This window comes from Hylobates moloch, unplaced genomic scaffold (genome assembly GCF_009828535.3).
Source record: "Hylobates moloch isolate HMO894 unplaced genomic scaffold, HMol_V3 SCAFFOLD_17, whole genome shotgun sequence".
Lineage (NCBI taxonomy): Eukaryota > Metazoa > Chordata > Mammalia > Primates > Hylobatidae > Hylobates > Hylobates moloch.
This window is the reverse complement of record NW_026652292.1, coordinates 34260430-34332518: the sequence shown is the minus strand read 5'-3', so window position 1 is coordinate 34332518 and position 72089 is coordinate 34260430. Positions and strand designations below refer to the sequence as shown.

At 41.0% G+C, this 72089-nt stretch overlaps 2 long non-coding RNA genes across 2 annotated transcripts; both read left to right on the top strand.

Annotated features, from left to right (window-relative positions):
* The first annotated feature begins 16996 nt into the window (after positions 1-16996).
* Positions 16997-25896, top strand: LOC131381606 (uncharacterized). The gene is made up of 2 exons (XR_009210459.1): positions 16997-17418; positions 25592-25896. It is a non-coding gene; the product is annotated as an uncharacterized LOC131381606 (long non-coding RNA).
* Positions 25897-44331: 18435 nt separating this feature from the next.
* On the top strand, positions 44332-70622 carry LOC131381729 (uncharacterized). Its single transcript, XR_009210627.1, has 3 exons — positions 44332-44394; positions 45501-45555; positions 70133-70622. It is a non-coding gene; the product is annotated as an uncharacterized LOC131381729 (long non-coding RNA).
* Positions 70623-72089: the final 1467 nt, after the last annotated feature.

Here is a 72089-nt window from a genome sequence, read left to right as displayed (position 1 = left end):
GTACAGTGGCCTACTGAGGTCTAAGAGATCATCTCTAACCATAGTGCTGATTTCCAAAGATTGGAAACACGTATTCATTAAACAAATATTTATCAAAGGCATTGTAAGTTGGCCTAAACCATTTTGCACGCACAACTATTATGTCCTTTTTGGTAGTTCTCAGTAGCAGGCTGTAGTTAGAAGGGGAAGGTTAGTTTTTCCCCCAACTTCTCTGCCTCCAGACTACTTATTACCTAGCCTTTTAGTGAAGCCTTATTTGGCTAAGCCACTGCATTTGTGCTTCTATTACATACTAAAATACAATCCCCAATACTGCACTGGGTATCAATGATTTCCCCCCAGGAGAACAGACCTCCTGAGAAAAGCATGTCGGAATCAGGTTAGGAGCATTCCTACACCCCATTGTTTTATTCGCAAACACTACAAAAAATAAAATTATACAAAAGCCTCCTGACTAGTAGGACTGTTCCAAAGATGGAGGTGAGAGAGGTCCCTGTTTAAATTTAGTGCAAAGATTTAAAGTAGTTGAGGAAAGTGAATTTGATTATTTCTCAGGCTCCTTTAAGACCCAGGAATTCTACATTCAAATCATTTTAGCTAATTAGTTACCAGCACCTTGGAGATATAAGGTCATGAGACTATTAATTCAGATGGGGGAGAAAGTGGTTAGAATTTAAGGTTCCATCCTACATCAGTGGGATCAAAGTGGGAAGTACTAGGTACTTCACTGGTACTAAAAGGGCTGGGAATGTGACCACATATGCAACAGTGACCTTCGCAAATGTTCCTAGGGCCTATTGTTTTATAGAGCAAAAAGTGGAGGTGAGACAGAACATACCTAGGAAAAAAATAAAAGCAAGAGTGCCCACCTCACCTCAGCACGTACGGCCACACTGACAGGGCTTCACAGACTGACGCAATGCACATTCCTCCCTCAGGCCTCCCCCACAAAAGAAATGGGGAATTTGAGAGGCTGAGGCTGGCAGATCATGAGGTCAGGAGATTGAGACCGTCTTGGCTAACACGGTGAAACCCCGCCTCTACTAAAAATACAAAAAATTAGCCAGGTGTGGTGGCACATGCCTGTAGTCCCAGCTACTCAGGAGGCTGAGGCAGGAGAATCGCTTGAACCTGAGAGGTGGAGGTTGCAGTGAGCTGAGATCACGCACCACTGCACTCCAGCCTGGGTGACAGAGCAAGACTCCGTCTCAAAAAAAAAAAGAAAAAAAAGAAATGGGAAAGTCCATGGAATTCTTCTGTGTTTATAAGTACTGGATTTTTGACAGTAGGTTCAGAAAGGGTCCAGATTGCTGAGATTTGTACACAATCGCTAGTGTGTACAGTTCCACATGCTGTATTCAATTTCCTAAAGTGGCATGTGTAGTGTTTAATAGAATAAACCAATAAATGCCACCTGCTGCAAGTATATATGAAATATGTCAAGTACAAGAGGCAGGGACTCTGAGCAGAGATGTAAAGGATGTCCACTGGGTTTCAGCATTAGTAACTGAGGTTGATGGGGTTGGGTTGGAAGGAGGAAGGATGGACACAGAGGGAAAGGCCTGGAATACAAAACCAGAATGCAAAGGCATTTGCAAAAAAAAAAAAAAACAGCTTTTGGTTTTACAAAATAATTCCACTGTTATTTTTAAATTTCTACATTATTAATTCTTGCTTTTATCTTTATTAATTCCATCACCCCACATTCTTTTAGTTTATTTTTCTCGGATGTATTCCAGTGTCTTGATCTCAGAGATTAGTTCATTTATTTTTTGTCTTCCTCGTTTTTCCTAATAAATATAATTATGATAATAAATATTTCTCCAAGTACTGTCCTGGCCATATCATTGGTTCTAACATGGTGTACTTTCTAAATTGTTTTTTATTTCCTCTTTAACCCAAGTGTTACAAAGAAGTGATTTTTTTTTTATTTCAAAGAATGTAGTTGACTTTTGTTTTGTTTTTGCTGCTTTTCTTATTTCTAATTTTAATTAATCATGAGCAGTGAATGTTGCCTATGTGATTTTTTTTAATTTGTTAACATTTTATAATATATGATCTATTGTTTTCTGAATGTTTAATGTGCTTTTGAAAAAAAACGGATGCTGTCTGTGGACTGCATATGTATGTCAAATTTATCCATTGTGTATTCAAATCCCACACATCTGTATTTATCTTTAGCGTACTTGATTTATTAATTTTTAAAACATGTATGTTTAAGTTCATTGTGATAGTGGAGCTACCCATTTATCCTTATATTTGCTATTTGGTTTTGCTGTCTATATTTAGAAGCTATGTTGTCAGAGTAATGAAGGCTCGTTTGATTGACATAACCTTCTATCACTCTGAAACATTTTTCTTTGGCCTTCTTAATAATACCTGCCTTGAATTTCCTTTTGTCTAATAATAGTATTGCCAAATTTGTTCTATTTTGGTTAGCATTTTCCTTTTTATATGTTTTTCCATTCCTTTCATTTCAACCTCTGTATGGCTTCAGCCTACTTGGAGACAGCAGGACATGCTGTTCAGGGCACTGTGACCCCTAGCCTGTCTACTGTGATTTGGGTGAGGAACAGAATGTGCTATTCCTCAAAGCAGGCATTCAGTCAGTCTCCTGATGTTGGGCTCTTTGGTTCACCTGGTGTCACAGCCACCAAAGACCCCATCTAGCCTCTGCTCACTGACTGTTCCTGCCTAAAATCAGACACATTGGTTGCTGATTGCTGGGCATGAAAGAAATAGAGGAGAGGGAGGGTGCAGATGGTCAGTGAACCTAGATTCTTCTACTGCAGAACACCAACTAATCACCCAGTCAGTTGCTCCAGGGGACTTCTTGCCAGACCTCTGGGAGCCACAAATCTCTGAACTAGAAGCATCCTTAGAGCCCTGCCCACTTTTGTAGATGTTCTCTCCTGTATGAGTACTGGGTTGTGATTTCCTTCTTCAATCTGATCCCAACTATTTTCCAGCTTTCTGAAATTCATCAAATTTTTGGCCAACTGAGACTCCTTTACTGTTTTCAACATGATTTTAAAGACAGTATTTTCCCAATTTCTAGGGATTTGGGGTGAGAGGGAGAGGTTGTAAGGCTACCTATAATACTTGTTTTGTCTTTTCAATTATTTCTTTAGGCCAGATTACCAAAAATGAGATTCTGGGGCAAAACATATAAACATTTTCAGAGATCTTGATACATATTGCCATATTCCTTTCTACAGGATTATAATAATTTACACCACTATCAGCAGTTCCCTCATTAGAAAATTTGCTCATTGTTTAGAACAGAAAGAGAAGTTATATTTCAAGTAGACTAATGGTAAAAGGTTTTTTTGAACAGTTTTATAAAGGTATAATTGACATAAACAAACTGTACCTATGTAAAGTATATGATGTGATAAGTTTTGACATATGTTTACACCTGTGAAATCCTCAGCACAACCAAGAGAGTTAACACATTCAGTAATCCTCCAAGTTTCCTTATATCCTTTTATAGTTCCTCCCTCCCACCCCTGCCTGCCTCACTCTGTCAATTTCTAGGTAACCATTGATTTAATTTGTGTCACTGTTGAATAATTTGTACTTCCTAGAATTTTATATAAATTAAATAATATAATATATACACTATTTTTCTGGTCTTTCACTCAGCATGATTGTTTTGAAATTTATCCATGTTGTTGCATGTATCAGTTGTTATTCCCGCTTACTGATGAGTAGTATTTTATTGTAAGGATATACCACAATCTATCTACTAACTCTTCTTTCTCTGACTTGGGTTCATTTCCTTTTTATTTAAAAATTTTTATTGTGGTAAAAAACACATAAAATTTACTATCTTAAACATTTTTAAGGGTACAGCTCAGTATTGTTAAGTATATTTATATTGTTGTGAAATAGATCTCCAGAACTTCATCTTGCAAATGTGAAATTCTAAACCCATTAAACAACAATCTCCCTTTTGTTCCCGACCCTGGTGACCATCATTTTACCTTCTGTTTTTATAATTTGACTATTTTAGTGCCTCATATAAGTAGAATCATACATTTGTCCTTTTATGACTGGCTTATTTCACTTGGCACAATGTCCTCAAGGTTCATCCATGTTGCAGCATGTGACAGGATTCTGTTTATCCATTCATTTATGAATGAATAGCCATTCATTTATCAATGGCTATTTAGGTTTCTTCATCTCTTGGCTATTGTGAATAATGTTCCTATAAACATGGCTGTGCAAATATCTCTTCAAGACTCTACTGTCAACTCTTTTGAATATATTCCCAGAAGTGGAATTGATGCATCATACGGTAATTACATTTTTAATTTTTTGAGGAACCTCTATACCATTTTCCATAGTAGTTGCACCATTTTACAATCCCACAAACAAGGCACAAGTGTTCCAATTTCTCAATATCCTCACCAACACTTGTTAGTTTCTGTTTTTTTTTGATAGTAGTTGTATTGGGTGTGAGACAATATCTCACTATGGCTTATTTCTCTGATGATTAGTGATGTTGAGCATCTTTTCATATGCTCGTTGGCTATTTGTATCATCTTTTGACAAATCTCTCTCCAAGTTCTTTGCCCAGAATGGGTAATTTCTTTTTAAGAATTTCAAACTTACAGAAAACTTGCCAGAATGGACAAAAAACACCCATATATCCTTTACTCAGATTGACTTACTATACACATTTTGCTTGATTTGTTTTGTAATTTGTGTGCTGTCTTTACATATATATTTTCCTTAACTCTCTGAGAGTAAGTTTCATGTACCCTTAAGTTTCAATCTCAAACACTCCAGCAATATCTTCTAAGTATAAGATCATTCTCCTATACAACTATTATATAGCTGTCATCTTGGATTAATTATTTTTTATGATTCCATTTGATCTCCTTCATTGGATTTTTAGCTATAAATCTTTGGTTTATTATTTTAGTGGTTGCTTTAGGATATAGTATACTTCTTTATCATAATCTACCTTCAAGTGATATTATACCATCTTAAGTATTGCATAAGAACCTTAACAATGACATACTTCCACGTTTTGGCCTTTGAGCTACTGCTGTCACATTACCTTTACATATTTTACATGTAATGGCATTATCATTTTTCACAGTCAATTTTCTTTTGAAAAGATTAACAATAAAGGATAAATTCTTCCATATTTATTCATGTAGTTAACATTGGTGCTCTTCATTCCTTGGTGTAGATCCATCTGGTATCACTTTCTCTCTGTCTGAAGGACTTCAACATTTCTTGTTGTGAAGTTCTGCTGGTAATGAATGCTTTCAGCTTCTGTCTGAAGATGTCTATTTGTTTTTATTTTCTGCCGAGACCAGCTCGGTTGGGGAGACCCTAACCCAGTGGCACTAGAGGAATTAAAGACACACACACAGAAATACAGAGGTGTGGAGTGGGAAATCAGAGGTCTCAGAGCCTTCAGAGCTGAGAGCCTGGAACAGAGATTTACCCACATATTTACTGACAGCAAGCCAGTGATAAGCATTGTTTCTATAGACTATAGATTAACTAAAATTATTCCTTATGGGAAACAAAGGGATGAGCCTAAATAAAGGGATGGGTTTGGCTAGTTATCTGCAGCAGGAGCATGTCCTTAAGACACAGATCGCTCGTGCTATTGTTTGTGGTTTAAGAATGCCTTTAAGTGTTTTTTCTGCCCTGAGTGGGCCAAGTGTTCCTTGCCCTCATTCTGGTAAACCCACAACTTTCCAGCGTGGGTGTCACAGCCATCACAAACATGTCACAGTGCTGCAGAGATTTTGTTTATGGCTGGTTTTGGGGCCAGTTTATGGCCAGATTTTGGACGCCTATTCCCAACAATTTTCAAAGGGCATTTTTACCAGGTGTAGAATTCAAGGTTGACAGCTTTTTTTTTTTCAGTACTTTAAAGATGTTCCACTGTCTCCTCACGTGCATTGTTTCTGACTAGAAATCAGCTGTTATTCCCCTTCGTTCCTCTGTATTTAAGCCTCTTCTCTCTGGCTGCTTTTATGATTTTTCTCTTTCTCGATGATTTTTGACAATGTAATTCTGATGTGCCTTTGTGTATTTTTTTTCAAATTTATTCTCTCATAGTTCTGGAGGCTAGAACTACCAACATCAAGGGTGCTGGTGGGGCTAGGCTCCCACTGAAACCTCTAGGGTATGATCCTTCCTTACCTCATCCGGCTTCTAGTGGCCCTTGGTATTCCTTGACTTTTGGCAGCATAACTCTAACCTCTGCCACATTGCCATTTTCCCATCTGTGTCTGTGTTTTCACATGGTATTCTCCTCTTTTTGTGTTTCCCTTCTCTCTCATAAGGACACAAGTCATATTGGATTAAAGACTCACTTTACTCCAGGTTGGCCTCATCTTAATTTATGTTAGTTATCTCTGCAAAGACCCTATTTCCAAATAAGGTCACACTCACGAGGGCCACAGGTTAGGGCTTCAACATATCTTTTTGTGAGACACATTTCAACACATAATATCTAAGAATACATTACCATACATCACAGAAGGGAGTTTTGTCGGTGTGATTAGGTTAAGGATCTTGAGATCGGAAGAGTATCCAGCCTTATCTAGTGAACCCAGTGTAATCACAAGGGTCCTTGTAAGAGGGAGGCAAGAGGTCAGAGTCTGAAAAGGACATGTGACAGTGGGAAAAGAAATTAGAGCGATGCAGACACAAGCCAAGGACTGCACGCAGCTTTGAAAGGCTAGGACAGGCAAAGGACAGATTCTCCTCTAGAGCCTGTAAAAGGAATGTAGCTATGCTGAACTTACATGTTGACTTTAGCTTGTAAGAACCATATCAGACTTCTGAACTCCAAAACTATACAATAATAAATTTGTGTTGTTTTAAGCCACTACATTTTTGGTATAGCAACAACAGGAAACTAATACATGTGGGTTTATAGTTTGTATCAAATATGGAAATTTTTCAGCCATTATTTCTTCACATATTTTGTGTTCTTCTCTCTTTTCTCTTCTAATAATACTCCAGTTACCTATATATGAGGCCTCCAAGTTGTCCCATAGCTCACTGATCCTCTGCTTATTTTTTAAAATTCTTTTTTCTCTGTGTGTTACATTTTTGGTAGTTTCTATTGCTATGTCTTCAAATTCACTAATCTTTTCTTCTGCAATGTCTAATTTACCATTAATCTCATGTAACATTTTTCACCTTTGACATTATAGCTTTCACCTCTAGAAGCTTGATGTGAACTTTTTTTCTCTTTTTAATATCTTCCATGTCTCTACTTTATTTTTTGAACATGTAGAATAGAGTTATAATGAATGTCCTCATTTACTAATTCTAACATCTGTATAAATTATAGGTTGACTTTAATTTTTTTTCCTCATTGTGGGTTATATTTTCCTGCTTTTTTGCATGCCTGGTAATTTTTTATTGGATTGTAGTCATTATAAACTGCACCATGTTTGTTACTGGACATTTTCATATTCCTATAAATGTTTTAAGCTTTATTCTGAGATACAATTAAATTACAAAGAAACAGTTTGGTCCTTTTTGTTCTTGCTTTCAAGTCTTGTTAGGCAGGACTAGAGCAGTGTTTGGCCTAGGGCTATTTCCCTCCACTGAGACAAGACTTTTCTAAGTATTTTACCCATTACTTCACGAATTGTAAGGTTTTCCAGTCTGACTGGTGGGAACAGGCACTATTCCAGGCCCAGTGTGAGTACCAGATGTCATTCTTTCTAACTCTTTTGGGGGTTCTTTCCCTAGCCTCTGTTAGTTTCCTCATATGCATGGGCTAATGTCCACTGTCTTGAAAACTGTTACAGTCACGAATGCTTAACGATAATGGGAATACCTTCTGAGAAATGCATCATCAGGTGATTTAATCATTGTGCAAACATCATAGTGTACTTACACAAACCTAGACAATATAGCCTACTACCTACCTAGTCTATGTGGTATAACCTATTGCTCCTAGCCTACAAACCTGTACAGTATGCCACTGTACTGAATACTGTAGGCAACTGTAACACAATGGTAAGTATTTATGTATCTAAACATACCTACCATAGAAAAGGTACTATACAAATACTTTATAAAAGATAAAAATTGGCAAACCTGTTAGGACACTTACCATGAATGGAAATTGCATGACGAGAAGTTGCTCTGGTTTAGTCAGTGAGTGGTGAGTAAACATGAAGGCCTCAGACACTACTGTACACTACCATTGACTTTAGAAACACTGTGCACTGAGGCTACACTAAGTTTATTGCTTAGTTTTCATTTTTAATAATAAATTAACCTTGGCTTATTGTAACTTTATTTTATAAACTTTTAAATTTTTTTAACTTCTTTTGTATTAACATGTAGCTTAAAACACAAACATTGTGCCAGGCATGGTGGCTCATGCCTGTAATCCCAGCATTCCGGGAGGTCGAGGTGGGCGGATCACCTGAGTTCGGGAGTTTGAGACCAGCCTGACCAACATGGAAAAATCCCATCTCCACTAAAAATACAAAATTAGCTGAGCATGGTGGTGCATGCCTGTAATCCCAGCTACTTAGGAGGCTGAGGCAGGAGAATCACTTGAACCTGGGAGGCAGAGGTTGCAGTGAGCCGAGATCGTGCCATTGCACTCCAGCCTGTGTGATAAGAGTGAAATTGCATCTCAAAACAATAAAAAAGACCACAAACATTGTATAGCTATACCAAAACATTTTCTTTCTTTATATCCTTATTTTATAAGCTTTGTTTATTTTAAAATTTTTGTATTGCTTTTAGTTTTTAAATTTTTTGTTAAAAACTAAGACACAAACACACATTAGCCTAAGCCTACACAGGGTCAGGATTATCAATACAACAGTCTTCAATCTCCACATCTTGTCCCACTGGAAAGTCTTCAAAGACAATTAACATGCATGGAACTGTCATCTCCTATGATAACAACGCCTTCTTCTGGAACACCTTCTGAAGGACCAGCTGTTTTATAGTTAACTTTTTTTTTTTATAAGTAGAAGGAGTACACTCTAAAACAATGATAATGAGTACAATAAACCAGTAACATAGTTTATTATCAAGTATTATATATTCTACATAATTTTATGTGCTAGACTTTAGTGCAACTGGTAGTGCAGTAAGTTTGCTTACACCAGCATCAACACAAACCTGTGAGTAATGCATTGCACTATGACATTATGAATGATGTCACCAGGCCATCAGAATTTTTCAGCTCCATTATATTCTATGAGACCACCATCGTATATGTGGTCCATCATTGACTGAAATGTCATTATGTGGCTCACGACTGTATTTTATATATTATGTGTTTGTTTTAGGTAGAAGGATAAATCTAGTCTCTTTTTATACCAACTTGACAGGAGTAAAGCTAAACTTTTTTAATGTGAGAAGCTTCTTTTTCAAATAACTCCACTATTTAACACAGATAAAAAGGAAAGCTTCTGTGATTGAGAGTAAGGGAAGGGACTGCTAGCTTGAGGAGACCTGCCTATGTAGCTGTTTCTTTGATGCACTCAATAGTTCCTAAGGGTTCTCCCCTGATCCTTAGAGATTCACAGGGCCCAATTTGAAAACCACTATATCTAGTCAAATCCCTCCTTTTTGATATTTGATGAAACTGAGAACCAGAGTGGTTATGTAACTTGCCCAAGGTCACAGAGCTAAAACCTAGATTGTAAGATGAAAGGGAGTAATGACTGCACACAAGTAAAGACCTCAAGAATGGCAGCAATTATTACTAGGTCTGTCCTTGTATTTCAAATTTCCAAAAGTCTGTGATAGTAACAGGAGAAGAGGGAAAGACTGTGTTTTTACAGAAAGGATCTGGCAATAAAAGCCTCAGTTACACTTTCCCTTATAAGCCAAGGTCCTTTCCTGAGGCCCCATCTCCCGAGGAAGGTCCTCATGGTCCCAGCTCAGCTCCCGGGCCAAACTTATATAGGTGCCTCAGGGCCGAAGACTAGAATCCAGGTCCCTGAATCACAGGCAAGTGTCTAATCCACTGTACTCCATCACCTCCCTTCACTGATAAAATTCAAAAATCCAGTGAAACATTATTCTTTGCTAACTATCAAATATTTTTAAAAGATTCCCCCAGAACCGTGTGTTTGCAATTTTGGCAAAATTTCCTGGGAGCACAGAAAGAGGTCTCAATCTCTCACTAAAACAGCACAGATTCCACATTGCCTGGAACTTCATGTAGTGGAGTGTAGTGTGGTAGTGTTTAGGAAGCAAGCTAGAAAGAAGAGACTGATCAAATAGGAGTCTAGGCTCCCACTGAAAACCACAAAACAGGAAGGACATGGGTGCCAAGAGCGTCTAACTCAGATGCTGACATACTGGATGAGTCTGGATTTGCCACTCAAAGAATCTCAAACTCCTTGATTTAAGCAGTATTCATAGAACATGTTCCTGCTTGCTTTCTAGAGAATCTGAGCGCTATAACCATATTTAAAAACAATTTGTAAATTACTAAGAGCTCCTTGGAGATAGGATGATATATAAATATATGGTATTACTGTTATGTTAACCACACTTAAGTATGGTTAACCACACTTAAGTATGCTAACCATACTTAAATATTTACAATATTACTTTAAAAGAGATTATCTGCAAAATTCTTAGTGTCTTTTCCAATCAATTTTCCAAACTATAGAGAAGTTAATTACTCTGTGGTCTTGGTATATTTCAATCTACTACAGTCCAAAACTTGGCATACATTTAGAATTCTTTTCATATCAGTGAGAACTGAAAGAATTTCAACATAACATCGCTATTCTTACACCATCACATCACAGCATGTCCTCAAAGGCAACACCAATAAGGAGAAATAAGTATCTTTCCTGAGGATTCAGTCTTGTCAGTTTGCCTAATTCTGGAAGAAACAATTACCAATTAGTTTGATTCATGTTTTTTATCCAATTGTTTTATATATATATATAATTGTTTTATATATATACATGTATATATATAAATATATATATTATATATTTATAAATATATATGTATATATATTATATATATTTATAAATATATATGTATATATAAATATATATATAATATGTATATATATATGTATATACAAACACACACACACACACACACACGCACATATTTGCAAGTTCAGCCCTCAAAAGATGGTTCTGTTGTCTAAAGCTACCCTTTCAGATTAGGACAGCAAGATGTCATCAGATGGGTGGTAGCTTCGTGATTTGAACTGCAAGGCTGCTGTGCATGGCTGTAGAGGTAGAAATGAGTCCTTGAAAATTGTGCTGTGTACCCCCTGCTCCACAATATATGGTTGCCTTTATTCTACTTCAATGCTAGAAGAAAACAATGAATCAGGAAAGGGAATATAGAAATTGAGCACATATGGGAATATAAAGAAGCCAGACAACAGAACGCTTCCAAAATATATGTCTATATAGAAACATATCTGTTATATATTCTAAATTTGTGTATCTACATACCAAATAGATTACATTTACCTATATAAACATATTACATTTACCCATAGTAATAATATATATTTAACACATACACATTATATGGGTAAATTTATAGAACCCCTAGTACTAGTCATATGACAGACAATCCATAAATATTTCAAATACGTGAATGAAAATATACATACTCTCACAGCTGCAGGCTGTGGCAATTAAACTAAGATGAACTGCTGCTAATTTTCATCAGGATGAACATGGACTTTTGTTAATTTTCATCCAGTCAGAAATGCCTGGCAGGTTCAGAAGATTCCAGAAGAACCCATAACCTAGAGTCATAAGTATAGGTGTGAACAAAGTGCTTTCTAACCAGGACAAATCAACTGAATTCCCTATAACATGTACCTGAAACTATTTAATTCTAAAAAGTCTGTTCCTGAAACTCAAACACAATTGTTTTGCTTTGTCCCTATTGTTACAGGTAAGGTCACGTTCTAAGAATCGCCATTATGGAATGGAGGAATGAATTATTGGTCTAAGAATCAGAAGGAAGAACTGCTTTTCCCACCCAGCTTTGGAACTAACAAGCTGATGACATTTAGTCCTGTCCCTTCTCTGCAGAACTTAAATGCTTAATCTGTAAACTACATAGTTGGATTTAACAATCCACAAGGTCCCTTCAAGCTATGCAGAAATTTATTTATTGTATAATAAATAAAATATTATTATTTATTTAGATTTGACCCTGTCAAATCAGTAAGGTTAATAAAATTAAAAATTATGACCAAAAGAAAATATGTTAAAAATAAGTGCTAACATACTTGCCAATTAAATTTTATATTTAGTTCTGAGCAATCAGGGAAAAGTGAGAAATGTAAGTTTCACTACTTTCATTTTTGGAAAGGGAGATTTCCTTTTTCTTGACGAATGACCTTCTGTGGTACTAATCCCTGCCCTAATTGAGAAGATAAACTGTGACCTCAGCTTCACAGGATCATTGCCAGGCAAGAAACCCCTTCTCATACTTCTAGGTAAAGACTAAACATTCAGATGGCGCCATTTTTCGTAGGTAGTGAAATGTCGTCGTAAGGTCACTGGGTACCACACAATTGAGGAAATCAGAACCCAGAGACATTAAGTAATATTTCAGAGGCCACCCAGGTAGCCATGAACGGCGGAGAGATTAAATACTCAAGAGTTCCTGACCTGGAGGTCAGCGCCTGGTTTTAGGTAACACGTCCCCAGGACAGACGCGGCCCTCTGTGCATGTGCGCAGAGCTGAGTGTCCTTGGAATGTGACACGAGCTGCAGAAAGCGCAAAAGAATCTGAAAAGCGCAAAAGAAGCTGAAAGGCAGCGATGCCCCGGGGCCTTCTGGGGCATGTGGGTGTTCCTTTCACTCCGCCCCGTTCCTTTCACCACAGCTCAAGTTTGAATTTGATGAATTAAGTGTGAAGTTTCCTTCCTCTTCAGCATGGAGCGCTCTTCCCGGCGGGGCGCCCGCGGTCCGGAAGCATCAGCGCGTCTACAAGATGGCGCTGAGTGTTGTGGGAGAGTCGCACTGGAGGCGTTGAGCTAAGAAACCACAGCAGGTTAAGGGCTGGGAAAACATCTGGCTCCAATGGAGACGGCGATGGCCTCCCACGAGCCCAGACACAACACAGGGCTGTCAGCTCCCCTCTGAAGGCATCCTATCGCCCCCAGGAGGAGCCTCCAGGGACTGAGGTCACCAAAACGGTGACTCCAGAGAACACATATTAAGAATACATTTTGACAGCAATTTGTAGGAACAGGCCCCTCATTTCCTGGTGAGCAGGGTCTTGAGGCTGTTTGCTGCAAGAATGAATCCGGGGGCCCTTCCTCTGATGTCCTGAGGGGGAGTGTGGAGACGTCTGAGAAAGGTGATGGAACACAGCTTCCAGAGAAAATCTGGGAATAGTGCACCACCCTGAAGAGCGATTTTTGTTTTAAAAACACAAAATAACTTGCCAGTCAGTGCTCCCTACCCCCACCCAAGTCTTTTCCCCATTCACCAGCATGAACAAGACTTCCAATAAGCATCCAAAAATCATCACTTTACTTCTGCAATATCTGCACAGGGTTTTAGAAATGAAAGAATCCTGAGCTGGGCATGGTGGCTCACATCTATAATCCCAACTACTCCAAGGCAGAGGCAGGAGTATCCTCTGAACCCAACAGTGCAAGACTAGCCTGGGCAACATAGCGAGACTCTCCCCCCTCTCGGAAAAAAAGAAATCTTAGGAACCATTTATGCACTTTGGGAGCCCAAGGCTGGCAGATCACTTGAGGTCAGGAGTTCAAGACCAGCCTGGCCAATATGGTGAAACACCGTCTCTACTAAAAATATAAAAATTAGCCAGGTGTGGCAGGGTGCACCCATAATCCCAGTTACTTGGTAGGCTGAGGCAGGAGAATCGCTTGAACCCAGGAGGTGGAGGTTGCAGTGAGCAGAGACTGTACCACTGCATTCCAGCCTGGGTGACAGAGTGAGACTCCATTTCAAAATAACAAAGAACCATTTATGGCCAGTAGAGTAGCAAAATGATTATGCCACAGCTAGTTAGTGGAAACTCTGGGAACAGGCCTTAGTTAACCCAGTTCCTAATTGGGGCTCTTTCCTTTTATTCATCTTTTTTCAACAAACATTTATTGCATGCCTACAAAGGCAAGAGAAAACATGGCCAACAATGCACTGGCTCTGCAAACTTTTGGCTCAGAAGTGACACATAACCTTTCTGCTCACATTTTATTAGACAACCAAGCAAGTCATTGTTCATGCCAAATTTCAACAGGCAGGGATAGATTATCTTCCCATGGAAAAGGCAAAGTATTTGTGAACAGTAAGACAGTCCTCCACAAAAGCCCAGGGTCCAGGACAAGGTTTGGTTTCACCTAGATTAGCTAAGAAGTTAGGAGCTCAGCAGATGAATCAGCCAATAAAAGGAGGCAACCACAGTTCCTCATTCCTCAATCAAAATTAGAGACATCCAAGAGACATGGACACTGATGAGGAGCATAGGCTAGAAGCACTATTTGGAAGTTCTTTGGGGGAGAGAAGTGTTTTTTCCATCCCTGGGAAGTCAAGGACATGTATTCATGAGCTCCTTTTAACAAATGACCTAAAATTTTCCATATACACACAAATATTTGACCAGATGGGTCTCAGGTCCTGAAGATGAAACACATCACCAAGATGGTGTCTGCTCTTGGCTCCTTCCAGCATTCCAGACCCTGAAACCAGATGATCTTTTTTAAATAAAAATCTGGTTGTGTTTTCCACCCTTCTTCCACCTTCCCATGTACAACTTTCCATTGCTTAAAATGCATCAGTGGCTTTCTGTTGTTTTTACTCTAAAGCTTAAAATCCTAACTAATGGCTCCAGGCTCTCTCTGTTCCATGTACACAGTCCTGCTTTTAGTTCTTTAGGCTCTCCATGCTTCTTCCTATCCACAGAGCCATTCCGCATGCTGTTCCTCCTGTGTAGAATGCTTTTCCCTATCCCCTTCATCCAGTCAATTTCTTATCTCTTTAGATCTTAGCTTATTGCTATTGCCTTAAGAAAGTTTTCTCTGACCTCACCAAGTCAATACCTCTCGATTATTCATACAACAAGTATTTATTGAATACCTACTAAGTTCCAGGCATCGACCTAGTTGCTAGGAATGTAAAGGCAATGAGGCAATTGACATGCCAGGGAGGGACAAAAAATAAACAATAAAAATACCTCTGTCAGGTATGACGGGTGCTATGAACAAGAAATGAACAGAGTAAAGGGTGAAAGGGCCAACCACTATTTTAGATAAAGTCGTCAAAGTTAAGTGGTCTCTGAAGCTCCTCTGAAGAGGGGACCACTTAACTACACCCTAAATGCAGAGAAAAACCAAGCTCTGCTACCTGGAAGAAAAATGTTCCTGATAGAGGGAATGACAATTGCCAATGCCCTGAAGACAGGGTGTTGGAAGAATAGCCAATGTATTATAACTTTTTTCAGTACTTTGTAGCTTATCATAGCACTATCACTATATGATTTAAAAATTCATTTGTGTTACTTGATTAACGTTCATTGCTCCTCTAGACTGTTACTTCAAAAGGCATAAAGGCAGGAGCTGTATCCATTTTTTGCTCATCATTGGACATTGAATCTCCTATGTTGTGCCTGGCATCTAGCACACAGTAGGTCCTTGATAAACATTTGTAGAATAGTGAAGAAATGATGGCTAAATGAATGAATGATAAAGCATATGCCCAAATGACTACAATCTTACGTGTTTTCTCTGCCTCACTCATATACATTCAGAACTCTCCTCTAAATGCCAAGAGCTATTTTCCTGAAAATCTTGGCCTGAATACTTTTTTTCTGATGAAGATAACATGCCTGGCCAATGAATTCTAGAAGGTCAATGCCCCCAAGAAACAGCCCACTACCAGTGACAGACAGGGAGTCAGAGAATAAATATACCCCAGCTTCCTTGTCCCTTAAACGGGATAACTCTAAGGCAGTGGTTTCTCAATCCTTCACAAATGATTCCCCCAGGGGACATTTGACAATGTTTAGAGACCTTTTAGATTGTCACAATAGGTGGGAGGAGGGGTGGGGAGGAGATGTGACTTGCATCTAATGGGTACAGTTCAGGATGCTACTAACCATCTGACAGCACAAAGGACAATCCCCTAAACCAAGAATTATTCAGCCCCAGATATCAACAGTGCCGAGTTTGTGAAACCCTGCTCTAAGGTATTTGTTCTACATGGTCTCCCCGAGTTCCCTAGCAGAACCAAGGTCCAGTTGCCCATGGTGGTGACTGGTTTTATAACACATCATTCATTGGCTTCCTCCATCCTCTTCACTGTCTCACTTCCCAGATGGTGTTTCCTGGCATCACCTACCAAATAAATGACTTGCCCTCAATTCCTCATTTCAGATTCTGCTTCGAGGGAAATCCAAACCACAAAATATCCCTCAAATTTTATATTTCTCAACAACTAGTCTCTCCAACTCTTGGCCTTGCTAAGTAATAAAGCCATGGGACTGGCCTAGGAGACCCCAAGGAGTAAGCACCTAACACTGGCATCTGAAACTGGCACCACGTGAGCTGCAGCTCTTAAGGAAAGGCTGTGCCATCTGACAAAACGTCTGTTTGGGGAAAAGAAGCTTACTTCCCACTGGCACCCTTGGAGAGTCATTCAATTTGGAATAGAGACAGGAGAAAGAATGGTGAGGTTGGAAATGGAAAACCTGTTCAAATCCCACCTCTGTTGCTAACTGGATCCTTTTTCTTCTCTAATTTGTTGTATACTCCATTTTCCCATATTCCAAATGAGTTTGTTCAGTTGGAAGATCGCTGAGGACTCTTGGAGCCCTACCATTCTAGAATTATAAGAAGAAAACATTCACCTTCCGTGTCATCTCCACCGTAACCCAAGTATTGTCTTCTTTGTTCAGAGGCCTCTTCTCCGGGGGCCACCTGGGACCCCTCCAACCCAAGCTGACGCACTTCCCACCATAGCACTTCATGGCAAGTCTTCCTTCTCCGTCTGCCTCTGTTAGCACTTACATGATCCACATGCTTGCAGCTCAGTTCAACTCTTAAAAATCATCTCATCTCTGGGCTTTCATTTCCTGGAGACAAAGGCACGAAGAAGTTGGCTCTCTTTCTCAAGATTGCAAAGTTGCAAAACCCAGCTCCAAGTCCATGACCTTCCCATCACCAAACCCCACACTTGAACAAGTGGACAAATACACCTCAGCAGGCACTGGCTATATACTGGGTATGGATTTCAAGTGCAAAGGAAAAAGAAAAACTTTAACTCTTTATCCTATTTAACAAAAATAATTAAGAAATGGAATGTTCTGATTGAAAATTACCAAGCATATGATGTATGGATGATCAATTTTTGAAGAATTGGAAACAATTAGAAATTAGAAAACAGAAGCCCACATCCTTTGAAACCCATACTGCAGGTAAGTGAATACGTTCTTCGTGGTGCCTGAGGCATTTTGGAATGGCAAAGATAACAAGAATGCCTGGCATTGCTTTATCTCCATGTCATTTGCAGTTTCGGTTTACTTCCAAAGGTTTGTGTAGCAATCAAAAGAACTAGGCAATAATTTAAGTGAGGCTGAAAGCATCAGTCAAGGGTGTGGAATTTGGGAAAATAAATTACTGCTGTGCCTCTTCCTGGTAAGAAAATAAGGATGATTGTTTGCCTTTTATTTATTTTTGACAAAACAGGGTTATTTAATAAGTGAAAATACATCAAAGGTAAAAATAGTTTTATAAAGAAGTTCTGAGTATTTTATTATTAAAGTAACAAACTCATTTAGAAATTCTAAAGTTATAAACAGTAAGTAAAATAAATAGCATGAAAATAAAATTATAATTGCCTTTAATTTCACACTTAGAGACCACCATTATTTGTTTCATGTATTTCTAGCTAATATTTTCAGACTCTTTTTTTTTTTTTGAGACAGAGTCTCGCCCTGTTGCCAGGCTAGAGTGCAGTGGCATGATCTCGGCTCACTGCAACCTCCACCTCTCAGGGTCAAGCAATTCTCCTGCCTCAGCCTCCTAAGTAGTTGGGACTATAGGCACACGCCATCACGCCCAGCTAATTTCTGTATTTTCAGTAGAGATGGGGTTTCACCATGTTGGCCAGGATGGTCTCCATCTCTTGACCTTGTGATCCACCCATCTCAGCCTCCCAAAGTGCTGGGATTACAGGCATGAGCCACCATGCCCGGCCCAGACATTTTTAACAAAAATAAAATTCATATTGTCTAATATGTGTACAATTCTTATATCTTTCCATTTCACTTCTCACTGTGTCATGAACATTTAAGCATGGGTTCTGATTTTTTTAACAATTGTGTAATATTCCATTTATCTATCAGTCAATGAAAAACAGATTTAACCAAGCCCTCATTGCTGGGTACTTAGGTTGAATCCAATTTCTATCTCCCACAGAAATCTCTGAATCTCCACTAGACTTCAAGAAACAAAATCACTGGGTCGAAGGATATAAACATTATTTAAGGTTTAGAGAAGGTTTTAAAGCAATAAAGGCAAAGAAATATTTAGTACTTTTTTCATTTATTCCTAACTTGCCTAACAAAGATTAATGACCCCAGCCTTATCCACAGATTTGACTATAATTTTTCATTTTCACCTTGAGACCTTATTTTGGAATTGTTATCTCTTTTGACCCTGGCTCTTTGGGCGGAGTCTAGCATCAAAATTTTTAGAGAAGGATGTTTTCTGGGGTACTGGAAATATTCTACTTCTTTATCTGGATGGGGGTTACATAGATATATTCAGTTTGTGAAGATTCATTGAACTGTACATTTATGATTTATGCACTTTTCTGTATGTTTGTTTCACTTAATAAAAATTATGCTTACAAAAATAGTGCTTCATTAAATCATGAAATGTAAATTTCTTCAAGTGAGCCCTAAAGAGCTATAAAATCCTTGTGGTCTTGGAGATCAAATAATATGAGTATTTGAAACCTAGATGCTTTTTAGATACAAATAATTATTATCATCATCACCTGAATGAAGTCATTCTTGCTAAACATATGAATAAGGTAACACTCTCAGAAGGCATTTTTATTTTACAATCCAATTAGTTCTGAAATTGGTGAGTTGACAGGTGTGGAGACGGAGCCTTTGGATAGGCAGTTTTTTCCCATGCATACTCCCTCTGATTCCCTCACCTAGGGAGTAAGGCACATGTAGCATGGGTAGTCAGGCCACTCAGACTCTAGTTTTAGAATCTAGAATTCCCAATTACAGATTACCCAGGACACACAATTCAGCAAGTTCATCAACATCCAGGCTGTTTCTCATCTAAGAAATGTTGCTTGGTTCTCTCTGGGCAAGGCCAACACATACAGCTGGGAGGGCTGTTCGCTGCACAAGGACACCTGGCTAAGATATCTTAAGGGGATGATGTCCAGGGCTCACCAAGTCATACATCCTGGCTGAGGATTAATCCACTCAGAAGAAGGGGGGCCTTTTAAAAATATAGACAAAGATGCTAAATGAGCTCCCATGCTCCATCTCTCCCACTTTTAGGCCAAGCCCCGTGGATTAACTAGGCTGATCCACCATGACAGTGGGCATTATTCAGGCAAGAAGTCATCATCAGGCAGGGTATGCTCCCACAGCTGCACAACATGGGTTTGACTTTAGTTCTAAAACAGGCCCTGTCAGCCCTGTGCTCTGAATGAAATCCCCAGAAATTCCTGGGCTCCTGACACCTGTGATGGCTCATTCATGTGTGAACTTGGCTGAGCTATGGTGCCCGATTATTTGGTCAACCACTAATCTAAATGTTGCTGTGAAGGTATTTGGTAGACATAATTAACATTTACAATCAATAGACTTTAAGTAAAATAATTACCCTCCATTATGATTGGACCTCATCTAATAAGTTGAAGGACTTAAGAGCAAAGACTCAAGTTTCTCAAAGAAGAAATTCTGACTCAAAACTGCAACATGGAAACCCTGCCTGAGATTCCAGCCTGCTGGCCTGCCCTACAGGTTTCAAACTTGCCAGCCACCACGATATCATGAGCCAATTCCTTAATAAATCTCTTCTGTCTCTCTCTCTCTCTCTCTTTTTTTTTTTTTTTTTTTTTTTTTTTGAGACGGAGGAGTCTCGCTGTTGTTGCCCAGGCTGGAGTGCAGTGGCGTGATCTCGGTTCACTGCAATCTCTACCTCCCAGGTTCAAGTGATTCTCCTGCCTCAGCCTCCTGAGTAGCTGGGATTACAGGCACCCGCCACTATGCCCAGCTAATTTTTGTACTTTTAGTAGAGACATGTTTTCGCCATGTTGGCCAGCCTAGTCTCGAACTCTTGACCTCAGGTGATCCGCCTGCCTCAGCCTCCCAAAGTGATGGGATTATAGGCGTAAGCCACTGTGCCCAGCCTCTCTCCTCTCTCTGTGTGTGTGTGTAGGTGTACATGGAGAGATACATATATATCCCATTATGAATACATATTACACCCCATAGATGTGTATATACATAGATATCTTCTGGATTCTGTTCTCTGGAGAACTCTGACAAATGCAGCATCTGAGAACTGCAGCCCCTACAGTGGAACAGAACCTGATGAGAAGCCTCTTGATTCTCATGAGGCCTTGCACTGGAAGAAGCATCCAGGAACACAGTGGTTCAAGCCAATCCCAAAAAGCAGAAACCTACAAATGCAGAAATCCCATTTAGCCCTCATTTTAGAAGTCTTTGTAAAGCTTCTACTTACAAATACATGCTCATAGCAGACAATTTTAAGAAAATAACTAAACAGGATAAGATTTCAGGTGTCAGGATCTGAAAGCGACTTCAAGACAAGTTTTCATCATTTAGGATGGGCTTTTCCATGCATGATTTCACTTGATCTGGCAGTATCTTTCATGGAATCCAATTTCATTAAATTCTGGACACGTGAAATAAATGGAATAAAACATGGGGAGAAGCAGGTTGTATTCTGCCACTGAAGCCCATGTGACTGCAGAGGAGTTTCTCTAGGTCCCTTGGGCATTGTGCTTTTTAAATAAACTATGTCATTCAGCTGATATTAAAAGCAAAGTGAATGTCTAAAAGTAGTTCAAACAAGGACATCTCCCCTGGATTTTCATGAGCAGGCCCCAAGTCTGAAATGGCATATAATGTCTACTAAAAAAAACCAAATCTACTTAGAAATTGCAATCAATTATTTTCTTTCCTCCCTTCCCTATTTTCCTTTATCTCTCTTGTAGATTAATCTGAAGAACTTGGCCCAATCGCCTCTTTTCCTGTGTGCACACACCCTTTAGACACCTACAAGCAGATCACCATCACCCTGGGAATGATCATGGACTGAATGCCATTTTCCCCTTCACCAGCTTTGCACTTTCTCATTTGGAAGCCTCTGGCTGCCAGTCTGTCTACATCTTGCTCGTGTTTTGTTTGTTCGTTCGTTTTGTTTTGTTTTTTTGGCACTATTTCCTTTCAGGTCTACCTTTCTTCTATCAGAATTCCTCTGACAAAGACATAGTTACCTTCCAGCTTTTTCCACCTTCAGCAGGTAGTGTTCACCGGAAGGGAAAATTCTTTTTTTATTATTATTATATTTTAAGTTTTAGGGTACATGTGCACAATATGCAGGTTAGTTACATATGTATACATGTGCCATGTTGGTGTGCTGCACCCAGTAACTCGTCATTTAACATTAGGTATATCTCTTAATGCTGTCCCTCCCCCCTGCCCCCACCCCACAACAGGCCCCGGTGTTTGATGTTCCCCTTCCTGTGTTCATGCGTTCTCATTGTTCAATTCCCACCTATGAGTGAGAATATGCGGTGTTTGTTTTTTTGTCCTTGCGATAGTTTGCTGAGAATGATGGTTTCCAGCTTCATCCATGTCCCTACAAAGGACATGAACTCATCATTTCTTATGGCTGCATAGTATTCCATGGTATATATGTGCCACATTTTCTTAATCCAGTCTATCATTGTTGGACATTTGGGTTCATTCCAAGTCTTTGCTGTTGTGAATAGTGCCGCAATAAACATACGTGTGCATGTGTCTTTACAGCAGCATGATTTATAATCCTTTGGGTATATACTCAGTAACAGGATGGCTGGGTCAAATGGTATTTCTAGTTCTAGATCCCTGAGGAATTGCCACACTGATTTCCACAATGGTTGAACTAGTTTACAGTCCCACCAACAGTGTAAAAGTGTTCCTATTTCTCCACATCCTCTCCAGCACCTGTTGTTTCCTGACTTTTTAATGATGGCCATTCTAACTGGTGTGAGATGGTATCTCATTGTGGTTTTGATTTGCATTTCTCTGATGGCTGTGATGATGAGCATTTTTTCATGTGTCTTTTGGCTGCATAAATGTCTTCTTTTGAGAAGTGTCTGTTCATATCTGGAAGGGAAAATTCTTAAGAAGTCTTGGTAGAGTAGCCCCAGTCATCCACTCTGTGTGCCAAGGATGATGAAAATAAGGGAGAGGGAGGGAAGAGAAAGAAGAGGTGGAGAAAGTTGAGATGGAGCAAAGATACTTGCAAATTTCTTGCAGATAGGATCTGAGTCTTGCTCATCTTCAAACCCTTACCTCTTAACACCTATGTGCCTAGCACATAGCAAGTGCTTACTCAATGCCTGGAGAATTAAATAATAGAAAAAAGAATGAACAGACATGGAAAAGATCAAAGTCTGTAGGGAGGAAGGCAGAGAGGGAAAGAAAAGAAGAGAAAGGAAGGAAGGGAGGAAGGGAGGGAGGCAGGGAGGGAGGGAGGGAAAGAAGAAAAGAAAATAGGTGACGATTTTGGGCAGTATAAGAAAACTAAATAAGGCTGGGCACAGTGGCTCACACCTGTAATCCCAACATTTGGGAGGCCAACGTGGGTGGATCCCTTGAGCCCAGGGGTTCAGGACCAGCCCGGGCATTATGGTGAAACCCTGTCTCTACAAAAATTAGCTGAGCATGGTGGCACACGTCTGTAGTCCCAGCTACTCAGGAGGCTGAGGTGGGAAGATACCTTGAGCCTGGAAGGCAAAGGTTGCAGTAAGCCAAGATTGCTCCACTGTACTCCAGCCTGGGCAACAGAGCCAGAACCTGTCTCAAAAAATAATAATAAAATAAAAATAAAATAAAGAAAACTAAATAAAGCACTGTTTCTTGAATGATTGGTGGTTTGAATCTCAATTTTGGAACTCACTAGCTGGGTCACCTTGGGCAAGTTTGTTAAGCTTTCTAAGCCCCAGTTTCCTGATTAGTATAATGAGGATTATTATAGCACCTACCTCATTGGGTTGTCATGAGGATTAAATGTGGCAACACATGTAAATAATACCCCATAAATGTGAATTATTTTACTTTCTTTATCATCATCATATTATCATGGCAGAGTGAGGACACCATCTCGTAATGTTACTACCACCTATTGATCTTTAAACTGGGTCTCTTGTTCTAGAAATATCTTGACTTAGTAACCAGTGAAATATTAAGAAGCCTATTTTGAGGATGTTTGTTGGCTGTTACTCAGGAGGTGATTTAACATGTTAATTTTGTGTTCTGACAGTGCTTAAGGACATGGTGGAGTACATTAAGAACTGTTAAATTTTTATATCTTCATCAATGAATTTAACATTTTTTCTGAACGTTCAAAGCATCAGCTAAGAATGTGAAGGAAATGCATCTTTCATCACTGTATTAATCATACTATAGTGAATTTTCACTCCCTGGGTTAACAGTGGAATGTTCCCTTACATCCCGCAATATTTCCAACAGCCCAAACCCACATAAGTTTGGCAGGAACCCAGGGCCCACGAGTGCTCACTCACCTGACAAGCAATCACACTTCATTTGCAACAAGGAGGAATTCCCTTTCTGATGACAGATGCACTTTAGGGACACACCTGCTGGGCTGGGTACTGTCTCATGACCACTCAGGGGAACTGACCCAACAAGCTTTCCAAACAGGCAGGTAAACATCAATCCCAGCCAATCCATCCACAGCCTCAAGAAAATGAATGCAGAGAACTCAGGGAGTTTTCCAGGGATGACAAGTGATAGGAAAGATTAGAAGGTGTAAGGGTCTATATCTTAATCCCATGTTCATTCACTGTTTTCCCTCCCACTCACCCAACAGTAAATTAAATACTTGCTTAAAAAAAATATGGGCTGAATCACCATCTAGTCATACATTTGTTTTACAAAATTACTACCCTCAGGCTATAATTTTTCATAGGTCTCTGCCCCTCCTCTTGCTTCTCCTATCCCATGGAGCTAATCTAAACATATAACCTTTCACCCAGACCAGATTCAGCCATATGATTATTATTTTATTTAAAGTAAAAGAAATGACCACCTGTGTCATGGTACACAAGGTTACAGATTACAGAAAACACACTGCTATTAGTGTCTGATTTTAAAAAAAACCTTTCTCCTAAATCTGTGGTTCTCATTATCCAAGAGTCTCTTTCTTTAAAACTCCAGGAATGAAGCTGTGAACGACAGCAGCTCATCTCAGTTGCACATAATAATTAAAATGACAGCATTTATATTTGACAAGTTAAATTCCTAAGCAAGGAACTCTAGTTTCATTTACAAGAGGCTTCTTTTTTTTTAAGCTACTCAATAAAGAGCACCATAACAAGAGAGAATTGCCCTTGGATGCAGACGGACAAGAAAAGAGCTTAAAGAGAAAGTCAGGTCTTCCAGAGGATATGCTGCTCACCTGAGGCCAAAACTTGGTCATTTAACCAGGAACTCACCAGCTAGGAGTTCCCCTGACGTGCCCATCTTTCATCCAAGCTGGACAAGCTTGGATTTGGAGTCATGGCACTACAGGCCGAGTCCCCAGACCTGTGAGTGCTGGGTGAACCTGAGCAGCTCATTCAAACTTGCTGTGGTCTTGTTCTCTCTATGAAACGGACAGGCTGCCCACCTCATGGCACTGTTATAGGAACCAAATGATTTCATGTGTGAGAATATCTAGTAAACTGGCAAATAAGATAATTTTCAAGTAGAGCAATCAGAGAAGGCATCATGGCCAGGAGAGGCTTCAAACCAAAGGGGCAGGGTCTCACTAGGTAAAGAGCAAGAGAACAATATGACAGGTAGTTACCATCACAAGAGCAAAGCCAATCAGGTTCAAGGAGTGAATGAGACTGATGGGGGAAAACTGAAGGGCAGCGTGCTAGAGTCGTGAGAAATCGGCCTTTGGTCCTTCAGTTTGGATATCCACAAGGATCTTGGGATTAACATTTTACAAAGTAGTATTTTCCATAATAGTTTGATAAAATCTTGAACTATACAAAATGCCAATTTTCCATAAGACATGCACATTCTTGCCCACTTTTACTGACGAACAATTCTCCCAATAACTATGCACCCTCTAGACAGTCCCTCATATCACTAAGCCAGAGGTCCTCAACATGTGGTCCCTAGACCTGTAGCATCAGTATCACCTGGTGTGACAGGCACAATAATGACCCTTGCCAAAAGATATCCTCATCCTAATCCCTGGAATTTGTGAATATATTGTTACATGACAAGGAAGAATTAAGTTTGCAGATGAAATTAAGGCTATTAGTCATTTTGCTTTAAAATAAAGATATTATTCTGTATTATCCAGGTGAGCCCAGTGTAAAGACAAGGATTCTTAAATGAGGAAGAGGGAGGCAGACAGTCTGAACCAGAGAGATGGCATCTGAAAAAGGCTCCGTCAGCCTTTGCTGGCTTTGAAGATGAAAAGGAGCCATGAGCCAAGGAATTCAGGCAGCCTCTAGAAGCCAGCAAATGCGAGGAAATGGATTCTCCCCTAGAGCCTCCAGAAAGGAATTCTGTTCAGCCAACACCTTGATTTTAGCCCAGTGAGACCCATTTTGGACTTCTGCCCTCCTCCGGAACTGTAAAATAATAAATTTGTGTTGTTTTAAACCACAGAGTTTGTGGTAATTTGTTTCAGCGGTAATTGAAAACTAATATACCTGGAAATCTGCTAAAAAGGTAGATTCTCTGGCTGCACCCCAGACCCACTGAATCAGAAAATCTGAGGGTGGAGCCCAGCAGTCTGTCTTGAAACAAGCCCGCGAGGTGATTCTTATGCCTGCAAAAGTTTGAGAACCACTCACTAGACTAAGCAATCACAGTTATTCCCCTGAAGCAAACACATTCAGACACAGATGGCCAAGAAAACTCAACACTGACAGTTAATGACTTGATTAACCATGATAAAATCTACCAGGCCCATGTCCTGCCTTGACAAGCACACAGTAGGAAACCAACCAAGTCACTGGTGATTCAGACTCCTCTGGGCTTAGGGTCCTCACTGAGAACATCAGTGGTGAGTATGCCCTAGTCCCAAAACCTATTCTGGAAGCTCCTTTTTGAACTCCTATCTGATTCCAGCTAGACTTCTGGCAATGGGAGTCATTTGCCTCTTTCTCACTAAACTTGAGTAGCAGGAGAAATGTGAGTAGGTGAGGGTCCAAGTAAATCAGAGATTTCTGATGGCCCATTCCAGAAAGGAGAGGCAGAGTTGACTTTATAGACTCAGACATGTAGGGGTAAGAGTTCTCACAGAACATAAACTGGTTCCCCTATCTTGCACGTGGGTCCTGCTCACCCCACCACTGCAGCATTGCCACCAAGTGGTAAGTCAGCCTCAGCTTGAGTTTCTCCAAGAATGAGGACCTCACTACCTCCAGTGGTAAACTGTTCCATTTTGAGAGGGTCCAATTATTAGACCTGAGGTCCCTTCATTGGGCAGCTGGTTTTCTTTGGTGCTCGTGCTTGATTTCCTTCTGGCCTCTGCTGACTTCTCTGAAGTCTCAGGTGCACACTCACATGCAAGACTGAAATACGACGAGGTTGCAGCCTCTACTACCACTACTTGCACTCACTTGTTTTCTCAGCACTGTTAGCCTCCACTGACCTCAAAGGGAAGCATGTATATAAGCTGGGCAGGAGGTAGGCATGGGCCCTGTTAAAGGCAAAGTGCTTTAAAAGCCTTTGATGAAAGGCATTAAGGCTTGAAAGGGTTGTTTCTGAAATACTACACCTCCCTTTTAAGAACTCTTAAGATCTGGAGGGTGATACTCTCTCACCCCAGAAGAATTCAAGCATGAATGTTCTTAGAGTGTCCAATTAGGAATCCAATTCCATCTCCCCAGATGCTCATTTCCACCAAAATTACCTAGTCGAATCTGCATTTTTGTTTTTTTCAAGGAACAGACCAAGCTATGCTAAACAATTTCTCAGAGTTAAATAACCATTGGTGGTATTGACAAGTAAGATATAAAGCCCAATAGCTCCACTTAATACACATAGCTATAAGTGGAAAGAAAGCTCCAAGGCACTCTTTTAGTACTTAATAATTTAGTAATCCAATTGTTTTGTGCATCTACTATGTGCCAGGCACTAAGCTAAATACCAGAGAGCATGATGAAGAACTAGAAAGACATAGTAGCTACCCTCCTGGGGCCTAAGGATTTCTTTTAAACATCAACTTGCCTGTATTTATAGGGTCTTGTGGCTTCAAACATTTATAAAATAATTTAGGGAAATTTGTTTGTTGGATTGGAATGCACCTGGATCCCTGATTCAGATGGCTAAGTTATGTTATGTGTTTTTAGAGAATGAAGCTAGAAATCCAAGACAAAATATTCCCTGGATTTTCAGACATTGCATGTTAAACATATAAAATAATCTTATTCTTATTCATTGATATACTGGTTTTTTTAATGGAAACAATTGAACTGGTGTGCAAGAAGGGATTCTTTAATAGAATGCATGGGGGGGTTATTCTTTCTTACTCTATGTCTTGATGTTTATTTCATCCAGAGTTCAAACTTGGTGGCCAGTGTCACTTGGCTAGCAGCAGTGATTTGTGAGCCCGCAGTATTCCCTGTAACCTCCACAAATCATGAGAGACTGGCTCCCTCGTTCCACTTATTAGCAAAAAAGCATGAACTACCCACTGCTGTCATAACATGAGCCCTCATCAACACCTGAATAGTTTAGATTTTACCAAAAATTCAAGACCTTTATATATCTTCAACAAGAAAACGAAGAAAAGTTATGAGTTGCATCATGCTATACCCTAAAGTGGAATCTAGGCTAAGAGATATAATGGCTGAACCCCTCAATAAAACTGTCATGTAATGAAGACACTCAATAGCCCGGTGGGGAAGCCCACGTGGAGAGAGGCCCACATGGAGAGGAAGGAACTTACCAGCTCTTGCCAGCCCCACCTTGCCAGCCATGTGAGTAAGCCACTTTGGCAGCAGATCCTACAGCTTCAGTCAAGCCTTCAGATGAGACCTCAGATATTGTGGAGCAAAGACAAGCAACCCAAATGTCCCTTCTCTGAATTCCTGACCCACAGATACTATAAGATAATAAGTGATCATTGTTGTTTTAAGTAACTAAGGTTTAAAGTAATTTGTTAACATCATAATTACCACATACATATTACCACATACATCTATGTGAAAATAACTCTTTTTTAAGAAAAAAATGATGAGATTCCAGATAGTGGTTACCTCCATCAAGGAGGCAAAAGGATAAGATGACACAAGTAATTATTAAGTAATTGGTAAAGATCTATTCTTGGTATGTTCACTAAGATAGATAGATAGATAGACAGACAGACAGACAGATAGACTGACCAACCTTGCATGTTCCACAGATGATAGTGTGTCTAGAACGAAGGGTTGTATTTAATGTAATTGGATTTTGTAAATCCAATTCTAAGCACATGACATCAAACAAATAGGGAGTTGGTTATTACCTGGTAAAATTTGAACATGTCCCCACTCTTTACCCAGCATGTCTACTCCTGAGTGTAAACCTTGGAGAAGTTCTTGAACCAGAAGACAGGTACACTATTAACAGAAGTATTTTGTCGGAGTAAAAAACTGGAAATATACCAAATATCCAGCAATTATAAAATGAATAAATGCATTGTGGTTATTCAAACAGTAGAACATTATACAGCAATGCATGCTAATGATTAACATCATGGATAAATCTCCACTGAACGTCACGGACAAATATCTAGAGGTATGCAGTCCAACAGAACTTTCTACAATGATAGAAATGTTCTAGAGTATGAAGTTGACCAAAAGAAGCAAGATAAGAAGTGATTCCATTTCCGTGAAGTTAAATACAGACAAAACTAAACAACAGATTGATTAGAGATGCAGACATGGTGTTAAAACTATTGTGAAAAGCAAATATATATATGTGCAAAATTTATACTAGTGGCTAGAGGAGGCAAGAGGATTTAATAGGACCAGGGCGCACACAGGGATGTTCAATATTATTGGAAATATTGTTTTTCTTCAGCGGGGTGGGGGTAGACACATGGATGTTCATACTTTTATTCTTAAACTGTACACCGATGTTGTCCACACTCTTTAATACGCACAAAAGTACAAAACATTATGAGTGCAAACCAACAAAATAAAACATCACCATTATATGAAAGAATTTCTTATCCTCTCAATGTCCCCAGAATCAGGTCTACAAGAAAACTCTCCATCCTAGGTTTCATCTTTCCCTCCTCTGTATACAAAAACACATGTTGACTAAATATTCTGTAGCTTTACAATAGGAACACCTTCCTAAACCTTCACACCAGCAGTTCTCCAACTCAGACTTGTGGACTGTTTGTCAATTCACTATTTAATACCACATGGTGCCGTGAACACGGTGTTGTATTGAGCAGCATCATCCATGATTCTGAGGGCTGCTGAATCACTCCCTAGGCAAATCATTTCATCTTCTTTTCTCAGCTACTTCAGAAGAACCACTGGGGTTAACCACAGCTGCTCCATTTTTTAATGACTTTATGTTGGACTTTTTCATTTGGTTTCTTTTGAAGCAAAGCTTCCACTGCTTTAAAAAGAAAAAAAAAAAACACTTCAAAAACCTCTGGGCCAGATGATGACTAAGAATTTTCTTTCTGTAACATTTTAGAATTCTGTGTTTTGTGAAAGCTATGTTGCTGGGCCTGGAATATTATTAGATGGGTCCATTAAAAAGGACTTAAAACTAGATCACAAACTTGGCATCTTAGAGGAAAAGTCTAAAAGTTTATTACCAAGAATAACAGATTATTCTAGAAGTCCTCTAGCAAAACGACTCAGACTTTCCTTCTTTGCTCCTACTTCAGAACCCACCTGGTCCATGATCTACATACTACCCTTACTCTTAGGAATCTGATAATAAATCTGGCTAACATATTTAATCACTATTAAAGAGAAATTGTGGGAGAGGGGCTGTGGTCAGGGGCATTTTCTGCAAGGGGCAGAATCAGAAGGTAACTTTCACAAGAGCTCCTGGTGGCTCACAGCTCCCTCCTCTGACCCTGCTAGTCCTCCTGTGTGTCTAACACTCAGGGGAGGGTTGCCCAGGCCTCTCGGCCATGCTGTTCCCAGGGTCTTTCTCCTCTGTCCTCCACTCTTCCTGCTTGGGTTTCTCTTGCACTCTGCTTGATCAATTATATGTCAAGTGTTCTAGATCAAACATCATCATGAAATCCCTATCTCCTGAGCATGAAGAATTCTAGGCACCAGGTAGAGTTGCCTGCATAGCACTACATTCTGTCTTTCTGTATATAAAGTCACCCTTGCCTGTGACCACTGAGCCCGTTACACTCAGGATTGCCTGACAGGACAGACTGAGAGATCCATCCTCTGGCCAAGATCTCAATGTTACTGTCTTAAAGAATTAGTCATTCAATCTTCATCACACTTTAGGGCAAAAGAAGCCCCACTTTGGGCTTTGCTCCCTGCCTCAACTCATTCTAATTTTCAAATAAAACATGTCAATTGCTGCTCTGAAGAATAATAGAAGAAAATAGTAATTTTAAAAATATATGTAGGCTTGATCAAACTGATCATACTAATGAGAAACTTAAGATTCAAAATCACGAAGAGTTCTGCAAGGTGCCATTCTGATGTGCACTCATGATGAGTGCACTACTGAAATTAAAGCTGTCATTCTTTTGTTTCTTTTCCCTCCAGTACTTCATCTAGGGGATCTGAACTCCCAAGAGAATCACACAGCCACATGTCAATTTCTAGCTATTCGTACTGAGTTTGAAATGAGAATATTTTTAAAGTATTGCCAGTAAAGGTAAGTAATATTCTCCTTGGGGGATAAAATCACCAAAGGAGGATGCAAACTCTTTTTGTGTCAGCCAGCCCAGAAATAAGCAGTTTCTTCAAATCACACAAATAATTTCATTCCATTTGTTCCTATTGCAAAAAGCTTCATTTTTTTTTATGGGATGGCTACTAAACATACTGGCTTGTCCCACCCATTGTCTGGAAAATAATTCTTCCAAATTTTTAAAAACAAATTGAGTGGAGGAGGCTCAAAGCAATCCTCTCTCTCTAACAGAAGTTATACTCAGGCCCAAAATTCCAGGATGCATGAACTCAGTGGCCAAAGATTTCAAGCTAATCCATCCCATTCTTGGCAGCTGGGTCTGGTGATCCAGATGCACACGCTCAGATTCGAAGGAAACAGGCACCATCCCATTAGAGAGCTGGGTCTATACAGAGTGGAAGCCTTCCATTTATCATGTTATTTTTTTAAAAAAGAAAAAAAAAGCCACAAGCAGCATTCAAAGGTTCTAATTTTATGGAGAACTTCAGCCCGTTCTCCTTCACCCAGCATTTCACACTCTTAAAGCAGACCTTAGACAGCCATCCAGCCTGATCTCCCACTGCCCTCGAGGCATTTTGCCAGGACTAAGCTGTTTTTAACTTCTAACTCCAAGTGCACCTTATGCATAATGCTGACCCTGAGAACCCTCAGAAATCCTCAAATTTAAGATTACCCAAGATGACTTTATCCACATAAACCCAAAGGGCAGAGAAGAAGCAGAGCTGTCCCTCCCATCTCCCAATATCTTCAGAATCCAAGGCTAGACCAGTCTTGATTTGCAGATGTTCAATGAGTAGCCCAGTCTCATACATCTCCTTGATGGCTTTCAAATTTGTTTCTTCGTATGCCAAACAATGAATAATCTATATCCACTTAATGAGTAGACAATGATTGTTACCTAATTATTTTCTTTGCTATTTTAATCAGAAGCAGGGCTTATTAAAATTGATTTTGGACTTGGATGGGATCCTCAAGATTCAAATTCTCCAATACCCAGCAAGGATATATGCCAAAGACATATCCAAATATATAAAATATAGATGGGTATCAATATATTTATCAGCAGATATCAATAGAAAGTTGCTATCTCTGTTCTTAGAAAATTACTAATTTTTATGTTAAAATATTTTTTCTCTTAATAAAACATTAGTCGTAGGGGATAGTAACCGTTGACTTATTTGACAAAATAAGAAGTTTGGAAGTCCTATATCTGTCTTCAAAATTATTTGAAAATGCACTCACCTATGAAATTCAAAGTCTAGGAACCACTGACTGGAGATGGGAGACCTCACCAACTTCAGCACCCCATGACATCCTCTCTTACCCTTTCTATTCATTCATTCATACCTGTCATTTTATAAACCATCATTTATGGAAGGACTGATTCAGTGCCTGGCACTATGCCAGGGATTGGAATTACAGGCATGGAATACAGTCTTGGTCCTCAGGGAGTCTACAGTCTGGGAAGAGGTAGACAGGCCAATAGTTATTCTACAAAAAGGCATTGTTTTTATGTTCTAATCATGATAGATTCTAGAAAAGGAACATCTGCTCCTCCAGAACTCAACTTCTCATCCTTTTAAAGGGCTCTTTCTATATACAAGGCATTTCTCACATTTTTTATATTCTAGAAGCCTAAAAAAAGTAGATTTGGCCTTGGCCTCTCTCCACCTCTGAGAGGTTCTCTTTGGAGGCTCAATAAGCAAGTGTTCCAGGCTCATTTTGACCTTTCAGTTATTTCCTTCAGACCCAGTTAACATTTAAGAAACCAAAACATGTCTTCCTCGGTGTTCCACCATTCACCCTGGCATATGTTAATTTTAATGTGGTACGTGGCTTCTAAAATATTTCTCTTATTATAAAACACATCATCTTTCCCGAAGGAGATTCCAATCAAGATACAGAGGAAAACAATTACAGGGTTATTTAAACAAGAAATACATGGCAGGTCATAATCACAAATTAAGGTCATAAAAAGAATCATAAAATTTAATGAAGACAAAAGGGAAAAATGATAAAAGCACTTCCTGTCCACAGAGGAGGTAAGAAGTTCTTCCACTTCAATTTCCAACTCACAGCCCACACCCTGTGGCTGGTGAAATTTGTTTGTGACACTTCACTTTGACACTTCATAGCCTGTGAGGATTAGTGCAGTGACATATTGTTAAGCTCGCTCTCTGAATTAAAAAGAAAGCTCTGATTTGTAGTGTTTACTGATTTCCAAGGGGACAAACATTCTCACAATGAACAATTTCAAATGACCAACAGTTTAACAACCAACTCACAAAATTTCTGAATATTTGACTACCAGTTCTCATGAGCCCATGGGAGGTACCTCCTGCACACCAGTGGATGACTGGAATTTGAGAGGTGACCACTCCCATCCTAGATCTCCACTAGGAAGTAAGTAAGGAGCAAGGCTTTTTAATGGGGCTAGGTAACTCCTTGAATTAGATGAAGGAAGCTAGCACATTAGCGGTGGTGTATTTATTCATTATTGTGATGAATCTAGTCAAAGGCTTTGGGGCTAGGGTCAAGGAAAGATTGACGGTTCAAGGAGGCAATGGGAGAGGAGAGGATTGTCCAGACATTGGTGGGTATAGAGGGGCTAATTACAGCAAGCTGAGGGCGCAAAAGGGCCTGTGGGGGGGGCCTTAGGGAAGAGAGAAGGGGAGGGCCTGACGGGAGAGCTGAGAGAAAGACGGCACCCAGAGAGGAGGCAAGTACAAAATTGGCCCATTTCCCAACCGTACGTTCAACTGCTACATGTTTGCAGAACTGAGTCCCCTGAAAAGTTCCACTTGATTTCCAAGGAAAATTGCCATAAATATTTTGTTTTCTGTCCTTTGGTTTGTCCCCCCAGGAACATGATCATGGGAATATGAACTCAAGTTGATAGCTCCTTGATACACATATGGAATAGCTTTGGGATGGGAAAAGACTTTTTAAAACTGAAAAACAAATCCCTGAAGAGCAACTTGGCTTTTGGTTAATGGATCTGATGATTTAAGGGGAACGAGAAGTGTAACAAAAGGAGGTTTTTGAAAAACTAAGTGGCTCTTTCTTTAGAGCAGGGCCTTATCATTCTGTAGCCAGAGCACACGCCCCGCATCCCCTTTCTTTCCCTAGGCTCCAGGACCTGGGTTCTGCTTCCCCAAAGGCCCTCTTCAGAAAAAGCTAGACTCCTGATTTCTTCCCAAGTGACTGTGTCCAAAATATGCACACCTATCTCTTGTTTTTTTAAAGAGATTTACTGAATAAGAACAGAAGAATTGCTAAAAGCAGGCACTGAGAAGGTTGCAGTTACAGAAAATATTTAATTACAGAAATATGATATATATTTGTTATATATTTATAATTATAGAAATATGATATATAATATATTAATTTCTGTAATTAAAAATATATAAACAGAAAGAGAGATTTATTTTTTAAAAATTAGCCCTGGGAACCCTCATGTTTGCTCTTATGGCCTTCAACTGATTAGATGAGGTCCACCCACACTATCAAGAGTAATCCCCTTTATTTAAAGTGAAGTGATTGTATACATTAAGCACATCTACAAAAATACCTTCACAGCAACATCTGGACCGGTGTTTGACCTAACAACTGGAACTGGGCACCATAGCCAGGATGAGACATAAAATTAGCAATTCCAGGTAGAACCCTAGTTCACCCTCTCTGACCCAAGGCTGAAATTTCTTCTCCAACACTTCTCTAGTCTTCCCTTGGGTCCTACCCCAGAGTCTGCAGTTAGTCATGTGATCATTACCACTTTGGCCCACATCAAGTCTATTCGCTGTGGCTTCTGGGAGCCCACTACTACCCTTGGGTTACCTTCGTTCTGGTGGGTTCTATTGTGAACAATGGCTCTAGCCTCTTTTGAGGCTCAGTCTCTTCCATCTTTTGTCCTGAATTAATATTTGGGTCCACAGGGCCAAATACCATTACCAGAGTGCCCATCTATATCAAGTCAGCTCCCTGTAAGAACCCATGAGTATATGCTGCCTCCTTCAAAGGAAAGGTGTCTGTTACAGGTCAGTTGTGGACTCTGGTCTATGTTGTCCTTGCTCTGGGACCCAAAGATGTCTGCCACCTTTGGGACCTTACCAATCACAGTGGCAGAGGGAACATGGGAAGCCCTGTATCAGCCCTTAAAGCATCCACCAAAGGGTGATGCACTTCCACTCACATTGTACTGGCCAGAACATGCCACAGGGCCATACAGACCACAAGGGAGCCAGGAGCCACCACCCGACCGTGTGCCTGGAAGTAGATCTGGAATAGTTGGTGACCAGCACTGACTGTCACCACACGTTCTCTCAGCTCACCTGCACACCTGAGGGGCATGCCTCAAACCCAGTGAGCTGTCAGTCCCTCTCGAATCAGACCCCCAGTCCCCTTTTCCCACCTCCCAGGTCCTTGTGGGTCTCCATCAGGAACACTCACAACCTTCCTTCTCTGTTCCTTTCTGTTTCTTTGCCTTGCCCACCCTGCCCACACTCAGAAATGACCTTCCAAAATTGATGCTGGAATTTTATCATGGAAACATGCATTGCACAAACAGTGTTAATTTTTTTTCTAGATTTTATTTTCTCTAAGTAACAACATTAATCTTTTAATTTAAAATTCGATTTTTTAAATAGACTAAATTTGCTTCAGTCCACTAAAGAGAAAAGGATGATTTCCACACAGGTTTCCCGATCCATTACGCTGACTCCATGCTGCAAACCCAAGCAAGACCAGGGCCTACCTGCCCTCATACTTACCATGCTCCTGTGTTTCTAAAAATATATAATAACAAGAGAGAATTCTTATGAGATAACATGTAAACAAAACAATTTCTGTAATACAGAATAATCCCAATTTTTTGAACAATACATATTCATATGTGCAACTTTTAATGGGTCTAAAAAGTATTTCAAAATATTAGGAAGATTGTTTCTGGAATGTGGAAGGAGAATTGACTGATATTTTCTTATGTTTTCAAAATAGAACTGAATGTATACCTTCTAATTAGGAAAACTGTTTTTTTTTGTTTTTTGTTTTTTTGAGACTTTTTGAGACAGAGTCTCACTCTGTCGCCCAGGCTGGAGTGCAGTGGTGCAATCTCAATTTATTGCAACCTCTGCCTTCCACGTTCAAGAAGTTCTTCTGCCTCAGCCTCCTGAGTAGCTGGGATTACAGGTACACCCCACCATGCCCAGCTAAGGAAAATTTTTTTTTTAAGGTTTTAAAGTCCCCACGGATGGAGACTTTTCACCCTCTCATTACCTTTTGATCACTTTTATAGACAAGAATCTTTCCTTACATGTCGTTGCACTCTTTTTTGTGGTCACATAAATCTGTTTCACCCTTTTAGGGTAACTGAGGGGAGAAAAATGTCGGGGGTTAGGGATGGGCTAAAAGATGCAGAGTGTTCACTTAGATTACGGGAACAAGCCTGGAAAATTAGCCAGGCTCATTGCCTCCATTCCCGTTTCCTCCTTTGGTTGCACAGAATCTACCCAGAGGAAGTTTTCTGCCCTTCTCCTCCCTGGGGGACCATCATCGTGCCTCTCCAAGCTTCGGTGGCACTGGGAGGTGGGGGCAGGCGGGAATGGAATAGACACAGCACAAACAATAAGCCCACCTGAGAGAAGACACCACCTCAGCGCCCGGGAGCTGTCACAGGTCAGCCACCTAAGGTCCCACCAGGGCTCCTGCATGTTCACAACTCTTGATTTATCCTGTCGGATGCAAGGCCTCAGGCCCAGTGGGGAGTGTGGCTAGTGAGACTGTACAGAGAGAGAACCCATCAGAGGTTTACCAAGGTCAGAAGGTAAACTGGACATTAGTACAGCTACTATATGCTCCAGGATATTTTTTTTCTAAACTTAGCTAAGAACATAAGCCCTTGGGTTCCTCTCACTTTCTATAGCCCCAGAGAAGGAGCATGAGGAAAAACAACCAATACAAAAAAGTGGAGGACACACCGGCTTATAATGAATAATAAAAGCTAACTTATTGAGCACTTAGTGTGTGTCAAACCCATTCTGCACATTATCCCGGTACATCCCTCAGCAACCCTACGTAGCAAGGGTTATAACACGCATTTCTCAGATGAGGAAATGAACATGCTGCAAGCTCAAGTGCAATAGGAAAGTGTAGTGGTTGTGGTTAAGCCATGGACGCAGAAGCCAGACTGTAGGAAGGAATCTGAATACTGGTTCTGCCATTTATTAGGGTCTGGCTTTTGCATGTTATGTAATCTCCTCTGCCTCAGTTTCTTTTTCAGTAAATGGAGGCAATACTCCACCTTCCTTAGAGTTGATTTTGAGGACTAGAAAAGTTGTTCTATGTAAAGAGGTTTGCAAAGCTGTCAAGTGTTAGTTCTTGTTAAGTCATTTGCCCAAGGTCACAGTCAGGAAGTGGCGGTGCTAAGATTAGAAGGTCCATGGTCTAGCTCCAGAGTCCCCACACACTTCAAATCTACTTTCCTCTAGACAGTGTGGCTGGTCTTGCTCCTAAAGAGCAGTCTCCCTTGGCTGGCCCTTGTTACATGACTCAAAGGCACCCTACTTGGAATGGAAGGGTGCCACTGGGCAGTCATTGAAGCAACATTATATTTTCAGCAATTCTGCTTTCAAAGTGCAATCTAAAATAGATAGGTAGCAAAGTTTTAAGTCTCTGGTGTATCACCCATGCACAGGAAGATGAGGGAACTGTCCATGCGGGGAAGGAAAGAAACACAGAATCAAACTATGCTCACCCCCTCTCAAGCCACCACACTCCTTGCCAGGGGCTGACTCCCCACTCCTGGGACCACTCTCTGCTGGGTTTGGCTTGAGTGTCCAGCTACAGGCACACTTTAATAGGTACAGCCTGGCCACCCCCATAACCTTGACATTGGCCTGTCAAGCAGCCTCAAGCAGCTACAAACATGTTAAATTCACAGACACCCAAGGTTTCAGGCCTTGCCTTGGATTTTGACGTATGTCCAAATTGGAAGCTTAGCTTAAGAAAAAAAGTCAACCCTTCCTGCTGACACCCAGCTGAATAAAGGAAGTGCAGGGCCTGTCACCACTAGCCCAGACATGAACTTCCTTTCCTTTGCTCAGCCTGGTCCTAAACTCAGAGACCTAATTACTGCCATTCACATTCCAAGGACCTTAACTTGAGTGCTGCCTCAAGCAGCAGATGGAGCCAAACTATCTTCTCTGTGTGGTTTAATAAACCCCAAGGTGCAGTGGCAGAATTGGAGATTAAATCCCTAATCCTTCAGCTGCCAGCTGGCTGACTTGGGCAAAGAGGTTCAGTTTCTTCCTCTGTAAAGTGGGGATAATACCCACCTCATAGTATTGCTGGGAAGAGTAAACCAGGACTTGGTATAGGTGAAAAGCCTCTGAGAATTTTCTAGTCCAGTCTCTATAGAAATAAGTTTTTGTATTAATCATGTTTCTTATTATCTATATTTTGTGATGCTTTGGTATCCTGGGGACCTTGCTGGCTGGGGAGAGACTGCCCCTCCCAGGATTAGCTAATTCCTTCAGATACCAAACAACTTGCCTTTGAGCACATGTTTCTTGTGCAAATCAAGAAATCCAAAGCCCATATTCCCATTCATCTACTTCATCCAACTCTCACACACCAAGCCAATCTGTCACTGCCCTAAACCACCCCAGGGCCAGGTACCAGATAACCAGAGACCACCAAAATTATAGCTCAGAACCAGCCAATCCTAAATACTCTGCCTTGCCTGCCTTTCCTGCAGAATCCATGATAAAGGCTGTGCTCATGCTTTCTGCCTCCTGACCGACCGTGGTGCTTCCCCAGGTGACTCTGCATGGCAGAGTGTGTCCCCTCCTCCTGGAAACTGAAAATAATAAGCTCTTCTTTCAATGGCATTGACCCCTCCGTGTTGTCACTCAGTTACCTCTATAAATTAAATCCCTGTACAATTGAAACACCCTTGCTATCTGAACTCTACCAAAACACAGGAAACAACTTTAGAAAATTTGCTGTTCAAACCAGGATCTAAATGATCTAAAAACAAGCAAAGGATTGTTGTATTCATATTCTGATTCCTTAATACTCTCAGGATCAAAGATGCTGTTGGTCACCAACAGCTGTTTCACCAAAGAAGTGGCACAAACTGGGTCAGACAACAGAGCTAGAAATGTGTGAAGCTCCATGCTAGATGCCTGCCCAAGATATATAAGCCCCACTCTGTCTTCAAAAAACATATAAACTGCTTGTGCAAATGACATTCAAATTCCCCAAATATGTGTATGTATTATATTAAATATAATAATACATTAAAAATACCAAATGCATGTTATACACTATTAAAGTTCAGAGTAGAAAGAATGTACAAATAATGTAAATAAAAGTCAATGAAGGGGCAAGAATAACAGTTAAAAGGAAATGAGAATTTTCTAAGGCCAAGCCCAACTCTGATGGTCACATCAACCAGGAAGCAATCCCTTGAGACACTCTCTCAAAATTTACTCCCTCCACACATGGGAAAACCCTCCATGGGGCAGTTAGTGGCATTCAGCCCCTTTGTCTCTCAGGCTGCTATTCCCTCCTTCTTGGAAGCGCTCTCTGGCCTGAGGACCAGCCCCTTAATGGAGGTTTTTCCTTCAATGGGTCACGGTGCTCAAAGCTACAGTTCCATGAGGCTTGGAGTATGTCTTCATTCCACTGTCAGTCTACTTCAATCCATCATCTAACAGCTGCCTGAGGACCTAGCCGACACACTCGAGGAAATATGTTCTGAGAATGCCATACCAGGGCTAGAGGCTGGACTGTGTGACCATGCCTTGTCATTGATCATTAGTACATGTTCAGAAATGCCACCAAGGACATAGCTCCAGAAGTCAGCCACACCAACCAGAACAGGGCCAAACAGGCAATGCTCTGAAACTGGCTTCTGTACTGGGCCGCAGATGGGATTCTCATCGAACACACAGGATGTAATTGGCTTTTCCTTAAGAACTGAAAAGTTATCCAAAGGATTCTCCATTTCCCATTAGATCCTAAAAATGTTTCCAATTTTTTTTAATCACTTACTTGACACTTGGATTTGTTTGATGCTTGTTTAGTTGTCCAGTACAAGGTTCAGGACAGGAATGTCTGCATGGATGGGAACCTCCTCACAGACAGCACATACTTCATCTGTTAGTCCCAGGGCAGCATGTAGTGGAATGAGTGTGACCTGAAGAATCAGAACTACTTGGTTGGTGGCTGCTTCTGTTTCTCACCAGCAGTGTGACATTGAGAAAGTCACCTCAACACCTCTGAGCTTCTTTCTCTGTCAGTAAAATGGGAATCATGCCTATTTGTTGTTGAGGATTAAATAACATGAGTAAAATCCTTAGTACAGTGCCAGGCACATCACAGGTGTCCGAAAATATTTTTCTAGCATTGTACTAACAACTCTTTTAAGTGCCTAATCTAAAAAGAAATGTAATAATATGGCCCTTGACCTCAAAGAAATGGTAAACTGCTATTATTAAGAGATAAGGTAATGACTATGTGGAAGTATGTTTGTCAGGATAGATTGGGTTATGCTGCAGTAATAAACAATCTCAACATCTCAATAGCTTAAAACAATAAAGATTTGTTTCTTGCTCATATTATATGTCCTTCATGCACAGGTCGGGGATTCTGCTCAACTTCATCCACATTTGGAGACACAGGCTAATGGAGACTCCATTACATAGAATGTAGCTGATTATCTTGGAAGATGGCAGAAGAGATGGAGAATTGCACTCCCACTTATAAATATGTTTCAGCACAACAACTCCACTCATATTTTGCTGGCCAGATAGAGCCACATGGCTATACATAATTTCAAAGAGACAAAAAAGTATAATCTTCCTGCATACCGAAAAGTAGAGTGAAACCAGAGATTGATGAAAGTACTTATGATAAAAGTACTTAAGGAGGTACAAAATGTGTAATAAGATCATAAAGAAAGGAAAGCCTAAGGTTGCCTCGAGTGTCCAGAAGAACCTCTTTCAGGAAAGTAACACTTGTGATAAAATTTTAAAAATGAATAGTAACTTGTCAGGCAAAGGAACAGGAAGGTGTCCCAGGCAGAGGGTCTCTCACATGTGCAAAGGCTTGCAGTCCTGAGAAATTATAGCGCTCTCTGTGAACAAGTTATTCAGTGCTAATCAGTGTTAATAGGAAAAGAAAATAGATCAAGTGAGCTGGGAAGAGGTAGAAAATGAGGTTGGACCAGTGCTAGATCATGTCATGATAAAGAGTTCAGCTTTTATTATGCAGATGATGAGGGAGGGGGAGTAAAAGCATTGAAAGTTCCCAAATAAAAGAGCAACAGGGTCAGATTTATTTGGTCATCTATTTAGTCAACAAATATTTATTGAGGGCCTACTGATATGATTTGGCTGTGTCACCACCCAAATCTCATCTTGAATTGTAATAATCCTCATGTGTCAAGGGTGGGGCCAGGTAGAGATAATTGAATTATGGGGGCAGTTTCCCCCCATACTTTTCTCGTGGTAGTGAATAAATCTCACAAGATTCAATGGCTTTATAAATGGGAGTTCCCCTGCACAAGCTCTCTTGCCTGTCTCCATGTAAGACGTGACTTTCCTCCTCATTCACCTTCTGCCATGACTGTGAGGCCTCCCAAGCCACGTGGAATTGTGAGTCAATTAAACCTCTTTCCTTTATATATTACCCAGTCTTGGGTTATGTCTTTATTAGCACTGTGAGAACAGACTAATATACCTACTAAGAGCAAAGCACTGTTTTAGGAGTTGGAGATATATTGGTGAACAAAGACAAAGTTCCACCCTCATGGAGTTCAAATGCTAGTGTCAGGAAAGGCACTGTGGCAAAGTTTGGAGAATGGGTTAGAAGAGATTGGTTGAGAGGAGAAGCAAAGAAATTAGGAAAGAAATTATTGTAATTGTATAGATGAGTAATAATACGGAACTAAACCACACAGTGAGAATGAAGAGGAAGGGACAGATAAAAGAGGCATTTGAAAGAATCAACAGAACTTGGAGAGAATTCAATATAAGAGTCAAGAAGTAAGAGAAGTTAAGAATGACTCCTTGTTTTTCTGCCACTCACTGAGACTGAGAACTCAGAAGGAAGAAGGGGGTAGGTAGAAATGATGCATTTTGTCATTGATGTACTGAGTTGGAGGTGGTGTTTTTCCCACAGGAATTTTGATGTATCTGGAATTTAAGATCTGGTTATACACAGAAAAAATAAACTTGGGAATAAACAGAGGGAGCAGAAACCATGGGAGAGATTCTAGGTTGATGGCAAGTATATGTCTCCTCTCCCTCCCAAGACCACACCAGCATACTATTATGGTATTTAATAAGATGTGAACACACAACAACAAAAAGCAGATAGCAGTGAACAACACATTCAGAAGAAAGTGGCTGAGGGAAAACTGATTTTTAAATGAAAAGGCTCAATATAAAGCGCTTGCAGAGGAGCTGACTTGGCCCCCCAAAGAAACACTCAAGAAAGTAAAATGCTCTTAGAACTTAAAAATGATAACTAATAAAACAATCAACAGGAAAGCAGTACAGTGGATGTTGAAGAAATCTTTTAGAAAGTGTAGCAAAAGTCAGATGGAAAACAAGAACGGAAAGGTTAAAGACTTGGACAATCAATCCTGGAGATCCAACTGCAGGCTAATAGGAATTCTAGAAACAAAACAGGGTAAGAGGATGAAGGAAATTATCAAGAAATAATGCCCCCCCAAAATGTCCCAGAATTGCAGAACCAGTTTTGAGATTGAAACATCCCTCCAAGTATGTACCCAGTGACCAAATCAGCCCTATATCAAAGCATGTAACAGTGAAATTTCAAAACACCTATGTTAGGTTAAACACACAACCACAATCTCTCGAGGGGGGACAATGCACTTCATATACAAAGCAATGAAAACAACAATGATATCAGAAGGTAGATTATAGACCTAAATATAAAAGTAATAAAATAATGATTCCAGAGGAAAATATGCAATATCTTTATGACCTTGGCATAAGCAAAGATTTCTTAAACAGAACACCAAATGCACTCACTATCATAAAAATGAATAAACTGGATTTAGGTAAAATTAAATTCACCACTAACAAAGTGAATATGCAAATCATAGCCTATGAGAGGATAGTCTGCCCACATATGTCAAAATGACTTGCGTCCAGAATATATATATGAAGAGTTCTTTCAAATTAATAAGAAACAAGTCAATTTTTTTAGTGGGCAAAAGACTTGAATAGGCACTTCACAAAAGAGGATAACTTTCCAGCAAACATATAAAAAGTGTTTAACATGATTATGCATTAGGAAAATGCAAATGACAACTTAAACGAGACATCACTACTGACCCACAAGAATGGCTAAAATTAAACAAGCTGGCAATACCACATGTTGGGAGGAAATGGAGCAACTGGAACTCTAATGCATTGTGAAAGGTGACTCATCTACTTTGAGAAACTGTCCAACTCTCTGATAGTATCTCTGACTCTAGTATTCAGCAATTACACTCCCAAGTGCTTACTTGAGAGAAATTAGTATGTGTGTCTTCCAAAAAACATGCACAAGGGTGTTCATAGCTGCTGTACTCGTAGTAGCCAAAAACAGGAAACAACCCAAATGTCTATCAACAGAAGAACAGATAAACTCTAGAATTGTACATGGAATAAGAACAAATGAGCAGCGAATACACACAATGATATGAATGAATCTTATAGATACGTTATGGAGCAGAAGAAGCCAGGCACAAAAGAGTGTGGCTCCATATTTGAAGTTCAAGAACAGGCAAAGCTAATCTGTAGTGATAGAAGTCAGATAAGTGGTTATCTCTAGGATGGGAGTGGGGTGGTATTGACAGGAAAGAGGCACAAAGGAACCTTCTGGGTTGCTGATCTGAAGGGGGTTATATGGGCAAATATATCTGTAAAAATCCATCAACTTATAATTTAATATTAATTGCTTTACATTTTGACATTTTAAAAAAGATTATGCCTTGTTTGAAAAAGAAAAATAAGAAATAAACAAAGAGCTGCATTAGACTTCTTAAGTGCCGCACTGGAACCAAAAACACCATGAAGGAATGCCTTGAAAATTCCAACAAAAAAATAGCTTTGATTCTAGAATTTCAGACCCATCCAAACTTCCAATCGATTATGAAGGCAAATCATCCTACCCAAAGGGGAGGAAAGTCTCTTTGAAAGCATTTCTCCTAGCCTGCTCAGAGAAGATGCTCATTTTCAGGTGAGCAAGGACTCAAAGAATTTTAACTCCCATGCACCTTTTCTTTCGGAGCTTTCAGACAATATTCTTCACCAAACATGGGAATATCCTTGCCTGTGGATTCTGAGAACAAGGGATCTGGCCAGAGTAGAAGGGAGGGCTATGGTGAAAGGGACTGAGGAAAAGGAAAGGGGAAGAATTGAAATATAACTATATATGAGCACCCATTTAGAAAAAACTACTGATAGGTTTGTGACATATATTATGCAGCATTCCAAAAAAAAAAAAAGAAATAATAACTACCTTGAAGAATCCACGAGAATTAGAAGTGATTATTGATGGACTCCAGGAGACCTAAAAAAGATCCTAGAAAGTAAATACTATCATAGTCCTCTACTTGAATTTAAAGTGAATAGTATGAATATAGTTGTGACATTATAAATGCTGATGGTTGGTTTAACAAAAAATATAAGCATCTTGGGGTATCAGGGAGGGAAGTGCTGGGAGATCCAAACAGCGAAATCCTCATCTACGTTAGAGGAATTTTGTTAATTTCAGAAGTTGTCTGAAATTGATAAATAAAAACTTGCAGTAGAAAATATTATATAAATAAAGAGACAAACTATCAAAAGAAAAAAACCAAAATAATTAAAAAATCATTGTCTCCACTGAGTGAGAATGGACACTGGATAAGAGTAATTGGTGTAGGAGACTGGTTTTCACATTTTAAGTCTTTCAGGACTATTTTTAATAGAATTTTTAAGAAACAGGAAAAAATATAGACAAGATTATACAGGGAGAGGAAGAAAGAAGAGAAGAGAAGAGAAGAGAAGAGAAGAGAAGAGAAGAGAAGAGAAGAGAAGAGAAGAGAAGAGAAAGAAGAGAAGACAAGGATAATAAGAATTCTGAGGAACATCAACATTTAAAAGGGAAATGAAGAAAAGCCTGTGAAGAAGACTGCAAAGGGAATCCAAAGCGGTAGGAGGAGAAGCAAAGGAGAGCACTGCATGGAAACCAGGGAGGGGGCATTTACTGAGTTCTTGTCTGCAGTGGACTCAACTATGGGTGGAGACTTTAATCATAATTGAATTATAACACAAGCTTATATCCATTTATCCTTTACACAGGTAGGCCAAGACCTAAAGGTGGTTCTGGAATTATTCGATATTCGGTGGCAGGTAAGTACACACCTGACCCTTGGAAAGTGGCTTGAGCCAACAAGGTCTCAGAAATTACTCACTGCATCATCTGTTCACTGACCATCTGCACTACATCTGCCTTGCCTCTCCTACCCTGTAGGCAGTGATCTTGGGCTCCTGTTTCAAGGGTACAATTCTGGGACTCTCCTTCCTGGCTTTCTGTGGCTTCCATTCAGATATCCTAATGCTTACTTCGTCCTGAGCCTCTGGCCTTTCTTTGCCTCTTGAACTGGATCTGACGTTCTCTCGGTGGTCGTCCAGTTGCCCTCCACCTGGTCCTAGGGTTGCTAAGGTGTACTGTTCCCACCGCCTGTCATAAGTGACAGGAATAGTTCACGAAGCATATGTGGCTTCACCTTTCCTGAGAGAATACCAGCCCAACACTTGTAGGGCTTGTCAATGAGCAGTATCTAATTAAACTGCTTTACAGCTAGCTTAATATGGCCATGGGTATGTTTATAAATACATTAATTGTCTAGTTAGAAATAAAAACCCTTAGTTCTTTAGAATAGGAAGGAAGGTTATGAGAGAGTCCATGACAGTACTTCCAGGCTGTTACTGAATGGCCAGAAAGTTCTGGCAGTACAGAAAGAGTGGTCACTCAAGAAAAATGCCATTACATAGCACTTACAAAATGAAGAACATGACCATATGGATGGTCCAGATGATTTGAGCAGACATGTAATTATCTTGGAGAAGCAGATAGTACTGGGAGAGTCATTGATGATTGAGGGAATCTGTTTAAATGTAGGTACGTTGGGATAGTATTATAATCATAATATTTGTTGAGTGCTTGCTATGTGTTGGGTTGTAAATCCTTTACCTATATCAGCTTACTTAATCCCTATAAAAACCCTGCAACATCAGCAGTACTATTATTGTTCTTATTTTACAGGTGAGGAAATTGGAGCAAGGAGAGGATTTTGCTCCAAAGTCTAATGGCTAACTGAGCTGAGGTTTGAACCCAGGCAATAGTCACCAGAGCTGCACTCACAAGCTCAAACTGTAGTGTGAGGAAGGTGGATCACATGCTTTGGAAGTATTTCAGGCTGGGAAGTCTTCCAGTTTCTGGAAGAAAGATATGATAAAGCCCATACTATAACAGAGGATATGGTAGCCAACCAAGGAAGTGAACCCATACACATGTTCCCAGCTCCTACAGAGGGCCAAATCCTGATAGGAAATTCTTTACATATGTGTGTGTGTGTGTGTCTGTGTGTGTGTGTAATTTTAAGTTCTGGGATACATGTGCAGTATGTGCAGTTTTGTTATGTAGGTAAACATGTGCCATGGTGGTTTGGTGCACCACTGATAGGAAATTAGGAAGCCACACACACAAGTATAGACATGGCTACTGAGTAAGACTTAAGAAAATCTAGCTCTTAGCACAACTGTAAGCACAGAATGAATTTAGCAAACTTTTCCACATCTCTGCAGACAAAGCCCTGGTTTTTAGTACAGACGTCCTGAAAGGTTACTTATCCTGATGTCAGGAGTAGCCTTGAGAAGTCCAATGATTCAATGTTCAGGAAGAAAATGTGTGAAATGTATCTCAATAAATTGAGCCTGCCATTTAGGAGGCTTTGCATCCATTTTTAAGGAAAATTATTCATAACTGCTGAAACCCAAGCATGTAGGTCTGTAGCTAAAGAATTCCAACAGCAAAGGGTTTTCCAGGTGAAGCCAAATGTAGCCTTTAGATAATTCAGAGTAGCAATATCACAGAAAAAGAACTTCAAGCTTTGTTGCTATTGTTTAGTGTTAGCATGAGAGTTTTCATCCTGAATTGCTCTTAAATCCTGATTCATTTGAAAAACAGTCCAAATGTCTTCCCAACAGCTCTTCCTTCTGGTAAATTTTATTAAGAAATAAATTCACATCAAACATTATTTATTGGGAAACATCAGATGAAACCATTCAAATTTTACTATACAGTAGACACACCAAAGAAGTCAGCATTCCCCCTTCATATTTTTTCATGAGGAGGGCCACTGAGATCTTTTCTCCTCATGACATGACTCCCCAGGAAGGGGTCTTGGCACCAATATGCAGGAGGATGCTTGCAGAGCTGGGACTTCGGCATTTTAAAAGCCACGTGGCTCTAGGCGTGCTCCAAGTGTTCCTAGCTCAAGTCTTATAGTTAAGTCCAGATTTCACAGCCGAAGGCATTGAGCTGCAAGCTTCCTTGCCAAAGGTCCAAAGCAGTAAGCAGAAGGTGCTTCCTGGCCCTGACTCCACTGGTGCAGAAGGACACCCTATTGATGGTGATGCAGGAGCAGCTCTGAGCCTTCTCTGAGTGCTCCAGAAAGCATTTTCCTGCCCAAAGGGGAGGAAAGTCTCTTTGAAAGCATTTCTGCTCAGAGATGAAGACAAAAACCATAATGGGAAGGACCAATATCCCAAACATCACTGATATTACTTGGGTGTTCTGCTTGCAAAAACATTTTGCTTATAAAAAGAAAGGGTGATCCCATCACTAACTGTCCCTAAAGCAAGTCATCTGCCTTTTCACGGTCTCAAGGGGCTCATCTGAAAAATGAAGAGTTGAACTAAATGATGGTTGAGGTTCCATACTGTCTAGTAATAAAAACTGTCAAAAGTGGTCACATACTGTCAATTTCATATGGCTTGATGCACACACATGCACACTCACTGTGCGTACACCCTCACAAACATTTATTCATTCAATAAGTATTGCCTACTATATGCCAAGCATTCTTCTAGGCACTGAAGATACAGCAGCAAACAAAGCAAAGCCCTGCTCCCTTGGAGCTTATGTTCTAGGAGTGGTAAAAGCAAAAATATAAGCAAATTAACTAGTACTTCCAAGGGGGTGGAAGGAGAAAGGGAGAGAGTAAGAGAGAGAGACACCAAGTGGGGAGAGTAGAAGGAGAAAGAAAGATCACCAGGGCCTGGCAAAGCCTCACTTTTACTCTGAGCGAGATGGGAAGGCATTGGAGGGTTCTGAGCAACGTAATAGGACATGCATGCTTAGAAGATGATTCTCACTGCTCTTTGTGGCAGACAGACTTGTAGGGACAAGAGTAGAAACAGGGAGACCAGTCGGGAGGCCATTGGAATCATCCAGATGAGGGATGACGGTGGCTTGGACCTAGTGGCAACGGTGGAGCTGAAAGTTCTGGCTGTTCTGTATTCTGAAGGCAAAGTCAATAGGATTTGCTACTGGACAGCATGTGGAGTGTGAGTGAAAGATGACGCCAAGATTTTTCACTGGAATAAATGGAATAATGAAGTTCCCATTTACTGATCTGGTAAAGACTATGGAAGGAACATATTTGGAGCTGGGGGGAGATAGAAATCTGGATGTTTAAGTATGAAACGTTTGAACTGGCTTTTAGATACCTTATGAAAGTGTGGTGTTAATACCACAGGCATCCAGAATCTTCTTTGGAGAAAAATTTTAAATATAATCCCCAGTAAAAACACTCATATCTTTTATTTGGGAACTCCCCAGAGAGTACCTGTGACATGTGGTATAGCGGTAAACATTTAACAACATGTTCTCCGAGGAGGAAAAAAAAATCCTGAATTAGTAGCATTTGCTGATTTCTGTGCTGTCAATACTCCCACCACTGCTAACTTCAGGCGACTAGTGTGAAGTCACTAGGAAGAGGTGCTGTCCCAAACCAGCCTAAGCAGCAGTTCCAGCACACCCCACAGCAACCTCTCCCCAAGCACCCCACCTTCCCTCCAAAGACAGAGAAAGAGGGGGAATCAAGAACAATCCTAGAAGGGGGGGGGGTTGTGACAACCTTAGTTGTTATCCTTTAAACACCTTTGCAGGATTTTGAAAAAACAGGTTGTGTGAGAAAGCCTGAGCCATTTCTATTATAAACAGCTGCCTTATTGTAACAACTAGATCCAGGATCTGACATTAATTATTGCTAATATAAAACAAATTTACTCTCAAATTTCGGTGGGGGTAGAGCAGGACACGGGAGGATGTGATCTCTAGCCCTCCTGATGGTCCTCCAAGTCACTTTTGAAAAAAAGGAAAACCTCTGTATTTCTGTCAGGTTTCTGAGCCCCATATTCCTTTCTAAATTAGTCAGGAAATATTTGAATCACTTGCAAATTTGGAGTAAGAAAAACAATGTTTGCTTTAGACTTTAACATGCCCCTGGAGAGAACTATCTTCTCAGGTCAAGGAATGACATTAGGTTTGCATTAGCAAACTCTGTTGTCCAGTCAGCAAATTAAGAATTCTTAGGAAAGGCTCTATTTCCTCCACACTGGAACAAGGGTTCTTAATCCTTTCTGCATTTTAGAATTAGATCACAAAGTGTTTTAAGATATTCATACTGGGGCCCCACACCCAGCGACTCAGGTTCTGAAGTGAGACCTGGGCGTGGGTATGTTTGAAACGCTCCCCTGCTGATTCTAATGTGTAGCCAGGGTTGAGAACCCCTGCACCAGAAATTCAAATAATGTGGTTAGAATCAACCCAATCACTTTGTGGTTGTTAAAGGAACACTCACATACACAGAAAGTGGCTCAGTGAAGAAGAAATAGCACAGGGCTAAAAATGAGCAAGTCCTGGGTTCTAGTCCTACTTCTGCCATGTGGCATACATCTTCAGAAAAGCTGTTGAACAATCTGGATGTCAGAGGGTTAGAACAGATGGCCTCTGGGCTCATTCATCCCCCTGACATTCTGTATCTACTAAAACAGGGGAACTGTGTCATAGGATTTTCACTTTGGCACCCAGTAAGGAAGCTACCCGTAGGGCCTGAGGGTGTGTTTTCATAAGAATGGCAGCATGGCTGTTGTTGCTGGCAACTAACCAAACTGGTAAATATCTTGATAAGGAATGTCTAAGCAAAACAAGCCTGGGCCAAATGATTTGCCCAAAATAAAGCCTCTGTCTGGGATGGTCAGGTTGATACGCAATGCTAGCCTTTCCCAGCTCTCACACCTGACTTCAGCTTCCTGATTTTCTCACCTCACAATAATGCAGCAGAACAAATGTTCTATAAAACCCTGAAATTTCTCATGGTTCCTGATCAAACAATAAAGCAATCAAAGGTCAATTAAGAAATGTATTCTAAAATCAGCTGGGCGTGGTGGCTCACACATGTAATCCCAGCACTTTGGGAGGCCGAAGCAGGTGGATCACTTGAGGTCAGGGTTCCAGGCCAGGCTGGCCAACATGATGAAACCCCATCTCTACCAAAAATCCAAAAATTAGCTGAGCGTGATGGCGCATGCCTGTAATCCCATCTACTCAGGAGGCTGAGGCACAAGAATCACGTGAACCTGGGAGGCAGAGGTTGCGGTGAGCTGAGATCATGCCACTGTACTCCAGCTTGGGCAACAGAGTGAGATTCTGTCTCAAAAAAAAAAAAAAGTATTTTAAAATCAAATAATGCTTAACTGCCTGATCTTTTGAGTTATTAACAGTAAGGGTACCTACCAAAAAGACTGACAATTAGTGGTCAGTGGCATCAAAACTCTCATTATAAGTCTATATTTTCTTCCTGTCCTGGCCCTCAATCCCCAACAACCCCCTCCTCTCCCTCTGCCCCCCACCCCACTCCCTACTCACACATTGACCCCAGATCAGGGATCCAAAGGAACAGAGAGAACACAATGGAAAACGATGCATTGTGGATGGAGAATGGATGGCATGGGCTGGTGGTCCAAGGAAAAAAAAAAGCCCAGAAAATGTTTGTCCTTCCAAAGAGAACACGTTTACAGAAAAATCTTCCCAAAGAGCAAAGCCCAGACAAGGGTTCATCCTGATGCACCTCAAGGGGCAAGGCCACTAAAGGAGTCAGAACTGGCTCCGGAGGCAATCGCAGTCTCCGTGGATTGCACAAGAGACACTTCCAGCCCATCTCCCATCTCCAAGTGTGCCTCTGGGGGAAGCTGGAGAGGAAGAAATGTGGAACTGCCAGTGACAGCAGAGGCTTTTGATTAAGGAAAACAAATGAAGTGGAAGCTTTGTCTTTCAAATTCCCCAAAACAGTTTTCCAAAAGAATAATGTACATTAAAAAAAAATGGAGTAGAAATGTTCAGTGCTTCAGCCTGGAAGGCCAGATGGGGAAGGCAAATAAATCAATGCTTTCAACAAGAAGGGCAGTGCTGCCAAGCTAAACAGGGAACGGGATTCTCTGTTATCCTTATCTCTTTTCATCCAATGACACAAGTTACGAACTGTATGGAAATAGATGGTAGAATGAATCAATTACATCCACTTGTTAACCCTTTTCCAAATACGTATCATAGCTGGTTTAGCAAATCCGGTCTCTTGCCTATGCTGGTCTCATCTGATAAGCGCCTTCTTATTCCTCAGGGTCCAGCTCAAACGCCCCCTCCTCTGTGAGGCCTCCCTGGACTCCCCCAGGTAGTGCCTACAGCCCCTTCTCCTTTGTTCCCATGGCCTTCATCCATATACTCTCCAAAGACTTAGTGTCATATTGTCATCTAGTTATGTATCTGTCTCAAGTAAACTGGAACTCCTGGAAGGTAAAAACCAGATCTTGCTCATTTTCTCATCTATAGTACCTAAAAAAATGCCTGCAAGGAAACAGGTGGATGGACAGATGCACAGATGCCGGGGGAGCCAGAGGGGTCACTGTTCTGAAAAGGAAACTTTGTCGGCAGGAGAGCTGCCCACCCGTAAGACAGACTCCTATAGGCAGAGTCATCCTTTCTGGAAGTTTGGAAGGGCTGTCAGCAAGATCTCTGCCAGTCTCCTCTGTGTCTCTATTTATACTTTGGGGCCAGGAGACAGGAGGAGGCTATCTGAACTCAAGGATAATGGTCAGCAAATAATACCCCCTCCATTTATTCTTGGCAAAGATCCCCAGAGGTTAGGTTTCCTCTAGAAAGTAGCCACTGACAGAGGGAAATTCCACTTTTTAAATTCTGTTATTTTCAAAGGAATTGACAGAAGCTTTAAATATCTTCTTGGTAGTCTTTAAGTCACCAAAACTCACCTGTAAGCAAAATGACCACAGGCACTGCAAAAGCTGCTGACTCAAAAAATTTCAGGAGGTTAATAGAAAGGAAACACCAAAACAAAAGCTAAAGGGGTACAAGAGCATGGATTTTTTTTTAATCAGGAGAGAGGATGTAAAATCATCAACCTATTCAAGTATTTTATTTTTTGCAGGGATTTTGCTCACTCCTTTTTGTGTTTTTTAAATTTTTAATTTTTGTGGGTACATAGTAGGTGTATATTTATGGTGTACATGAGATGTTTTGATACAGAACTACAATGTCTAATAATCACATCATGAAAGATGAGGTATCCATTCCCTTAAGTCTTTATCCTTTGTGTTACAAACAATCCAATTATACTCTTTTATTTTTAAATGTACAATTAAATTTTTGATCTGTCACCCTGTGGTGCTATCTAATACTAGGCCTTATTCATTCAATTTTTTGTACCCATAAACCATCCTCCCCACCCTCCCAACTACCCTCCCCAGCCTCTGGTAACCATCCTTCTACTCTCTATCTCCATGAGTTCAATTTTGATTTTTAGATGCCACAAGTAAGTGAGAACATGTGACATTTGTCTTTCTGTGCCTGGCTTGTTCACTTAATATAATGATCTCCACTTCCATCCATGTTATTGCAAATGACTGAATATCCTTCTCTTTTATAGCTGAATGTATTCCATTGTGCATAAGTATATTTTCTTTATCCATTCACCTGTGGATGGACACTTAGGTTGCTTCCAAATCTTGGCTATTATGAACAGTGTTGCAACAAACATGGGAGGGCAAATCTCTCTTCAATATATTGATTTCTTTTGGGTGTATAGACAGCAGTAGGTTTGCTGGATCGTATGGTAGCTCTGTTTTTAGTTTTTTGAGGAATCTCCAAACTGTTCTTCATAGTGGTTGTACTAATTTACATTCCCGCCAACAGTGTATGAGGGTTCCCTTCTCTCCACATCCTCACCAGCATTTGTTATTTCCTGCCTTTTGGTAAAAGCCATTTTAAGTGGGGTGAGATGATATCTCATTGTAGTTTTTATTGGGATTTCTCTGATGATCAGTGACGTTCAGCACCTTTTCATATGCCTGTTTGCCATTTGCATGTCTTTTGAGAATTGTCTATTCAAATATTTTGCCAATTTTTTAATCAGATTATTAAGATTTTTTCCTATACAGTTGTTTGAGCTCCTTATATATCCTGGTTACTAATCCTTGTCAGATGGGTAGTTTGCAAATATTTTCTCCCATTCTGTGGGTTGTCTCTTCACTTTGTTGATTGTTTTCTTTGCAGTGCAGCGTTTTTTTTTTCACATGATGTGATCCCTTTTGTCCATTTTTGCTTTGGTTCCCTGTGCTTTTGGGATATTGCTCAAGAAATCTTTGCCCAGACCAATATCCTGGTGAGTTTCCCCAATATTTTCTTGTAGTAGTTTCGTAGTTTGAGGTCTTAGATTTAATTATTTAATCCATTTTGATTTTTTTGTATATGGTGAGAGATAGGGGTCTAATTTCATTCTTCTGCATATGGATATTCCATTTTCCCAGCACTATTTATTGAAGAAACTGTCTTTTCCCCAGTGTATGTTCTTGGCACCTTTGTGAAAAATGAGTTCACAGTAGGTGTGTGGATTTGTTTCAGTGTTCTGTATTCTGTTTCTTTGGTCTATGTGTCTCTTTTTATGCCTGTACCATGCATGAACTACAGCTCTGTTCAAGTATTTTAATTCTGTGATGGGGCAAGTAAAAAATGTTTAGTAAAATACTTGGACTTATATTTAATGGATCTAAATACACACACACACACACACACACACACACACACACAGTATAAAGCAGCTATTAACCTAAATTGCTAAAACCTCAATATGCTCCCTTTCGGGAAAAGAAGCAAAAGCTTCAATAATTAAGAGCACATGTCAGACAGACCTGAATTGATTTGCACTCCACAGCCTACTAACTGTGAGACCTTGAGCAAGTTACTTAGCCTCTCTGAGCTTCAGTTTATTTAGCGATAAAAGGGTTGTTGTGAGGCTTACTGAGGTGCTGCATGTAAAAGATCTCAGCACAGTGCCAGGCACAGAGAAAACATTTAGTGGTGTCAGTGGTAGAAGTCTTCAAATTCATTATCATCATCATCACCATAACAAGAAAGCAAATGGATATCAGGAATTTAGGAAGAAAGGAAAAAGTCCCAGTTGCATGAAGAATCTTCTTTCTTCTATAGCTTCATCTTCTGTTTATCAAATGTATTGGTCTTTCTTTCTATAGGATCCTCAATAATAAAGATCCAAGTATGGTCATGGAATTTGCCAGAAAGGGTAACACATTTGATCAAGCTTTTCAACCAAATGGTTGAGACAGGAAAGGTTTCTCTTTCAAGTATCGACTACCAGTAAAAACCCCACACTCTAGTAGGAGCTCAGTTCTGCAAGGTTAAATTGTTCCTTGGCTTCAGGAGGCCCGAGGGACTGCCTAATCACCAGTTTCTCTCTGCAAGTCACATCAGAAAGTTCCCACTTGTTATGTCTCCTACAGTTTGGAGGGATAGAATACACACCCCAAAAGGAGACTTTTTATGGCATTAAAAATGAAGTGCCAGCCTCAATCACGAGCCCCAGTTCATGGACTTAATAGAATCCCTTACAGTACTCTGCCACCAGAGAAAACATCCTCCTCAATTTTGTTATAGGTTTTCAAGGGCTAAAAATCACACATTTAAACAGTGTATTGTGTGTGCGTGTGTGTGTGTGTGTGTGTGTATGCAGACACACACAGCAAAAGTAGGTATGAGGACTATAAGCCATGACCCACACCTGGCTCTGCCTGTCAGGTCAAGGATACTCCTAACTTGCCCAAGTCAGTTCATCTATGCCAGGGAAAAAAACTAACAACAAGAATGAAACCCAGCCAACTTACAAGTATCAGTACCAATCATCAAGAAGATGCAAATAAACCCAATGGCACATTTCTACAGCCTTTGTTTTTATCTGACTTTAAAATGAATAATGTAGGTTGACATGGGGTCAGTTTTTTGTGTTCTTTCCTCTCACAGTTAATCAATGTTTAGCATTTTGGGGGGCGGGGGGAGTAAATTACAATTACAATATAACTGCATTTCATAAGCACAGATCAACTGATGATAGCTGAATTATACTTGGTAAGAAAAAGAAGCCATTCTCAGGTGAAAAACATGTTGGATAAAAAGAGTGGATAATGACAGATAATTGGGAGTTGGCTTCCGTCTCCATATTACATGTGTGAATGTATATATACATATAAACATGTTCATGTAGCAAAGGAACTCCAATATTATGTGTGTGTGTCTAGGTGTAACATTCATGTGTTAAGATGAGAGTGGTCTATAATGTCCATGTACAAGGAGGTTATGTTAGTCTGTTTGTGTTGCTACGTAAATATCGGAAGCTGGGTAATTTGTAAAGGAAAGTAGTTTATTTGGCTCACAGTTCTGCAGGCTGTACAAGCATGGCACTCCTATCTGCTTGGCTTCTGGCGAGGGCTGTACAAGCATGGCACTCCTATCTGCTTGGCTTCTGGCGAGGCCTCAGGAAGCTCACAATTATAGAAGCAGCAGAAAGGGAAGCCAGCATATCACATGGCGGGAGAGGGAGGAACAGAGAGAGGGAGGAGGTGCCAGGCTCTTCTATACAACCAGATCTCATGTGAACTCAGAGAGCTCACTCATTACCTTGAGGATAGCACCAAGCCATTCATGGGGGATCCTCCCGCAACACTCAGACACCTCCCACCAGGCCCCATCTCCAATACTGGAAGTCACATTTCAACATAAGATTTGAAGGGAACAAAACATCCAAACCATATCAGATGTATCTGTGTGGATCTGTGCATGTATGTGGGCATGGAACAGTTCATGAGTGTGAACAGTATACACATGTACTCCCGGGAAGCTTCATCCTCACAAAAGAATTTGTCTCATGAGCCCTGTGTGCTGACATACAGCCTTGTTTTAAGAAACATGTTTTCCATTTATAGGGTTTATTATCCCCTTGTTTCATTTCTCAAGTAAAGAAATGCTAAACTTTCAGCTCCTTCCCCACTCCCCACCAGAACACCTGCCATTGCTGGGAAAGGCCAGTCCTTCTGACCCTTGCAGGACCATGACTCAAACCATCCTACTCTGGAGACATCCAAAGGCACCCCCGTCCCAGGCCTGCGTGACTGTCTCTATGGATCCAAGTCCTTTCTCCTGAGGGCCTTTCTCCGCCCTAGTAGAGGGGAGATTTTGGTGGGAAGTCTCCTGCAGGCAGCCTCCATGGGACGTGTGACATCTCGATCCAATAATGCCTTGTAATAAAGTATCACCTGCAGCCAGGGATCAAGTGACAGCCCCTGTATTCATGGTGGAAGTCATCTGTCTCCCTACATTACAGAGTCTCTTAAGAGGGTATGGATTTAAAGTCTGACTTTTCTGTAAACATGGCCCTGCTGTCCTTGAGAAAATGTGGAGAATTCTGCATCTGGTGAGGGATTTGTGTCCTCTATATGCCCACGCTCCTGAAGCCAGGTGTGCAGTCAGCGTGCCCTGATTATCCATCTCTCCTTAGCCTGCTGAAGCTCTCCTGAGCATGGGGCAGAATGTTCTCTCCACCCTCCACTTCCTTGGTTTATTGAGAGACAAAGGGAAGAATGACTTTCCCATTGACAGCGCCACCACCTCTTTCCCAGCCACACTCTGAGTAAATGTCAGCAGGGTATACTCTAGTCATGCCCTAGGTAGTTGTTCTTAAACGTCTCCACTGTTTCAGCTACACTCCTGAATTTCTTCTAGAGCCCTCCCTCACACACTCAATCTCCCAACTTCAGCCCAGGGACACTCCCCACGCTCAGTGGAGCCCCATCATCCCGAATTCTCCTGAAACATTCTCTACTCTCACCACACACATGCCAGTCTTTTGAGTCCTATGTCCCTAGAGGTGATGGGCAATGACGTGTGGCTCAGTTAATGTAATTATCACCTGATGCATTTGCTAGCTGAAAGGTTATCCTTCATCAAGAATAAAACCCATACAAGGTAAAATTAGAGGTAAGGTTCTAAGAATTCAGTGTAGGCCAAAAAGGAGTCATTATAGGGTATAGTAATAGTTCAGTCCTCTTATGCTATCCTGTCAGCAAAGCCGGGGGACTAGATGACCACAGGGACATGCTTCTCCGAAAAGGTTAAGTGTTCCTGATCCTCACCCCAACTCCTGACCCTGCTCAAAACCACAGGCGGAGCCTCTCTAACTCCCACGTGGAGGGTGGCCTTCCTCACCCTGTGGTCGGGGAGTCCAGCAGACAAACAGCACTCCAGGGGCCAGCAAGCCTCATGTGCTTCCCCCAGGACACCACCAAGGAGCCGGAGTACAGGAACTTGGAGGCCAAGCAATCAAAAACACTTTTGGCAGCAATACAGGGGCCATCAGGAAGCTAATTTAGATCCCGCCTGGCTGAATTGGGTCTGGAAGGAAGACAGAACAAGAAAATTTCGTAGTAAATTGTCAGAAGGTAGCGAAGACCTGAAGCCTTGGTCTTAATCATGTTCCATGTAAAGAAGTTCTGGCATGGTGCATGCATGAGACCTGCCAAATCTTGAGTAATGGGAACAACAAGGGAGGAAAGAGAGGCAGGGCTGAGATCAACTGATGGAGAGAGGGAAGTCAGACAGTGTCTAGGTGGTGCCAAACATCTGGGTAAACTGCAAAATACTGAAGCCAATAGCCAGCCATTTTGTCTGTAGAATAGAAAATGTCTAGGTCACATCATTGTGATTTTATTTTGTTCTTTGGTGTTTGTGCAGATGTTTGAACTTTCCTTGAGGGCATAACCAGGTTTGTTTATTTTCAGGTGTCTCCATCTTCCAGCACTTAGTACATCTCGGGTCCCTAGTAGGTACTCTACATATGTTAAAGGAAGGAAAAGAGGGAGGGGGAAAGCCACATACAGATTATGGCAAACTTTTTTATAATGACCAAATAATTTATTGTCTAAACTGAGACAACCTTGAGAGTCAAAGGGAGTGCTAATATTGGCCCAGGAAAACCAGGCCAAATGGTCACCCTTCTTAATGGCCAGTTATGTATGAAGGAAGGAGGCATTAGAAAGGAAGTTCCCTTGTTATTTTCTAAACACTGTAAGTTAGATAAGCTTAGAGTGCACATGGAACAACAGGAAGGTCAATGCAGCTGGAGCAGAGAGAAGAAGTTAGAGAATGGGAAAATGAAGTAAGAAGGGTCAACAGGAACTTGGACTTCATTCTAGGTGTGATGTGGAGCCACTGGGGTGTGGGGGTTACCTGGGTGAGTGACAAATCTGATTTATGTTTTAAAAGATCTGTCTGGGCTGCGCGTGGTGGCTCATGCCTGTAATCCCAGCACTTTGGAAGGCCGAGGCACATGGATCACCTGAGGTCAGGAGTTCGAGATCAGCCTGACCAACATGAAACCCTGTCTCTACTAAAAATACAAAAAAAATTAGCTGGGCATGGTGGTGCACACCTGTGATCCCAGCTACTTGGGAGGCTGAGGCAGGAGAATTGCTTGAACCCGGGAGGCAGAGGTTGCAGTGAGCTGAGATCATCCCATTGCACTCCAGCCTTGGCAACAAGAGTGAAACTCTGTCTCAAAAAAAAGAGAAAAATGTCTGGTTGCAGTGTGGAGAATGAGTTGTAGGGACAAGGGTAGCATCAAACCATGTGGTTGTCCAAGTGAGAGAGGATGGTGACTTGGGCTGGTGGGTAGCAGGGAGAGTGTTGCAGAGGAGGTGGAAAGAAGAGGATGGTTTTGCAATAATTGGTCTAGGTTGAGTTGCAGGTCTTTGCTGATGCAATGGACATAGGTGGCAAGATAAAGAGAGGCATTGAGGATGAGTCCTAGGTTTAGAGCCTGAGCCACCAGCTGGGTAGAAGGTGGTATCTCTTACCTACCAGGGAAAACCACGGGAGGCTGATAATCTGGGGAGGCCTTTACTGACCTTCCTCTAAAAAAGAATTGTAGAGTTGTAACACTATCTACAAGAGCTCTGCAGAATCACACCTTGTGCCACAGGTTAATCCATGTCCAAAGGAAAGTCCCTGAAAGCCAGGACAGAGACCAGAGTCACAGGTTGACTCTCATAGCCCAGATATACTGCTGGCTGATGCCTCCACTCTGTTGTTTCTCCAAACCTTGGATCCCAAACCCTGTCTCATATCTAAAGACTAGGACTCCTCTTTTGCTCCACCTTCCTATATTCTGGACTTTTGGCTGCCAGTCTCTGGCCATACTCTGCCTCTGTCCCTTGCCTGACATAGGCCTTCATCTACTGCAGGCCTATGGAATCAAAGAAACCCAACCTTCACAAGTCTACCAGCTCCTTCCTGTTTATGTTTTTCTCCACCTTCCCAATGTGAAGCTTGTAACCTGCTTAGACCCTGTCTTGACCTTTCTTAGGCTAGTTTGAGTCTAGAAATTTTTCTCATGGAACTCCTGTCCCAAGGTTCTGTTGGAAGTTTGGTGAGCAGCCACACTGGTGACTGTTCTCTCTGCCAAACACATTCTCTTGGTTCCTCTGCTTCTCCTAAAGCTATTATACAGACACCTAGCCAGGCCCTTTAAATTGTCTTTGCTCAGTTGGGAAAAGAATTAACACACCTGGTAGCAACTTCTAATGCAACTGCTGAATGCACAGACATCCCTTCTGGGTCTGGTCTGAACCATTATCATCTCTCACCTGTACCTGTAACAAGGTCTGGTTATATCTGTCTATAAGAAGAGATAACTGTCCTTACCACCCTACAGTTATTCTCCATGGCTAATCCTGTGCAAATAGAAGTCTGATCACATCACACCTCTGCCCAAAATCCTGCAATTTCCCTTCCATTTATCTCAAGGTAAAAGCCAAAGTCCTTACAATGGGCTAGAAGTTCCTTTACAATTAGAGGTTGTTACTTGGTCTGTTCATGCTGATATAACAAAATATCTGAGACTGGGTAATTTATGAACAACAGAAATGTATTTCTCACAGCTCTGGAGGCTGGGAAGTCCAAGATCAAGACACCGGCAAGTTTGATGTCTGGTGCGGGTCTGGTCTCTCCTTCAGGATGGCGCCTTGAGTGCCGCATCCTCTGGAGAGGACAGATGTTGCATTCACACATAGCAGAAGGGACAGAAAAGTACAGAAAGGGGGCAATCCCACTCCCTCAAGCCATTTTATCAGGCATGAATCCCATTCATGACAGCAGAGCCTTCATTGCCTAATTACCTCCTAAAGGCCTCACCTCTTAATACTGTTACACTGGGGATTAAGTTTCAATATGAATTTTAGAGGAGACACAAGCATTCAAATCACATCAAAGATGTACCAAATTGTTTCTTTTTTATTTATTTATTTTTTTGAGACAGGGTCTCACTCTGTTGCCCAGGCTCAAGTGCAGTGGCATGAGCATGGCTCACTGAAGCCTCCAACTCCCAGGCTCAAGTAGCTCCTCAGCCTCCCGAGTAGCTGAGACTACAGCTGATTTTTTATTTTTTGTAGATACAGGAGTCTGTGTTACCCTGGCTGGTCTCACACTCCTGGACTCAAGCAATTTTCCCACCTTGGCCTCCCAAAGTGCTGGGATTACAGGCGTGAGCCACTGTGCCAAGCCCATTTCTCAAACATGCCAGCCATGCTCCCGCCTCACAACCTTTCCACTGGCTGTTCTTCTGCCTGAAATAGTCTTCAGATAACATATGGCTCACTTGCTCTACTCCTTCAAATCTGCCCATAAGGCCTATGCAGGCCACTCCATTTACAATTTCAACCTCCATCTAGCCACCCAATCCCCTGCACCTTGCCCTTTCATTTTCTAAATGACATTCTAACTACTATATCATTTACTCATCTAGTATGTTATTTCTTTATTTCTGCCTCCTCCAATAGAATTTAAGTTCCAAGAAAGCAGGAATCTTTGTCTGTCTTGTTTTTTGATGACTCCTCAATGCCCGGAACAGTGTCTGACACATACTATTATTGAATGGATCAATTAATAAGAAATTCATTGGTAGTTAAGAGTCTAGTCTGTGGTCTTAGTGCTAGGTTTGAATTTCATCTTCACCTTTTACTAGCTATGTGACTTAGAGCAAGTTTATTAACTTTTTATACCTCATTATATACCTCATTTCATACCTCATTTCTATCTGTAAAAACAGAAAAAAAATTGCAACTACTTCACAGGATTGTAGATGAGAAAATGCATGGAATGTACTTAGCACAGTAGTTGGAATACAGAAAATATTGTGTGGATGGCATCTATTACCTTCAACCTTGGTGGATGAATTAGACTTTGGAATAATCAAAAAGCCACCTGGACCAAAAACTGGTAAATAAAATGGTTGCGATATGAATGGTTCTCTTTTGTGGTTCATAGACCAGCTTTACAAAAACAATTCTGGAAAGAAAAAAAGTAGCTACATTTATGTTTTAATCAATTCCAACATGGCCACCTGGAAGGGCAACACCCACTTGGCTGCCTAAATTGACATATGTGTTAGACCAATGGAGTCCCAATAGTAGAGATAAAAAGCCCTTGGAAGTCCTCTGCTGGACCTCCTGTTTTACCAACTCACTTTATGTTGCTTTTCTGCCAAGAAGAACCAAGTATTCTCTGAGTATCTGGGTCAAAAGCCTCTGGAGAGAGTGCCGAAGAGGCTTTATGGAGAGGATGTCTCAGAAAGTGATACCCTGAACCAGACCATGCAGTAACCTGAGTGCCATGAAGGTCTAGAAACCCAACCTGGGGAGTAGCAATCAGACACGGGACAGCTCATTTGCAGAACAGACTTTCTGGGGCCCAGAGGAGGAGGAAGAGCAGATTCACCCTAGATGGGCTGACCACCAGCCACTGCATTAGACCTCTGCGACCTTAATTCCTCTCCCCTCTCCTTTGGCACTTCAGGGAAGAGAAAGTGAGTGAGGATAAATCAAGGCCCAGAGTGACACATTCTACCCTACCACCCTGAAAAGATACAAAGCGCAGGATTCTTCCATTGTAGTTGTGCCCACTGTCCTTCTCCAGGGCCAAGCATATTATTCAAACTGTATTAGAGGATCAAAGAGGGACTTGGAGACTGTCCTTCCTCATTTTAGAGAGGAGGGAGCTGAAGCCCAGAAAGAAGGGCATAGGGTGGCCCACCCATATCCCCTCAACTCACCCAGAGGCCTCCTGCAGACAGTTATACCCACCAATGACCTCCTGCACCTCTCTGCCTGAGGGTGTCCTCTGGCCCCGCAAGCATGTTCAGCTTGCAGGCAGAACAGGCCAGATGTCCCTGGGAGTTAATACCCCAGAAGTGACCCTCAATCTACCAGGGAGATAATTTAAGATCCATTCCACAGAGTTTCTTAGAGGGTCCCCAGCAGGACTGAGTCCCAGTTGTCTGCACAAGCAAATCTGCACAGTTACATCCCCTTCATCAGCCTTCCTCCCTTCCCTTGCCGGCCTCCCCACTCCTTCGCCAGTCTATCATTTGGCTATTGCCACAACATGCTATATAACCAGGGGTATGCTGGAGCCAGCACAGACCACACCCGAGTCAATTGTTTAAAAAGCCAATTTTATGAGTCTGTTAAGCACAGCTCCTATTACAAATTAAATTCTATAACTTACAAATTATAGTTAAAACGGAGATACTCAAACTTATCACATCCTAATTATATTTTTCTGTTGTTTATGCTTTTGATGTTATTTACATGTCTTGTGTTATGTAGGTCGAGCATCCCTAATCTGAAAATCCAAAATCCAAAATGTGCCAAGGTTCAAAACTTTTTGGAACTGGGAAGAGATGCTCCTCAGTATGCAGTGCTTCCATCATATACAACTCCACATTCTGTGACATCACGTCGGTAGCCAGAAGTCAGCTACAGTGGGAGTATTATCACCACTTACACCATAGAAATCAGCGTCAGGGCTTGAGTTACTGCTGTGTTAGACTTAAAGTGATGGACACAATATTAGTAACATAGATTAAACTTTGTGTCATGTTTATAGCCCTTACATTATAAACACCACAATGTAATAGGGAAATATTTTTTTCAGTTTGTAAAAACTGTTATCTGATTCTGCAAAGAAGTCACTCACATGATTGACAAATGAGTGAAGTTCACAACATACATCTTAGTTGTTTCATTTTCATCATACTTGTTAACAAAAATAGCAATGAACATTTATGTCAGCCAGGAGGTTCTGCTGATTTGGGCCAGGCTTGGCTGATCTCTGCTGGACTGGTCATGCATCTGTGCTCAGCTGGTGGGTCTGTGCCAGCAGGGTCAGCTGGGAGTAAGAGCATCTAGAACGGGCTCGCCCAAGTTGACTGGTTCCCCTCTAGGTGGCCTCTCACATCCACTTGTCTCCCATCTCCCTGCATCAGGCCAGCCTGGGCATATTGTCAGGGAACTCTCTTAAGTACCAAGAGAGGAATCAAAAACATACAAGTGCCAGCAGCTACTCCCTCCATTTGGTGCAACAAGGAAGTTATAAAAACAATAAGATAATATCTGCCACTTGTTGAGGACTTACTACATACCAAGCACAGTGCTAAGCAGTTTAAACGTTTAACAGGAGATTAATTCGGAAATTTTCTGACCTAGTTCAGGCACCAAATTTTAAAATAATAGGGAGAAATACCTTCATATTCCAAAGAGAACTGCTAAACTGGAGGCTGTAATCATTTTTGTTTCCTTGAAACCTTTTGGCAATTTAGTGAAGACTGAGGACCTCTTCTCATGATAATTATTTTTAATGCACACAACAAAACATATAGGATTATAAAGGACACTAAATATGTTGAAGATAATTATTTAAATAATTTAGAGTAATGTTGCAATATCATAATATGCAGACTTATTAGCACAATAAACAATAAATAAATGAGATCTAAGGAAGAATCTCACAACTACCATAATGTTAAAGTTATGATGAGCATGAATAGTTTCTGCAACAAATATAAGTGATATGAAAACATGTGTGACTTCTGTTGTTGACAAAGTCACAGGCACTGCTAATACCATGGTTTGTTCCCTACATTCATAATTAAAGGAATTGGTAAGATTCAGTTAGAAGTTAGAAAAAGTAAACATGTAATTTAATTCCCATCCAAGCTCATAGATCCCCTGAATTTTATGCAAGGGGGTCTGTAAACACCAGACAGATTAAGGACCCTTATGCTAGAATATCGAGGTGAGGCTTCCTAACAGGTGACTCAAAACAGATCCTTAGTATTTTCCTTCTCTTCCTAAACAATTCAGTCCTAACATCATTAGCTGGGGTAGAGCAAGTTTAGTTCTGCAGTGGGGATGGAGGAATCCACAGGGGCTCAGGGTGGGGCATCAGAGTTCATGCAGAGTGAGGAAGGTGGCCCTGTAGAAGAGGTGGTGGCACCAGATATATACAAGGGCATTGATGACATCAGTATATTAGGAATAATGGAAGCCAGGTTTCTCACTGTTGGAAAAGAGAATTACAAATACAGAAAGGGGTGATATATCATAATTTGTGATCCTAATGTCTTTTTTTTTTTTTGAGACGGATTTTCGCTCTTGTTGCCCAGGCTGGAGTGCAATGGCACTATATCGACTCACCACAACCTCTGCCTCTCGGGTTCAAGCAATTCTCCTGCCTCAACCTCCTGAGTAGCTGGGATTACAGGCACTTGCCACCATGCCTGACTAATTTTGTATTTTTAGTAGAGGTAGGGTTTCTCCACGTTGGTCAGGCTGGTCTCAAAATTCTGACCTCAGGTAATCCACCTGCCTCGGCCTCCCAGAGTGCTAGGATTACAGACGTAAGCCATACTGCACCTGGTCCCTAATGTCTTAAAATGGAGTCACTCCTGTCAAGTAACATTGAGCCAACAGTAAAGCTGCCCCCTCAAAACGATAAACATATATGTAATAGACTGAAGTGATAACACCTGCTGCTGCACAATACCACCCAAGACCTGCAGCAAACAAATAGGAAGTGAAAGGTGGCTGAGATATGAGAACAGACCCATCTGGAAGGATCATAAAAGCAGCCAGGACCCAGCTTTCTTCAAGACACCCTTGGAGGCTCTTCCTGTGAGAACACTGAGTCCTTCTCCCAACTGGAAGCTGCCAACAGAGGCTCTGCAATAGGGGTGATAGGGTAGAGAGAGAGAAAAGCAACAAAGCCACACCCATGTCCCTCTCCAACCCCCATCCATCCCACCTTGCTCTGCCCCTACACCATGACTAGTATCCAAAAGGACCTCCAGACCCACTTGACTTGTCAGTGTGGTGGTCTCCCAAGCCATTGCTTTTCTTCACTACCCCCCTTTTACTACTGCCTGTGTGAACATTAGCTACATGATTGATGGGCTTCACAATGTACCATGAATTTGAGCATATATAATTGGCTACTGTGTCACTGTGAAACTTCACTGGCTTCTATGAGAGTTAACACACCTAAGCAGTGCCAACCTAATTAACATAACAGGGAAAAGGCTCAATTAGCCCTGGTGTTGGATTAGAACTGGAGACTTGTGTGAACTCAAGGTTTTTGAGAAGAAGTTAACACATGTGTACATACACACACACACACACACACATATACATCCCCTAGCTCTGACCATTGAATGAGCCCAAGAGCAGCAACAGCTCACTAGCAACAAGCACACCTAGCACTCAGATATTGGCTCCTAAATACTACTTTCTACTAAAACAGACCAGGGCTCCTTGAAGGAATGGCTGATTCAAGGGCTGGAGTACAGAAAGTACAGATGAGCTTAGAGCCTCTTATTGTGCCAGAAAGCCAGGAAATGCTCATAAAATGATGGGGTTCATATTCACACAAAAGGAATACAGAAGCCAGCTTGAATGGGATCCTACTGGCCAAACCAGTGACAAATTTGAGCATCAAAATAATAAGAATTTAAATTCATTCAGTATAATAGGAAAACATGAGTGAACAGATAAATAGATAAGTTAAATGTTTGATAAGGAATGAGATGTTTATAGAGTTTCAAAATACCTCCCCATGAAATACATATCAATTACACAGGGAAAGAGTAGCTTTACAGTGAGAAAACCTAGAAGATACCAGCTTAATCAAGTAATCAAAGCTAACACCACCAGCAGTGGCATAAAGAGACATTTGTACCACTCGATAGGATGCAATGAAAAGAACATTACTTAACCTCTGTGATAATCACGGCCAAAAATGCATAATCTGAACATAACCATGAGGAAACATCAGACAAATCTAAATTGAGGGATGTGCTACAAAATAATCGGCCTGTAAACTTCAAAGAGTCAAGGTGATAAAAATCAAAGAATGTTTCAGACTGAAGGATACCTAACAGACATGACATCTAAATACAGCAGGTGATTCTGGAATATATCCTTTGTGCTCCAAGGATGTTATTAGGACAATTTTGCAAAACTTGAATGGGGTAGTAAGGATGAGATGATCGCAAGGTGTCAATGTTAGTTTCCTGATTTTGATGGTTATATTGTGGTTACATAGGAAATATCCTATACTCCCTACAGTGTTCTAGGGTGATAGAATACAGGTTAGAAGTTTACTCTCAGAAGGTACAGGGGGAAACAGTTCTTTGTACTGTTCTTCCATTTTTTTTTAAGTTTGGGATTGTTTCAAAGGCTGGTTCTGTGACCTATGGTCTATCACTTAACTTTTAGCCAATAAATAAGGGGAAAAAATTGAGGGAAGATTGGAGAATAAAGATTTCTCCAAAGAGAATTGTGAGCTGGTATTTAGAGAATCTTGCTCATTTCAGTTGAGAGTAGGGACCCACGTCCCCACCTGCACACAAGCCTAGAGAATGGGTGTATCTGCCTGAAAAAGAGAGTGACATTTTGCCCCCAAGCTCGATGTCTGTGAAGGAGCAGAAACTCACAGAACCACTTAGCACTGCAACCAGAGTAGGGCATGTAAAGCTTTGAGCACAGCCTGCCTTCCAGAGTGGGGTGAACAGAGATACAAAATACCTCCGAGAACAGTGGGCACAGTGAAAGGCAGCTATACTTGAGTCACCTTGAAAGGATTCAATCCCAAAGAATTTTCTGGTGGGCAAAGTAACCCCAGCAGCAAGAAGCTTGGGGTGCAGGGTGGGGGGATCAGAATCAGGCAGAAGAGAATTATAAGTGGTCAGCAGGAGACTATACCCCGCCCGCCCAAGTCAGGGAACAGGGCAGTGGGCAGTGCCTGACATTCCTTTCAGGAAAGGTGATCTTCTAAGAACCTACGAAAGCGCCCCAAGGGAAAGAAAGCCAGCGTTTGGCTGATACCCAGGGGGTACCAGCACCAGAGAACAAATGCTCTAACATCAGACTAAAACCACGGAGAACCAGCGGCAGCAGCACAGTCATGGGCAGAAGAGGAATCAAGGATCAAGGAAGAGAAAGCTTAGAACAACAAAGCACGCTCTACCCTCACCCATAGCAAGTCCCAAGCCTGGATCAGACCCGGAAGTTTTGGGTTGGAAGAAAACTCCAAATTTTAATTCATATCAGAGTTTTTAAAACCTTAAAGCATAACTAAAATGGCTGAAAGTCATCAGACACCTGTGGACTACGCCAGGGACAGGAAAAGAGCCTGTTTAAAAAGTCACGCTGAAGAAGAATGTGACTTTCTGCTTCTCCCTACCCACTCCAGCTCATTCGATGTCCTGGTTGCACATGCATTATCCTGTTTATTCCTTACAATACCCTAGAAATTTTGCCCCCACCATGAGTCTGAATGAAAGAGATCCCAGTGCAAGGTTATCAGTCCCCAGTCACAGCACCCAGGGTGCTGGCCTTCCAGAACAAGGCATTGCTCCTCTCCCAGCTTCACTTGGGTGGTAAGCAAGTGGAGACCCACAGGAAAGCCACTAGGTGGGCAGCAGAAACCAATAGAGGGTAATGCAAAGCACAGTTGCAGGGAATTTGTTTTGCTTGTCGTGGCTTCATGGGAAAACCACAGCTACAGGGAGGATTAACCATCAGGGGTGGGTGGTTCTTCCGTGCAGAGGCATTGGCAGAGAACACATCAGGAAAGCGAAAAGCCCAACAAAGAAAATGCTCACACCAGGATGTTCAAAAACTAAGATTCTGTTCATGCACCATTACAGTGGTCCTTAACCTTGGCTGCACACACCTAGGACTTTTTAAAAATCCTGATGTGTGGGCCCCAACCTCAGTGATTGCAGGCACGGGGATTTTTTTTTTTTCCAAGTTCCCTAGATGACTCTAAAGTGTAGCCCAGGTAGAGAACCATTGCTTCATTCAAGGAACTTTGTTCCCTATCAGTTTGGTGACAAAAAAAAAAAAAGATAAAAATGTTCTGTCTCAATTACAAACATCAACTCCAGAATAGGTTTGGCTGAGCATGAGCCTCAACCCTGAAAACTAACTAGTACGAAATTGAAACACACTAATGAATATTCAAGCATAGCCTCATTTGCTAGATATAAGTACAGCTATACAGATAGAGATAGATACAGAGGTAATAATATATCCATATACCTTGTGCTAGTGGTAAGATATGTATTTAAAAGTGTTTTTCCTGCAGTGGAGATGATCACCAGTCCCTTTAATCCACACTTACTTACCTGGTCCTCCTTGCAAAGAAACACACATTAGGTATTTAAGAAGTCACAGAAAAGAGCAAAGCCATTCGACTCACCAGAAGATTGAAACAGCAAGGGTGGGGCAGGGGGACGTGGATGGGGTTGCTTCATGTAAACTGTTCTTGAGCCAAATGAATCCCCACACTAACAGCATTTCCATCCACTCATTGACAATACTGTTTCAATAAACGCAGAAAGCAAGCAAGCAGACAAGGATTCTTCCATTTACAAGACTTTTACATTATGTAACTCCAATGTCACTTTCAACTTTCATCCCTATTTTCAGATTATTTTTAATATTTTCCCATTACTCACATGAAAAGAAAAAGATCGGATCCTTCTGCCTGGAAGTCAAGGTCCTTCACAATCTGTTTCCATCCTAACTTTCTATCCTTATTTCCCTCTCTCCATCCCTCTCCAGAACAAATTATCTTTCACTAAGCTAGGAAGTCCACTCACTATCCCAAAACTTTCTAAAGCCACTTTTTTCTTCCATATCTTTTTTCTACATCAAAAAGTATTTATTCAGGCTGGTTGCTATGGCTCACGCCTGTAATCCCAGCACTTTGGGAGGCCGAGGTGGGTGGAACATGGGGTCAAGAGATTGGGACCATCCTGGCCAACATGGTGAAACCTCCTCTCTACTAAAAATACAAAAATTAGCTGGGTGTGGTGGCATGTGCCTGTAGTTCCAGCCACTTGGGGGGCTGAGGCAGGAGAATTGATTGAACCCAGGAGGTAGAGGTTGCAGTGAGCCAAGATCATGCCACTGCACTCCAACCTGGCGACAGAGCGACACTCCATCTTAAAAAAAAAAAAAAAAAGAAAAGAAAAAAGTATTCATTCAAGAAGTATTTATTGGCTATTTTTCCTAGTTAGGACAATAATTAGTATTTAGTCCTCAATTAAAACAATGATATATTTAAATAAACACAGATACATATAATTGTCTTTTCTACAAATACAAAGAAAATGCCACCCATATCATCAAATACTGTGATAGACTGATGACACCAATGGCTCCAATCTTTTATCCCTCTCTGGATCCTCAGGCAGCTTTACCTATCAAAAGGTAGAATATCTATCCCCACTCTTTGACTCTCAGTTTCCAACTTGCTTTGACCAGTGGGCAGGTTCGACAGAAGCCAAAGCTTAAAAGGAAGCATTCTAGCATTTCTACTTTTGCTCATCTGTGATTGCTGCGTGAACATGCCCAAGCTATCCCACTGGAGGATGAGAAACACATGGCCCAGTGACTCCATCCCACTCAACAGCCAATCAACTGCCAGACTCATTTGAAGCCAGAAGAACCTCCCAGCTGAGTCCAACCTAATTCAGTCAACCCTGGCGACTATCAGGCATACTAATGGGCCCAACCAAGACCAGAAGAACTTCCTAGACAGGCCAACCTAAACTGCCCTCCTGAGACCAGGGCCTTAGTAAATACTCATTACTTTCAGCCACTGTGTTTCTGGGTGTTTTGTTACACAGTATTATTGTGGTAATAGATAAATGATACAAGTGCTAAAATAACTGTATAACAATAATTTAGATGAGGTAAAAACAACTGGACAAAGACTAGACTACAAGGTCTAGTAGTAGGACAGAATTATGTTGGGTGATTCACAACTGCGTCCCCTTTGCACAGCACAGGGACAGTCACAGGTGCTCAATAACATACACTGCCGGATGAAGGAAACATCTGGTCATGACAGACCCTGGGCTGTAAGAGTCCTCAGAATGGATCATGAAATCATTAACTTCCAAACTTTTACAAATATAACTGACCTACTGCTATCATTTACTTACCTTTTTTCTTTTCCAAGTCAAAATCCTTAGCCAGTACACATAAACCACACAAGGAAAAAAATATTTCTGTAAATGGCTTCTCCAAACACTCAGATGGCTCTTTGCCCCCTCACAGAAAGCCATTTCTCTGCAGCTGCCAGGCTACTTCTGCAAGAGCTCAAGCCTAGCCAGTTACAGTAGCTGGTGTAAAAGCTAATCTTAGAAAACACACATCATTTCTCCAATCCGGTAATTAAGACCAGAAATCTGTAACTGAGACATTCATAAAACTGGGGTTTCCAAGTGCCAGCTTTCTCTTAGAGTTCTCCAGAATGGGTCAGACTGGGAGAAGCCTGCCCAAAACAATCTGATGGGCAGGAGAATGGGTTCTGGATGGGCAAGGGCCAGTGGGAACAGGCCCAATCCAGTACCTTTCAAAGCCTCTTCTCCTTCTAGATTCATGCCTCAGTACTTCTCTGTCCACCTTTGATCACTATTCAGGTGCCAGAGCTAACCAACCATTAACAAATCTACAATAAAAGAACAAATTTCTATGGGCAAGATTAGTAATGTGTTGGTATTTTGGAGCTCTGCCTTTATTAATGTCTCCACTGGCCAGTTGTAAACAAGAAGCCTTTTAACTTCTCAGAAGGACATTTCTATTTCATCCATTTTATCTTTCACAGAAGGGACCAGTTTCAACCAACTTTTTCCAGTCCTGACACTTGGATTCAAGTCAGAGACAGTTATTAAACTCATTTAGACAGTGCTTATTACTGAGTCCTGATTTATTCAAGTGCTTATTTACCGGGAAGGTACAGCCTCTCCTTTTCAAACTGCAAACTTTACTTCCGACTCCAGGCCTTGCAATTTATCTGGACGAAGTGCTGATATTGGCAGGGTACCTTTGAATACACTTTAGGAGTCTGTTTCTTTGATATAGCCAGGAGGGTAAAACTGCCATATCCACAGATGTCTTCAATTGCTGGGATATTCTCTTCCCACCGTGGAGACTTTTTCAATCTGTTTAATACTAGGGAAGAGCCAGGTTGATATTTTGGGTTTAACTGTGAAATATTTATTGGGCTCTAATTTACCAAGAGTTATTTGAAACTCTGGAGCCTTAGGAATTCAATTT